The 72,089-nt window shown below is 41.7% G+C and overlaps 1 protein-coding gene across 4 annotated transcripts; it reads left to right on the plus strand.

Annotated features, from left to right (window-relative positions):
- Positions 1–6,953: 6,953 nt before the first annotated feature.
- On the plus strand, positions 6,954–45,195 carry PEX11G (peroxisomal biogenesis factor 11 gamma). Of its 4 annotated transcripts, XM_089668753.1 has the most exons (8): positions 6,954–7,117; positions 23,384–23,572; positions 27,867–28,045; positions 34,620–34,670; positions 35,593–35,705; positions 38,511–38,555; positions 42,312–42,367; positions 42,469–45,195. In XM_089668753.1, exons 1-7 carry the CDS (start codon positions 7,055–7,057, stop codon positions 42,326–42,328), a joined length of 657 nt encoding a protein of 218 aa, XP_089524879.1. In that variant the 5' UTR covers positions 6,954–7,054; the 3' UTR covers positions 42,329–42,367; positions 42,469–45,195. The 4 variants fall into 4 exon arrangements, with proteins under 4 accessions (XP_089524879.1, XP_089524877.1, XP_089524878.1 ...); XM_089668754.1 differs by lacking the exon at positions 35,593–35,705 and adding an exon at positions 7,237–7,460 and having other exon boundaries at positions 6,973–7,117; positions 38,511–42,367; XM_089668751.1 differs by lacking the exon at positions 35,593–35,705 and having other exon boundaries at positions 38,511–42,367.
- Positions 45,196–72,089: the final 26,894 nt, after the last annotated feature.

A 72,089-nucleotide genomic window follows, 5' to 3' on the forward strand; every position in this document is an offset into this window, starting at 1 on the left:
GCTGACACTGACAGTCTGCAGTAGTCCTGCATTGCACCCACGATCTTCTGGTCACTGCAATGCTTTTCAGGCTCCTAAAAAAAAATAGTAAACGTTCTTTTTTTTTTCCATAAAAGTTTATTGAAATAACAAAAGTAAGATGACAGGTAAAAGGGGTATACATCGAGATGTAGTATTCACATTGGATATGTAAGTCACATTGAGCTGAACATTGTGTGCAATCCTAATACACACAGTAAACCTCAATCAGTAATTATGAGAGTTACTTTTCCATACCGATAGTTTGATAATAGATAAAACATTGTAAAACGGAACACACAGTGGGTAAAATCGCAAGTCCCTGCCATCCATAGTCGTTTGACATGCTCAGTAAGATAGGTAATGGATAGATAAGGGCGAGTGTACTAGTACCCTACAGTGTGTTTTAGAAGGGGTAAAGTCTGGTAGGAGTCCGTATGGGGGCGAACGCTGCACCAGTTCGGCTATGCTTTTTACTGGACTGCAATGTAGGCGTCTTATGATGAGGGTAAATACTGCGTGAAAAGGGGCAGTATTTGCACAAGTAGAGAATGTGTGACTAGAAGGAGGACAAATAGAAACAAAGCGTAGTAGTTAGTCTAGGAGCCTGCAATGGGATGAAGAGGGGAAAAAAAAGCAAAAGGTGGGAGAGAAAGGGGGTGAGAGGAAAATGGGTAGAATGGCCTTGGCAGGGAGAAGTCAATCGAGAGATCGTAGGGAAGGAGGGAAAGAAGGCATATTTATATCTCTCCACCAAGGGGTTCCAAGAAAAGACCATGGCCGGATATTTCAGAAAAGAGCGTTACACGTTCATCAGTGAATATGGAGCAGTGAAATACAGTATGACAGAACCAAGGAGATGCCCAAAGGGTTCGCACTCAAAGTTTGCAGGGAAGGCACATGTCAGGTATCGTGTCGGTGAACGCACATTTTTTTACACGCAAAACAATAGGCATTTTTTTTTTAAGTGAATTTATCCTTTAAGTGTCTTGCAGTATTTGTAGCTGCTGACTTTTAAAGTGGTTGTAAACCCTTCCATATACCCAGAAAAGTGACTGGTCTCATGTGATACACAGAGATGACAAATCCTTCTACATAAGTGGTACCTGGCTACAGGGGTGGACTGACAACTCATGGGTCCCCTGCGCAATAGGGGATCATGGGGCCCCTGTGTCCTTGCCCAAACTCAAAAAAGCCTATGAAAAAGGTACCAGGGGCATCTCATGGGGCCCCCTACTGACCCCGGGCCCTCGGGCAGTGCCAGAGTTTCCAAATGGCCAGTCCGCCCCTGCCTGGCTATTAGCAGTCTTCTCTTCTCTTCTCTACATCCATTCAATGTGCTAAATTTTAAAGTTTGTCTTAGAGTTCAGAAAAAAGGGGGCAAGAAGCTGAAGTTACACACTGCAGAGCTCAGTGAGGAGATCTCCAAGAGCTGATTGGTGGGAAGAGACTCACCCCCTCCAAGCAGCTCACAGGAAAAGAGCTGAGGCTGTCAATCTGCTGGAGGTCCCTCCCTTGTCACCATTTTTCTCTTAGTGTCAGGAAAGCTTGTCAGAAGTGACTCACATGCCGATAACAGAGGAATGAAGGTTCACAGTTACGGGCTGGCATTTATTCTGATTTATTATGATTGTGGGTGGTCAAAAAACCATGAGGTTTCCCTGTGGCCGTGTTTTCAAAAAAGATGCATGCACCTTTTTTTGTGCTGAAACATGGACACAGCATCCCATTTAAATGAATGAGCTGCCATACGTGAGTAATCACAGGCCAATCAAACCACAATAGTGTGAACAGAATTGAGACAAGTACACACTATAGAGGTATATGCTTTGTTCATATTTCATGTCTGAGGTTAACAACTACTTTATTGTTTTGTTCTAGGGTGAAGATCCTCGTAAAGTGTTAACAATTGCAAGCTGGAAGCTGATTGGTTGCCATGCATAACATCTTCAGATTCGGTCTGCTCCTCTATAAATGTGTTTGCAGTCACACAGGGAATATTGCATTCTTGAAATAATCATCATGCTGCAGTTCGGCATGATATATTTATACAGGGGTTAAATTTTCGAGTCCAGACCTACTAGCCGGTAACAAAACTTACTCTCCACCAGTTGCCCCACCCAACCTTGACCGGGTCCACCCCCAACCCCACCCACAGTCTGCCCCAAACCCCACCCGGCCCCACCCCCAACCACGCCCCCTTAAAGCTTATGAAATTACATTTTTCTTTAGAATAAATAGTCGAAAATATAAAACTGTACACAGTAATGTATATCCCAGCTCCCCTGTACTCCATTATAGTGATATGACATATATACAGTAAGGTATATCCCAGCTCCCCTGTACTCCATTATAGTGATATGACATGTACACAGTAATGTATATCCCAGCTCCCCTGTACTCCATTATAGTGATATGACATGCACACAGTAATGTATATCCCAGCTCCCCTGTACTCCATTATAGTGATATGACATGTACACAGTATGTATATCCCAGCTCCCCTGTACTCCATTATAGTGATATGATATGTAGACAGTAATGTATATACCAGCTCCCCTGTACTCCATTATACCGATATGACATGTAGACAGTAATGTATATCCCAGCTCCCCTGTACTCCATTATAGTGATATGACATGTATACCGTATGTATATCCCAGCTCCCCTGTACTTCATTATAGTGATATGACATGTATACAGTAATGTATATCCCAGCCCCCCTGTACTCCATTATAGTGATATGACATGTACACAGTATGTATATCCCAGCTCCCCTGTACTCCATTATAGTGATATGACCTGTAGACAGTAATGTATATACCAGCTCCCCTGTACTCCATTATAGTGATATGACATGTATACCGTATGTATATCCCAGCTCCCCTGTACTCCATTATAGTGATAGACATGTATACCGTATGTATATCCCAGCTCCCCTGTACTCCATTATAGTGATAGGACATGTATACAGTAATGATTACTGTATACATGTCATATCACTATAATGGAGTACAGGGGAGCTGGGATATACATTACTGTATACATGTCCTATCACTATAATGGAGTACAGGGGAGCTGGGATATACATTACTGAGTAATGTATATCCCAGCTCCCCTATTTTTTTTTTCTTCTAAGTCCGCAATCCCAGCTCCCTTATACTCCATTATAGTGATAGGACATAATGTATACAGTACTTACTGTCCCCCCGAATCCCCCCGCGAGGGTGGAGAGGGTGTCTCCTCTCAGCGGAGGAGAGCGGACCTCTCCTGCACCTGTCCCCTCGGCGGCAGTGCCACAGATTCTGGAAACCGGAAGTTGTAAACCGGAACTCGGCTTCACAATGAGGCTTGGAGCGCAGGTGCAGTCGCTCCATGCTTCATCTGTGCTCACCGCTCGCCACAGAGGACATTCTCCTTGCATTGGGCGAGCGGCTTTTTCAAGCCCTGATATATTACACATAGCAGCACTTAATTTCTAGCTCTCAGGAATTCCTATCCTTTTATCTTTGTTTCTGCTCTTAGCACCCGGTCATACCGGTGCAATTTCAGGTGTGCTTTGCAAATTGAAATCGCACCTGAAATCACATCTAAGTCACCAGTCGCACCACTGTGAATTAAAATTGCGCAATTTGTGTGCGATTTCAGGTGCAATTTCTGAAGACTTTATTGCTATTTGTGAAGATTTTCAACAATTTCCTGCAATTTGCAGTGCGATTTCCATTATATTCTATGTACCTGAAATCGCAACAAAACTGCAGAAAAAGTAATGCAAGAACTACTTTATAAATCGCGCTGCAGCAAATTGCACGTGTTAAGACACTAACATACATTAGATGCGATTTCATATGTGATTTCAATTTGCAAATCGCACTTGAAATCGAACCGGTGTGACTGGCACTTAACCCTGGTTCACGCCGCCACGATTTCAGGTGCGATTTGGGAATTGAATTCGTACCTGAAATCAGATCTAATGAATGTGAATGTCAGTGTCTTAAAAGTAGTTCTTGTATTACTTTTTCTGCAGTTTGTTGCAATTTCACATACATAGACTACAATAGAAATCGCACTGCAAAATGCAATGGAAAGCGCAAGAAATTGTTGGGAAATCTTCACAAGTTGTGAACAAATCTTTAGAAAACTCGGTGAAATCGCAAACAAAACGTGCAATTTTAAATCACATCCAGTGTGAACCAAGCCTAAATCACCAGTCACACCGCTGCAATTTAAAATCTCACAATTTCTGTGCAATTTCAGTGCAAGTTAAGGTTATATTCTATGTATGTGAAATCACAACAAAACTGCAGAAAAAGTCATGCAAGAACTACTTTAGAAATTGCACTGCAGCAAATGACAAATGTTAAGACAATGACATTCACATTCATGAGATGCAATTTCAATTCCCAAATTGCACTTGAAAACGCACCGATATGACTGGGCACTAAAATGTGAATGTCAGTATCCTAACATGTGCGATTTGCTGCAGCATGATTTCTAAAGTAGTTCTTGCATTACTTTTTCTGCAGTTTTGTCGCAATTTCACATACATAGAATATAATGAAAATCGCACTGAAAATTGCAAGAAATCCTTGAAAATCTTCACAAGTAGCAATAAAGACTTCAGAAATCACATAGAAAATTGCACACAAAACGCACAATTTTATATCGCAGTGGTGTGACAGGTGACTTAGGCTGGCCCATACACTATACAATTTTCTTACAATTTTCTGCCCAACTTCCTTTATATATACCTTCAGCTATGTAGTGCAAAATCCTGGATACAATTGAAAGTGCTGTTTGGTTTTGACCTCATATTATATGGTTTTTGGTAAATCTAAAGCAAATTTCTCAAATTCACAAATTTCTCAAGAAAATGGTATAATATATGGCCAGCCTTAGGGTTCATGTACACGGGACGTTTGGAAAACACTTCTGAACGATGGAAACTGACTGCTGGAAAACGTAGGTTAAAAAATGTCTGTTTAGCCGTGTTTGCATACCGCGTTTATGCGCTTTTGCGTTTAGAAGCATTTTTTAAAGATAACCTCAGGAGACCTTCCAAAACGCAGAGAATGCACTGAAAAACAGTAAAAAATTAACTATTTCAGACATTTTGAGAGAGAGAGAGCAGAAGGAAAAACTGTGACATCGTGTTCAGGCACTTCATCACAGGCATTGAACACTAAGGGCTCATGTACACTGCAGCTGATAAACTCACGTTTAGGAGCGGTTCTGCATTTTTTTCAGCAGCCCCTGAACTCTCCCTAATGTTTTCCTATGTGTCCATGTACACACAGGGGTGTATTTACCACATGGCAAACACTGCACTGCCCCTCAGAAAAAGGGATGGAAGAAAGGACACAAACGGCATGGGGACCTGGTGGGTTCCAAAAGAGGCTGCGGGTTTCATTACATTTTACCCTCAGCCCGACTCTCATTCCAGGGGATGTCAGGAGCTGCAAAGATGAGTGTGTTTCTTTCTCTCGCCATGGGGGATGGTGGGTGGAGTAAGGAGGGCAGTGGTAGTGGAAGGCTGTCTCGGGTGGGGGCAGGGGTGTTCTTGGTCAATGTCAGGCTCTCTCTATGGGGGGGCGTGCAAATTTTGTGTTGCCTAGGGCAGCACAAAACCTAAATACACCACTGTGTACACATCTTTCTTTTACAGTCCCTTACGGGCATTTGAGTTTACAGTCGTTTTTTTGGACACAGAAAACTTGCATTCAGCAGTCAATTTTATCAGCGTTTCAAATGCAAAACACTTGTAAATGAGGCAAATCACGTTTACAAGTGTTTGCATCTGAATTTTTTTTTTAATTTTTCCAGTTTACTATGCTGTTCAGAGCCTTTTTTCATCATGAAAAATGCATGCAAAGCCTTTTCAAGGTACTCAAATGGACAAAACACTGAATTGTAATGACCAATTCACACCTCAGACCTCTCCCACCCTTGGAAACGATATGTTAATGATAATTCACACCTCAAATTCCTCATAGCGACCCCCTGCCAGGTGACCTTAATGATTCAATCCACCAGACACCTTTCCCACCCTTGGAAACAAAAGATATGTTAATGATCATTCACACCTCAAATTCCTCCTGAAGACCCCCTGCCAGGTGACCTGAATGACTTGCTCCAGCAGAGACCTTTCCCACCCTTGGAAACAAAAGAAATGTTAATGAGCAACTCACACCTAAGGTAATCTCAACACGTACTGCTGTCTCTGCTTCTACTCTGTATTTCTCTGAAACAATCTGAAATAATAATTTACCACTTTTCAGGGCATTCTGGTCATTTGGAAGGTTCTCCTGTGCTTATCTTTAAAAAACGCTTCTAAACGCAAATGCGCATAAACGCGGTATGCAAACGTGGCTAAACAGACGTTTTTTAACCTACATTTTGCAGCTGTCAGTTTCCATCATTCAGAAGTGCCCCATGTACATGGGGCCTAAGAGTTAAAAAAAATTTCAAACGCTTATAAATGCGATTTGCCGCATTTACAAGTATTTTGCGTTTGAAACACTGATAAAATCGACTGCTGAACGCAAGTTTGGTGCATTCAAAAAGACGATTGTAAACTCAACTGCCTGTAAACAAAGATTTGCTGCGTTTACAAGCATTTTGCATTTGAAACACTGATAAAATCGACTGCTGAACGCAAGTTTGGTACATTCAAAACAAAGATAAACAAAGATGTGTACTTGGACACATAGGGAAACATTAGGGAGAGTTCTGAAAAAAAAACGCTGAACAGCTCCTAAATGTGAGTTTATCAGCTGCAGTGTACATGAGCCCTTAGTGTTCAATGCCTGTGATGAAGTGCCTGAACATGATGTCACAGTTTTTCCTTTCAGGAGTAATAACACAAGCTGCCCATGTGACTGTGCTGTTCATCCAATAGAGTAGCAGGACGTGTGATGGGGGTTGAGAGAGAGGCTTGGAACGCGGAAGTCCAAAGTCCTGCAGTAAGAAGCACAGTGTGTGTGCTGACCATGACTAGATCGTCCTGACCTGCTGGAGAGTAGCACTGCATGTCACTATGGCTAAAGCAGTAGCTGGAATGGTGAATGTCTTGGAGTCATACAGAGGGAGAGACAGACTGGTGAGTGAGGCTTGTGGCAGCCTGGACAGGGTGCTCTCATAGACTAAAGACAAATGCTAGCCCCCCATTTCATGTGGAAACGAACACCTCCTAGGTTGTCTTATATTTTGCTTACTCAGGCATTTAGATTTATGTGAAAATCTACAGCATGCAAGAAGAAGGAAATCCAGCAGATACTTCAAGCAGGTCTGGAGGCATTTTATGACAGACTGTGAGCAGGCAGGATTTTATTGCAGAAGAGCCATGCGATCAGTCTTCTGCGGGATGTCTGACTCCTGCACATTCCCAGTGACATCATCCCACACCAGCCAATGGACCAGGAATCCAAACCATTAGAGAGCAGGTGAGTAAAGTGCCTTGTGTTCCACTTTAAATGATAAGTTCACCTTTTAGTAAAACAAATAATAAATGCACATTTTTTTTGCAGGTAAACAAAATATGCATTTATTATTTTTGTCTGTAGGAGCTTGGAAAATGTTGCACTAGCGATCAGCAGATCTCTGGTGCCATGTAGGTCTCCTGCAGCTCTGTCAGTGCATCTGCTTGGATGTACAGGCAAGCAGATACACTGACAGGAAGAATGAACGGCGGGTAGTTTATTTTTAATTTTTTTATTTCAGGTACTTATATAGCGCCGTCAATGTACGCAGCGCTTTACATATATATTATACATTCACATCAGTCCCTAACCCTCAAGGGGCATACAATCTAAAGTCCCTACCTTACATTCATACAAATGATGATTGAGGGCTACAAGCTGGTGGCTGCTAGGGCTGTCAGGACTTGTAGTCTCTCATTCACAGAGAACTGTGAATGAGTGACGTGGCTGGGCGAGCAGAGTCGATTTTTAAAAACATTTGACAGCTAGCGAGAGGGGTAAGATCCTCCGCTAGCTGTCAAAGCAGGGAGCAGCGGCGGTCTGATCGTAATATGTTTCATGTACATCCTAAATATGGGTGTAACATGTTACGAAAAGGTGAACTTATCCTTTAAAGCACATTCACACTAGCCCATATGCTAAAATGCTGCAGACTGGTGTGCGTAGGAGTCATACTTTTGAGTTGCAACACAAGGCAACGTTTCCTCTCTTTAAAGGAAATCTAGGGCCACATCACACTCATCTCATTTTATAACATCTGCATTTTAATGGTAATACAAGCAATAGTTATATTTGACAATCCAATATAAGCTTCTTGAAATATCCTGTTTCATGTTTGAGTTCTGCCTGTCTGCTGGTCATCTTTTTCCACAACCTCCTGGATTCCCTGCATTCTTTGTAGCTTCTTTTATGCTATTTACTTTCCATTTATTAAGGAATACATATCCCATGGTACCTTGCTGCCTGCAAGCAGTTATTCCTGTAATGACTCCGCCTCTTGAAACTCCTCCTCTCATCATCTCTCTAGTTCAGAAGGCAGGCTCTCTGAAATTTGTGACACAGCAGTGCCTATTCACAGGGAATAGTGAATACGTATATTCAAGGAGGTAAATGTGTGGGGATCATAAAAAAAAAGTAAGTTTACAGTCTTCAAGATCATTTAGATCTGTGGTCTCCAAGCTGCAGCTGTCACAGAGCAGATCGGCACTGATGATCAGTGCCGCCCAGCAGTTGCTCCCATCAGTGCTGCCCTGCCTGATTTTGCGTACCCCTGCCACCCTGTAGCAGTATTTTTGCTATAGGGTGGAGGGGAAGTAGTTAATTTTGTATCTGTTCATTCCTGTAATGAATAAACTTCTGTCTGCAGATGAAGTCCGTTATCCAGTTAAGCTCCACCCTATAGCAGGTTTACTGCTACAGGGCAGACGCTCTGCGCAGAATCACCATGTGGCTTTGCCTTCCCAGATATGGGGTGCTCGCACGCTGCCCTACCCATGCTGCCATTGGTTGTGTGTAAACAAGACATATCTCTCTCCTGTCAGCATGGACATGCTGCTTTCTGTCTCTCTGCACAGTAGAGAGAGAAAGCAGCATGTCTCCCTAATAAGGGGGACACAGTGTAAGCACAACACACAGTTAACCCTTTGATTGTCCCAGATGTTAACCCCTTCCTGCTCAGTGTCATTATTACAGTCTCAATGCTTTTTATTAGCACTGATCATTGTATTAGTGTCACTGGAGTTGTCAGTGGCCATTAGTTCCCACTCAGTGTCAGAATGCCCGCCGCAGTCCCGCTATAAGTTGCTAATTGCCACCATTACTAGTATGAAAAAACAAATAAATAAAAATTCCAGTATATATACCGCCATTTGTAGACGCTATAACTTTCACTGAAACCAATTAATTTATACGTATTGGAATTTGGTTTTAGCAAATACATGTAGCAAAATACATTTTGACCTAAATTTTTGAAGAAATTACATTTTTTTTATTGGATATGTTTTATAGCAAAAAGTTAAAAATATTGTTTTTTTTTTTAAGTGCAAAAAATAAAAAATGCAGAGACGATCAAATAACACCGAAAGAAATCTCTCTTTGTGGGGAAAAAAAGTGTTTTTTTAATTAAATGTTCCTCTGTTTAACCCCTTATTAACCTTTAGTTAATTAACTCATTATTCTCCTTTCATTTTATATTTTCCTGATGATTTTTTTTGTTTCTAATTTATGTAGCTAATAATATTTGAACTTTTTTTTGTTTGTTTTGTTTGTTGATATTTTTACACCTTTAACATATATTTACAAATTTCACATTTAAAAAAAGTGCAAAAGTGAAAAAACCCACCCGCTTTCCAGTGTTTTGTACCAGAGTAATTCTTTTAGTGTTATTTTAAAACAGTAACACTATTTTTAAACTAACACTGCTCAAAAATTGAAAAAGTGTGTTTTGTTATGTTTAATTGTTTAAGGATTGTTGCACAACAATATTCACAAAAAGAAAGCCTTGTTTGTCCTAAAAAAAGCAATATACCTATTAAGTTTTTATTTTAAGTAATGACAAAGTTATCACCGAATAAACAGGTCAGAAGCAGAAATGTAAAAATTGCTCTGGTCCATACGGGGTGAACAGGTGTGAGAGGCAAAGTGGTTAATTACGGGTCTGAACACAGCTGCATTGTTTTCCATGGAATCATTCACACAGGTGCATAAACATGCATTGCATTCAGATCCTTAAGGGCTCGTTCACACTTGGCTGTTTTACCAACGCTTGCCAAACGCCCCTATAGCATTTGGCAAGCCTTGGTCCTGCGTTTGCGGAGCGTTTTTTAATGCTCGGCAAACGCCGCATGTGCGATTTAGCGGCGGTTGCTAGGCGTTTGCCGAGTGTTAATAAAGCCCCACAAATGCCTATAATGCAGTTTGAGTGGTGTTACCGCTCCGTAAACGCCGGCCAGGCGTTTTTTTTTCTTTTTAGCTTACCAATTCTTAGATGAGATGAATGCAATAGTTTTTTTTAGGCTTTCTTTCCTTCATTTTCATCTGGAGATCTGGCCATTAAGGCTAGGCTCACATATATGTGGGTACAGGAATGCATATAAATTGCACACATTCCCACAGCCACAAGCAAACCAAGTTGCTCAGTCTTCACTTTTCTTTTCGTTTGTTAACTTTTGGGAGGTCCTTCTTTTCATGGGTTTATGTCACTGCTTGTGTAATGTGAACACTTCCTAGTGGCTGCCCAGCAGCACAGTCCACTCAGGTTGCAGAAGAGAAGTGAAGTCAGGCGAGGGGTCTGTAGGGTTTTGGGGGTCTCAAGCAGATTGTGAGAGCCGGATTAGCGACCCACCCCACCCCTACTCCCCCTCCCCTGCACCCAGAAATGGCAGACTTATATCCTGCTGTATCCTAATATATCTTGCATCCCCAGGTAAGAAGGAAAAAAAATATTAAGTCTTGCAGGATGGGTTGGAGATGAGTGGGAGAGAGGGTTTAAAGTTTGTTCATATTTTGCCCAGAGTGGGCTTTAACCACTTGCCTTCCTGAGGATTTACCCCCCTTCCTGACCAGGCCTCTTTTTGCTACTCGGTGCTGCACTAATTCATCTGATAATTGCGCGGTCATGCAATGCTGCACCCAAACGAAATTTGCGTCCTATTTTTTACACAAGTAGAGCTTTCTTTCGGTGGTATTCGATCACCTGTGCATTTTTCACGCTATAAACAAAAAAAGACCAAAACTTTTGAAGAAAAACAATATTTTTTACTTTCAGCTTTAAACAATATATAGTAAACTCAAAGTTAGTTATAAATTTAGGCCAAAATGTTTTCTGCTACATGTTTTTGGAAAAAAAAATCCCAATAAGTGTATATTGATTGCTTTGTGTGAAAGTTATAGCGTCTACAAACTAAGGTATAGATACTGCAATTTATGCCATTTTTTTTGCTATACAGCGCTGCCCTAGTTTAATGGACAATTGCGCGGTCATGCAATACGGTACATAAAAAATTTATGTTGTTTTTTTCACACAAATAGAGCTTTCTTTTGGTGGTATTTGATCACCTGTGCACTGTTTATTTCTGGCGCTATAAACAGAAAAAGTTTTGAAGAAAAAAAGTTTTTTTGAAAAAAACAATATTCTCTCATTTTGGCAAAACTACATCCCCCAGAGGAAGCTACAAGTCCCTGTAGCATAACGCGTAGGGGAGGGGCAGTGACGTCACCACGCATCCGCATTCAGACACAGCGAGTATTAACAGTGTGCGCAGGCACACCAACAAGGCTGATCTCACTGCTATCCGCGGTTATATATATGAAAAGCGCATTTCATTTTAATCACATGTGAGTGTATTACTAGCGCACATTAAAGTCTTTTATCCCGGATAAGACCCTATGTACCTCTTTTTATTTTCCTTATGATCCATGGGAGAACTGGATTAAGGAGAGTGCTGGGGAAGGAGAGACCTCGTTTACCACAGTGATTCACAGTGCAGCTTCTATTGTTAACCATTGTAGCTATACAGCACATGCTATTACAAAAGAGAGTATACTGCATTCATTCTTCTGTTGAACTTATAAGGAATTTGATATCATCTCAGTGCATATGGGACTATTCATCCTTAATTTAAAGTTATAGTTTGTTTTTATTTGCAATCATTATTATTATTTTTATTTACAATTATTTTTTCTTTTATACAGTTATTGGCACAAGGTGCACGAATGTTTATTCACAGTGATATTTAAGAGAGATTAATATACATTGGTTTAAATCATTTTTTTAATTTTAAAACAATAAATAGAGCGCGGCACCCAATCTTTTTATTACCCTCAAATGACCCCTTTTCGGAAAGTAGACACCCTAAGCTATCTGCTGAGAGACATATTGGGGTTTATTTATTAAAGCTGGAGAGTGCAAAATCAGACTCACTTCTGCATAGAAACCAATCAGCTTCCAGGTTTCATTGCCAAAGCTTCATTGAACAAGCTGAGGTTAGAAGCTGATTGGTTTCTATGCAGAAGGGAGTCTGATTTTGGACTCTCCAGCTTTAGTAAATAAACCCCATTGAGTCCATGGAAGCTTTTTTTTTTTTTTTTTTTTTTTTTTTTTTCCACAAGTTTCTGGAAAATGACAAAAACATTTTTTTTTTTTACACAAAGTTGTCATTTAAATGATTTATTTCTCGCACAAGCCATGGGTATATGTGGAATTACACCCCAAAATACATTCTGCTACTTCTACCGAGTATGGGGATACCACATGCGTGAGGCTTTTTGGGAGCCTAGCCACATACAGGAGCCTGAAATCCAGTGACCACTTTGAAAGCCTGAATGTGCGTAACTTCCTCATTACTTCCTCACTACCTATCACAGTTTCGAAGGCCCTGACATGCCAGGATAGCATCAACCCCCCCCCCCCCCCAAATTACCCCTTTCTGGAAAACTGACACCCCAAGGAATTTAAAAAGAGGCATGGTGAGTATTTTGCAGATCTCATTTTTTCTCACAAGGTTTTGAAATATAAAAAAAAGAATAGAAAAAATATGTTTTTGTATTTTTTTCTTCTTTTTCCAAAAACTTGTGGCAACAAATGAGATCTGCAAAATACTTACCACGCTTCTTATCAAATTTCTTGGGGGTGTCTAGTTTCCAAAAATTGGTCATTTGGGGGGGGGGGGGGTTAGGTGCTATCCTGGCATTTCAGGGCCTCCGAAACTGTGATAGGTAGTCTGGATGTGTAATGAGGAAATAAAGCCCTTTAAAAGCCTGAAGGTGCCTATTGGATTTTGTGGTCCTGTACTTGGCTAGACTGCCAAAACGTCTCTCACATGTGGTACCCCCATACTCGGGAGAAGTAGCAGAATGTATTTTGGGGAGTAATTCCACATATACCCATGGCATGTGTGAGCAGTAAATCATTTAAATGACAATTTTGTGTAAAAAAAAAAAATATATATATATATATTTTTTTTTTGTCATTTTCCAATAACTTGTGGTAAAAAAATAAATTATTCTATTGATTCAACACGCCTCTCAGCAAATAGTTTGGGGTGTCTACTTTCCAAAAAGGGGTCGTTTTGGGGGATGGGGCATTCTATGCCCAGCATTAGAAGTTTATGCCACACATCACTCACTCTTCTAACCACCTAAAGACCAAGCCTTTTCTGACACTTTTTGTTCACATGAAAAAAATCAGTATTTTTTGCTAGGAAATTAATTTAAACCCCCAAAAATTATATATTTATATAGCTATTTTATATAACAGACACCCTAGTGAATAAAATGATGGGTACTGCAATTTTTTATGGCACATAGTACTCGCGCAGCGATTTTTCAAAAGCAAATTTTTTTTTAAAAATACACTTTTTTTACTTTTAATGCACAAAAACACACTATAATGGCCAATTGTTTGGTAAAATATAAAATATAATGGTATGCCAAGTAAATAGATACCAAACATGACATGCTTTAAAACTGCGCATGCCTCATGCAATGGCGACAAACTGCATACATTTTTAATATCCATAGGCAACTCTTTAAAAGCCTTCAAAGGCTACCATTTCAGATTTACAGAGGAGGTCTAGTGTTAGAATTACTGCCCTTGATCTGACGTTCATGGCATTACCTCACATGCATGGTGCAACCACTGTTTACATACTGGCACAGGGTCAACGCTTGTGCACACAAGTGTGCGCGCATGGGAGGGGCAAGTTTTTTTTATTTATTTATTTTTTAAGTTATTTTGATTTTTTTTATTATTTTTACACTGTACCTTTTCGGGTTTTTTTTTGGATCACTTTTAACGCTATCACAGGGAATTCAAATATCCCCTATAACTTCAATGGACATTGTCATATATTCTTTTTTGAGAAATCTGGGGTCTATCAGACTCTGGATATCTCCTCTGCCCTTACATTATCTAATCAAACCAAAATCGGTGTGATCAGATGCTTTCCGAATTTACAAATGGCGCTGTTTATGCCCTGCGAAACTGAAGTGATGAAATGCTCGTAGCTTCTGATTTCTTAGGCTATAGAGATGATTGGCACCACTCTGGTCTCCAATCAGCTCTATGGTCAGCTGGCAGAAACACTGGCTGCATTCTCAGGTTCCCCTGATGGCACGGGACTGCCTAAGAAGGCCGTGGAAGGCAGCGGGGGAGGGGTGGCATCATCTCCCGCTGCTTGTAAAAGCAATCCTGCAGCTAATTAGCCACTAGCATTGCTTTTACATGAAAGCCGATCGCCGGCTGAAAAAAAACAATACCAGGATGATGCCTGCAGCTGTAGGCATCATCCTGGTATAACCATTCAAAGTCCAGTGATGTACCAGTACATCGCTGGTCCTTGTTGGGTATATATACTATGTTCTTTTTTTTCTTTTTTGTATGCAGCCTGTGGACTGTATGAAAAAATGAGAAATCTCTGCCAGAAAAAGTGTGTGGTATGCCCACCATTAGAATATACCGCGCTGCATCCACCCACTTCTAATGGTGGGCACACATTAGGTCACACTTTGCCACAAGCGCCAGTTCCAAGATTGAACAAATGTCTATATAGTGGCACGCTTGAATAAAAATTGTCCACGTTTAAGTGGTACCCCATATGGAAAAAGGATGACACCAATCCCAAACTATCTTGCCACTGCTCCCCATGTAGTCTGGGCATCCGGGGGCTCCACGTGACTATCTTTTCCCTCGTAAATCCAAAACCTATAAGTATGGCCTGTTGCCCTCTAACAGGTCTTCTACATCTTGACCCCATATCTGGCACACTTGCAGGGGAGAAATTGTTTGAATGCAAGGCGGCCAGAAAAATTAATGAGGGACTCATCAATGCAGATGTTTTGCTGGGGAGTATAGGCATCTGCAAATTTTTGGTAAATATGATTTGCGAGAGGCTGAATTTTGTGGAACTGGTCAAATTAAGGGTTACCCCGAGGATGACAGAGTGTATTGTAGTTGAAATGCATAAAACACATTATACTCTCATCTATGCCTAGAAATGGCAGCAGAGAACACGGGCATATGATGAATTGGGTCTGCAGACCAATACAACCGCAATTCATTTCTTTTAGTAATGCCCATGTTCAGGGTTAGGCCCAAAAAAAATGTAAATTCGAAAACCGTAATGAGTTTCCATGCGAATGGTCTGGCAAGGTTTGAATTTGGGTTGGCGGCAATAAATTGTTGTGCATATAAATTGCTTTGATCCACAATCAACGCATACAGATGTTCCGTGAAAAACAGCTCCAAAAATCAAGGAGGTATGTGAAAGACCAGGATGTACTAGGCCACTGGTACTCGCCAGTTCACCAAAAGGTGGCACTAGCACTGGCACTCTACTGCATATGAGAGTCATCAAAATTTACTGACAAGTGCTAACAGAGATCAGGCCTGATTCTGCCAACACTGCGGTTTTGTGTGCAATGTATCAAGTGACAGTGACCTACTGACACTGCACTTGCTGGGGGAAAAGGGGGGGGGGTAAGCGTAGGGGCTAAATGCAGGTGCCGGGGCTGATCCCGCTAACACTACGTTTTTGGGGACACTATACTAATGTGAACGCTGGTATAGTACTGATCTGATCAAAGATATTGATCCATTCAGACACTATACTAGCAATGGAGGTTTATTGTGCATGATGTGGCTTCCACCTTTGCATGTATCATGGCTTGTGTTATTCTGGTTTTAACAGATATAACACTTAGGGGGATTTCCAGGATTTTGCTATAACCTGCTTGGCAGCCGTAGTGACTTGCATAAGGAGTTTGAATTGCGAATTGGAAATGGCAGGAGGGCGTTGATTGAGTAGGGCTGTTGTCGGGTCGCAACGTGGTAGCGCTAAGTGTAGATAACATGGTGAAAATTTCAACCCAGAAGGTACGAGCTACTGGGCAATCCCACCACATATGGTAATGTGTTCCTGGGTCTGTACAGCCTCTAAAACAGTTGGGTGAGTAATCAGGGGTATATTTCGCGACTCTCGTTGGGACCAAATACCAGCGTGTTAAGACTTTATAATTTGTTTCTAGTGCAACAATGTTCTGCGAAGATGATTTTGTATTGGCACAGATGTGGTCCCAATCAGATGAATCCAATTGCCTATCTAAATCCGTCTCCCACCTATGGGTATAAGGAGGGGGGGATGCGGTAGCCGGAGACGTGAGGAGGGAGTATAGGCTTGAAATGAGACCACGTCTGTGTGGGTCATTGCAGCATGCCCGTTCAAAGAGAGACATGGTGTTAGGTTGATTGGTTAGTGTTGCGTAGGGGGCGTAGAAGTGTTGTAGCTGTAAGTATCTAAATATTTCGGAAGCTGAGAGGCTATGTGTTTCCCGTAGGGAGGCAAAGGATTTAAACTTATTCCTCTGTAAGAAATGGTGTGTACGGAGCAGGTTAGCAGAGGTCCATGCTTTGAATAAAAGAGGTGTCAGCCAGGCCGGGGGGAAGGCTGGGTTTCGAAGAAACGAGAGCAAAGGATTATGTGGCGATTGGAAGAGATAGCGGGTTTTCAGTTTGTCCCATAAAGATAAGAAGTGGGAGGTGATGGGGTTGGTTATAGAACGGCGGTCTATTGGCCTTAACCAAAGTAAGTTAGCGGTGGAAAGGGGGTCGCACTCTATCAATTCAAGGACAACCCATTGAGGGATTTCGAAGGTCGCATGATATTTAGGCAACTGTGTTAGATGTGCTGCTTGGTAATATTTGCCGATATCGGGTAGGCCTAGACCTCCATGGAGCTTAGAGCAATACAAGGTGGAGTGGAGTGGAGTATACGAGGACGGGTATTGCTCCAGACGTAGGAAGAAATGCGGCGCTGCAGTATGCGAAGGTAGTGAGAGGGGACTGGGATTGGGAGGACTCTGAACAGGTATAAAATTTTTGGGAGGATTGACATCTTTATAACTGCAATTCTGCCTAGCCATGCAAGGGGAAGGGGGGACCATTTGGTCAGAAGAGCAGAAAGGTGGTTTAGCATCGGAGAGTAGTTAGCTGCATAAAGATCTGATAAATTAGGGGTCAATTTGATTCCCAAGAAAGGGATATGGCGTTGTGACCAGGGAAATGGTAGGATCTGTTTCAGATGGGCCAGCTCTTTAGGGGGAAGAGAGATGTTGAGAGCCGTTGATTTGTTGGGATTTATTATGAGACCGGAGAGCGAGCCAAACTCCTCGAGAAGCCGGAGTAGGGAAGGAGAGGAGGTCAAGGGAGATGTGAGAAAAAGTAAGACGTCATCCGCAAAGAGACATAACTTGTGATGAGTGCCCCCTATCTTGAGTCCCCGGACATCCGGGTTAGCTCTAATTAAAAGGGCCAGAGGTTCTATGGCCAGGGCAAAGAGCAGGGGGGACAGGGGACAGCCCTGTCTCATGCCTCGGGAAATTGGGAACTGGGCTGACCTGTGTCCTAGATATCTAATTCTGGCCGAGGGCTCTCGATACAGCAAGAAGATCCAGGTTAAAAAGTGTGGACCAAAACCCCAGCGGTGCAAAATGTAGTTAAGGTATGGCCATGGAACTGTATTGAATGCTTTCCGGATGTCCAAGGACAAGAAACAGGCGGGAATGTTGCGAGATTTGGCTAAATTTGCCAAGAGAGATGCACGTCTGATGTTATCTCCAGCTTGTCTAGTTGGAATAAAGCCCAATTGGTCGTTATGAATTAGAAAGCCTATACACAAATTAAGGCGTGAAGAAAGGATTTTTGCTAACTGTTTGATATCAATGTTAAGGAGAGAGATTGGCCTATAATTGGACCACTGCGTGTCATCTGAGTTTGGTTTTGGGATCATTGAAATGTTCGCTTGTACGGTTTCATGGTTGAAGGTATGGCCAGATAGTAAGGCATTAAAAGCATTGATAAGGATGGGTGTAAGGAGATGGGCGAATTTTTTGTAGTAAATGGCTGAGAAACCGTCTGGTCCTGGGCGCTTACGAGGTTTTAGACATTTAATAGCGTTTAAGGTTTCGGTTGGGAAGATGGGTTGCTCTAACGTCGCTTAGTGGCGCTCTGACAGGTTCGGGAAGGAGATGGAGGTTAAAAGGGTATCCGCTTGTGTGGGGTCGAAGGGTGCTGAGGAAGAGTAAAGCTGTGACAGATGTTTATGGAAAGTTCGTAGGATGTGTTCCAGATTACTAGTGAGGTTGCCAGAACAGGTGCGTATTCGAATAGGTCTAGTAATCTAGTCCAGCCTGTGAAGTGAGAGAGTAAAAGAAAGTATTGGGTTTATTTGCCTTAGTATAATATTTGTGCCTGGATCTACGAAGTGAAAGTTCCGCTTGGTCTGTGAGAAAGAGGTCTAGAGCCAATCTGGATTGTTCCAGGGCCTCATGGTTGGCAGGTGTAGGAGTCGCTTGGAAGGCTTGATGGGAATGCTCATATGTCTGCTCTGGAGAAAGATGTTGTCTTTTCATTTTATTTAAAAAGGACGCTGTGCTAATGCAAAACCCTCGCAGTACCAGTTTATGCACTTCCCATAACAGGAGAGGAGAAATTTCAGGCGATTAAGAGATAAATAATCTTTGAGGGCGGTTTTGATTTCTAAACAGTGCGTTGGATTTGCAAGTAGGTTGTTGATGATGCAGGAGGATTCAGTTGGGGATAGGGCTAACAAGGCCATGGATGTGAATACGGTGCAATGGTCAGACCAGGGAATTGGAATTATTTCAGAGGTCAGGAGCCGGGGAGAAGAGATGGCGGTAATGAAAATATGATCTATCCTAGAGAAAGACTTGTGGGGGTGAGAGTAGAAAGTGTATTGGCGTTTAGCCGGGTTAAGTTCCCACCAGGTATCTATCAAGGAATAACGTTGTAGTATGACTTGGAAGGTTTGCTTAGAGGTGGGGAAGGGGGAAGGTTGAGGGGATTTGTCGAGAAAGGGATATATTGTACTGTTAGAGTCTCAGCTGACAAATAAGGTACCTCGCTTGTGGTGATCTATAACCGAAAGTATGTGGGAAAGGAATGGTAAGGGATCTTAATTCGGGGCATAGTATGTAACAATGGTGAAGTCTACATCTAGGAGTTGCCCTACTAGCAGGAGATAGCGACCCTCTGGGTCTTTGACTTCAGTACATAGTGTAAAAGGTGTAGTGCGATGGAAGGCAATCAGTACCCCTCTGTGTTTGGTGGTGGCGGAGGCTGTATAGACCTGAGGATAACGGGGGCCGAAAAACTTAGGGGTGGAGTTGGGGGTATAGTGTGTTTCCTGTAGACAGACCACATGAGCTTTAAGTGTTGCAAAAGTGCGGAAAGCCTTATTACGTTTCTGTGGTATATTAAGGCCCTGCACATTCAGGGTAAGGATATTTAACGAGCCCATGGGGAGAGTGTGTAGTAGATTGAATAGTATGGCACCGCCATCTGGGATGGAGCCTGACAATTACTGTAGGAGGTGGATAATTTGCAGAAGAGGCTGCACGAAGTCATGGAGTCATATTGGGGGAAGGAAAAGGGGAACGGTAAGGGAGAGGTAACAAAGAAGAAGGGGTATAGGGGACCATTTAAGGCCTAAAAGGTGGTCTTCGGGAAAACACAAAGTCAGTGTGAGCCAGGGAGCAATAGTAGACCAAGTGCTATTAAATAGCCAATAACACAGGGGCTAGAGTGGAGTGCGCAGGTATGCGGGCCGTGGGGATGACAGTATTAACATAAATATATGGTAGCGGGATCCCGGAAGAAGTACAGGTGGAAAAATATCTGAAGAATTTGGTGGGGTCCTAGGCTCGGGCAGCACTGGTTGCATGGGTTAATCAACATGGGTGGAGAAATGTGGCATTCCAGAGCCGCCAGAGCCGAGGCTCCCAAATGCAAACTGAGATATAGTCCAGGAGGAGTGATGAAAAAAGAAGAAAAAAAAAAAAAAAAAAAAAAAAAGGGGGGGGGGGGGGAGGGTAAAACTATTGACACATGAAGTTCAACTGGTTCTCTGTGACATAGGGGAGACAAAGAAAAAAAAAAAACCAAAACAGCCCCCAACTTATGGGGCAACCAAAATCCAACAGGGAGAGAGAGAAAGGACATCATGGGTGGTAACCTCGATGATGGTCAAAAGGGTACACCGCCTGGTGTGTGTGGCAGAAAGAAAAATGTGGGACGTAATTCAGTCCATGGTGTCTTGCAGAGACAGGCCTGGTGACGAGAAACGCCCTCGTTTATGGAGGCTGAGTTGACCTTCATTTTGTACGTGGGGGACAAGATTTCCGCGGCGAGCAGGATGTGGACCTCCGTTTAGTACTCTCTGACGGTGTTGCTGGGGAATGTAACTGCAGGATCCGCAGAGTATCCAGTAGCTCTTTTGGAGTCTTGCAGGTGTAATCTCGGGTCTGGTATCGGAAACCGCACTGCAAAGGGGAAGCCCCACTTATACGGTATACCGTGTTGTTGAAGTGCCTGTAGGTGGGGTTTCATAGCCCTGCGCTTGGCAATAGTCGTGGGGCACAGATCTTGGAATAGTTGGTAGGTGTGACCTTGGAACTGCAGAGATTCTGTAGTACGAGCTGCTTGTAGGAGTTGCTCCCTAGTGCGGAAAAAGTGGAGCTTGGCTATAATGTCACGTGGTGGACCTTCCGTGCGTCGTGAGGCTAGCGCCCTGTGAACTCTATCCATTTCTAATCTTTCAATTGGGATAGCTGGGGCGAGCTCTTGGAATAGAGCTGTTACAGTTGATTGGACATCGACGATTGTTTCCGGAAGGCCACAGATACGCAAATTCGAGCGCTTTGCTCAGTTTTCAAAGTCCTCCAGTCGCGTTAGTAGTGTTGCGTTTTCGTCACGCAGGAGGTCAAGGTCTTCCGCTTGTGTCTGAAGCGAGACGTCAAGACTGTCCACTCTCTGTTCTAGGTCAGCAGTGCGTTGTCCTAGTTCACGGATTTCCCTGGATAGTGTGGCGGTGATGCGGTCAGAAGTTTGCTTCAGAGCTCTGTGCAGCATTTCTTCAAAGCGTGCCAATAGGTCAGGGGGTGTAAGGTCAGATGTCAAAGCATGTGCAGGGGTGTCCGTTTCAATGTCAGACTCGCCCTCAGATGTGCAGGGATGGCTGGGCTGCGAATCCTGTAGAGCTGTGTATGTCACTGCAGCCTGCTTGCTTCCATGTGCTGGGGCGGTGGCCATCTTTGTTGAGGCCTTTGCTAGGGCCTCCTTAATTGTTTTAGTTGGAGGGGGGGGCCTGGTGTCGGGGTGCCCCTTTAACCATGATGCCACTTGCCAGGGGGGGAGGCTGTCATCAACACCTCAGCCCCCGTTCTTTTCTCTGCCTCCGTGCAGGCTCCGGTCAGTGGGCGGGCCTGTATTCGGCTCGCTATGGGGACAGAACCCCTGTCAGAATCCTAAGCCCCGCAGTTACAGATCAGCTGCTAATTGGGGCGGTTCAGGTCAGGGGGGGCCCGCCTTGGGGATCGGGTCCCTCTGCGATGTGTCGCAGGCCGGGATCCGCTGCTCTGTGGCTCTGTCACCCGACAGGGAGACAGAGCTCTATCAGGACATGTTCGTCCAGCCGGCCGCGCATGCGCCGCACTTTGAACTTTAACCTAACCTTAAGGCAGGCCATAGATTATGCAATTTTCTTACCTCCCGCCACGAAAATCACTCGATTGCCCCATCAGCGTACTTATTGGTATTGGGGAAATCCCTCCCGCAGTGCTATTGTGTTCTGTCGGTAAAGAGCATTCCCTGCCAGCAGAGCGCAATGATTATTGTTGCCAGCTATATCCGGTGGTACTGATCATTCAGGATATAGACAGTAGTTGATAAATTGACAACCAGGGTGTCCATACATGGATCAAAATTCATCTGGTTCTTGAACCGGCCACATTTTGATCCATGTTTGGCTGGCTTAAGACCTCATATGCACTATGTGTTTAGGACACACTGTGAATTCCAGCATCAAAAAGCTGTAGGTTCCTGTGAATGGAATAACAGGTGTGTGTGAACTCCATACATAGCAATGACAGGCTAACAGCCATAGCTATCCATGACTGTTCACACAGCCAGAAATTACCTGGGATTAGGGACAGATGATTATGGCTGGATGCAGTGTGTTTACATCCAACCATGATCATATGTTCCCAACTGCAGGTAATTACTGGCTGCGTAAACAGTAACATTCAGCTGTGACTGCCATCAGTCTATCATTGCTTTGAGGCCCCAGCTCTTCGCACACATGTGTCATTCCAGTTAAAGGAGCCCACAGATTCTTTTCACTGGAATTCACAGTGTGTGCTAACCACAAATGGTGAATGAGGTCTTAAACTTAAAGTTCATGTCCAGTTCTAATTTTTTTTAATAGCTTTTTTTTTAGAAATTGCTTTTCATTTCCCTTCTATCACCAAAAGAAAAGCATTACTCACCCTCTCCTTCACTACCGATCCTCTTCAAGGTTGAATGACACCCAGAGAAGACAGGTCCAAGAGCAAGCCGGGTTGGTAACAGGAAGTCACTATAGCAAGGAACACAGACAATGCTACTGGGGAGCCAGAGATCAACTAGCAACTTGGAGTGATGAGCCTCCTTATAAAGGCCGTCTGGCACCAAACTGAGCCAATGCGTGTGCAACTATGCGCCAGTGCGCATGCGTGTTCCAGCTCACGTCCGTGCGTCATGCATGGATCTTCGCCATCGTACAGTTCTGCAGCCATGCAGGGTACTGGCAGGAGTACCAGATCTCCTAGAACTTCTGCTGTGGACAGAACCCTGACAATAGCCCTAAAAACCTGACATGGGGTCTAATTCCCTGTCTTCTAATCCATTCCAAAAGATAGAAAAGTCATGTACCTTAACTTTTATTGTATTTTAACCTTGTTTATAGTGATAAGAAGCACTAAGTGAATAACAATACTGTATTCTGTTTTGGATGAGGTTCTTATACCTGTGAATGTTTTACATATTCTTTTCATAGATGCGAACATTGTGCTACAGCTGCCAGTTACTTGGTGGTGTCATTACACAGACGCGTGGAGATAAACAGCAGTATGGAAAAAGCTTTCTCATTATAGCTTCACAACTAAGCCACTGTCGGACTGTACTGAGGCTGTTTGATGACCTATCTATGCTTGCATACTCTCTTCAATATGGCCTAGGAAAAAAAGTGAGTTGACCATTATGTTTGTGTATTACCTGATAAACATCCTGAGAAAAGCCAGCATACAGTGAAGGCGATTCCTCAACGTATGTTAAAATCCTTTACCCGTACAATGATAGCCCGTTAAAAGAAAAGTATGGGTTTTTGAAAAAAAAACAAAAAACTACTGATCGTTCAGTTCTCGGTCTTCAGTAAACAGATAGCAAGGACTGTCGGTCACTGGCTCTCTGCTCTGTACCCCTCTAGCGCTCTCTGGAGTGCCAGGCTGTGGAGAGGGCAGGAGCAGTTGGCTCAGGGTCTCAGCAGCACACTGAGAGGCTGAGCCAGCTGCTGCTCAGGCATCTGGGTGGATCCTGACAATAAAGTCAGGATCCCTCCACAGGCTGGACCGGCTGAATGACATCAGCCAACAGGGGGCTTTAGCCCTGGGTAACAGGAATGCAGAATGGAGTGTACTCTTGTGACCCACAGGAGAAGTAACGCCAAAAGAGCCTTACCCCTACTTCTCCTTTAAAGCAGCCCTATCAGTTGATTAAAACAGTTTATGTGGCAGTTCCATGCAGTAGGCGAGCACTGTGCCCACATGTCTGGTGTCCCATGTGTATTATAGTCTCTCCATTTCTAACTCTTCAGCATTTCTCACTTTTGAGAGTGTCAGATGACATTGTTCCCCACCTCACGCTGTCTCACATCCTCAGACTTCAATGACAGTTCACAGCACAGAACCACAGCATGTGGTCAGGAACATTCCAGGAAGTGTCCAATGCTGAAGAGTCTGACATAGGCCACATTGCTAGAATGGAGTAAAGTAAAGAAACAAAGTCCACCAGAATAGGCTACTAGAGCTCATCTAAGGCAGAACACAGATTTTTTTTTTAGATAGTTTACTTAGATAGTTAAGTAACATTGTCACTTTAAGATTTTCTACTTTTTTGTCATCAAATGCTGTAACTTTCTCATTAGCTCTAATGTACAGTTGCAAGAAAAAGTATGTGAACCCCTTGGGATTACGTGGAGTTTTGCATGAATTGGGCATAAAATGTGCTCTGAACGTCATCTAAGTCACAACAATAGAAGAACACAGTCTGCTGAACATAATACTACACAAACATTAGATGTTGCCATGGTTTAATTGCACATAACATGTAAACATTCACAGTGCAGGGAGGAAAAAGTATGTGAACCTTTGGACTTAATAACTGGTTGACCCTCCTTTGGCAGCAATAACCTCAACCAAACGTTTCCTGTAGTTGAAGATCAGACCTGCACAACGATCTGGAGTAATTTTGGACCACTCCTCTTCACAAAACTGTTTCAGTGTAGCAATATTCTTGGGATGTCTGGTGTGAATCGCTCTATTAAGGTCATGCCACAGCATTTCAATCGGGTTCAGGTTAGAACTCTGACTGGGCCACTCCAGTCTGTGCTGTTGTAGCCATTGTTTTGTTGAATTACTTGTATGCTTTGGGTCATTGTCCTGTTGCATCACCCATCCTCTGCGGAACTTCAGTTGGCGGACAGATGGTCGTACGTTTTCCTGCAAAATGTCTTGATAAACTCTGGAATTCATTTTCCCATCAGTGACAACAATCCGTCCAGACCCTGAGGCAGCAAAGCAGCCCCAAACCATGATGCTCCCTCCGCCATGTTTTATAGTGGGGATGAGGTTTTGATGTTGGTGTGCTGTGCCTTTTTTTCTCCACACATAGTGTTGTGTATTTTTCCCAAACCACTCAATCTTGGTTTCATCTGTCCACAGTATATTTTGCCAGTAGTGCTGTGGAACATCCAGGTGCTCTTTTGCAAACTTCAAACGTGCTGCAATATTCTTTTTGGACAGCAATGGCTTCCTCCGTGGTGTCCTCCCATGTACTCCATTCTTGTTTAATGTTTTCCTTATTGTAGATGTGTCAACAAAAATGTTAGCATGTGCCAGAGATTTCTGTAGGTCTTTAGCTGACACTCTGGGATTCTTCTTTACCTCATGCAGCATTCTGCGCTGTGCTCTTGCAGTCATTTTTACAGGACGACCACGCCTAGGGAGAGTAGCAACAGTGCTAAACTTTCTCGATTTGTAGACAGTCTGTCTTAGCGTGGACACATGAACATCAAGGCTTTTGGAGATACTTTTGTAACCCTTTCCAGCTTCATGCAAGTCAACAATTCTTGATCGTAGGTCTTCTGAGAGCTCTTTTCTGCAAGGCATGGTTCACATCAGACAGTGCTTCTTGAAACCAGTAAACCCAAAACAGGTGTGTGTTTATTAAGGGCAGGACAGCTGTCAGCAACACATCCAATATCATCACACTGATTGGAGTCAAGGTTGGCTCACTCCTGGCTCCAATTAGCTCTGGGAGAAGTCATTAAGCTAGGGCCTCACATACTTTTTCCTCCCTGCACTGTGAATGTTTACATGTTATGTGCAATTAAACCATGGCAACATCTAATGTTTGTGTAGTATTATGTTCAGCAGACTGTGTTCTTCTATTGTTGTGACTTAGATGACGTTCAGAGCACATTTTATGCCCAATTCATGCAAAACTCCACGTAATCCCAAGGGGTTCACATACTTTTTCTTGCAACTGTATATGGTAAAAATGTAGTGTGTAAATCCAAATCCTAGAATTCCTTTTTTTTATTAGATGAAATGTTAATTTTTTTTATTTTCTCAGCTTCTGTCAATGAAGGCTATTTTATGTAATAACAAATAATTACAACATATAGTTTTATGTAGAGTCTGGGGGGTTTCAGAGTGGTAATCTGATTTAAAGTGGTCCTACAGGCTGAAGGCATTAAGGTAAAAACCCTTCTGGGTGCAGCTCCCCCTACTTCCCCCCCTCATACTTACCTGAGCCCCTTCTCGCTCCAGCGATGTTCATGAGAGAAGCAGCTCTCTCAGGCCTCTCCCTTCTCATTGGCTCACACAGCAGCAGGAGCCTTTAGCTGTCAATCACAGCCAGTGAGCCAATGAGGAGAGAGCGGGTGCGAGTCAGGGCCGAGCTCTGTGTGTGACTGAGTCATGTCCATTCACAGGAGCGTGGCTTGGAAGCAAGCCTGCTTGCGTGCCACCATAGAAAGTGGTTTGCTATTGGGGGCTCTTAGCAGGGGGGAGGAAGCAGGATCACTAGCAGGGGGGACCAAAAAAGAAAAGGATGGGGGTTGCTCTGTACAAAACCATTGCCCAGAGCAGGGTAAGTATGCCATGTTTGTTATTAAAAAAAAAAAAAATTTAGAATCACTTCAACCCAGTTTCTGCTAAGACCTAAGATCTAAGTTACTTTGTATTTCTCTTGTGATTTGAATCCCCCCACCCAAAAAGAAACATACAGACCCAAACCACTTTGTTCAGTAGCTTAAGGATTCAGTGTTGTTGCTTCTAGCATAGGATGGGATAAGGATGCTGCAGAAGGGGTTAGTTTAGTATAAGGGATTAAACTCTGAGGCTGGGTTAGTGTTAGAGTTAAGGTTTTTGTTTAGCTGTTCCGGTTAAAGCAGACCTTGCACTAACTCTTATAAAGAAAGGGCACTTTCACTGCACTAAACTGTAAAAAACAGTGGGGGAGGGGTGATTTCATTAATATACCTATCTTCCTCTGCTTTCATCTGCAGCACCTAGATGAGAGCAATATGACAGTTCTTGCAGTAAGACCCCAAGGCATGCTGAGTGCCCAGCTTTTGCAAAATGGTGATCATGCATTGTGTTGACATGTGGGCTAATTGGCATTATCCAGGATCTCATTGGAAGGATGATGATGTTCTTACGTCTGACAATGTTTTTATTGCTGTGTGTGCCATCCTGGTCCAGTGATACCCATATTCCCTCATGTTTTGTACAGGAAATGAGGGGAATTCTTCCCAATTGCGCCAGAGGTAAAAAAAAATCCATTCAAGGCAATCGCAGTTCATTTGTGGGCACCAGATCATGTGGTACTGAAGTATCATGTGACTTGGAGCGGCGTACATGTTTTATTTTTTGTGCAGCCTGGTGCGATTTGCAGCCCTCCAAATCGCACTGCATGGGATGTACAGGAATCGCACAGGAACCTGGATCTTGTTCCTGTGTGATTCTGGTGTGAACTGGCCCTAAGAGTTAAAGCAGCTGAGTTTCTGCCCCACTTTACAGTGAGTAGCACCTTTTAATGCATTTTTCCAAAGAGTTGTTTAGTCCAATACATTAAAACTGTATGTTACATTGTGCTACATGAACAGAAAATCAAGAAACCTGTTTCCTAAATTTCTCTGCATACCGCTGTGTATTATTTAACTCACAGTATTTCTTTAATTGTATAAACTTGACCAGGAGGAGGACCGTCTTATCCGATGGATATCTGTCATTGGTAACATATTTGATCAGCTCTACTATCCATGTGAGCATGTGGCCTGGGCTGCTGACGCTGGGGTGATTCAAACCAAATCTGATATTTGGTGGACTGCGAGCACTGCTCTTTGGGGTCTTTCACTTTTAGTAGGAATAATAAGGTATGTTGCTTCAAACTATTAGTTAAGAACAGAGCACTTGCACATACTAAAATATGCAGCTATAGAACATTTTACACGGTATTTTGCTCTTGTATTTTACACTTGTGTTTCATCTGCACTTTAAAACTGAACTCTAGGATGTTTTACTTGTAACAGGGTTTGCATTTCTGTCCATATATTACACAGCCCTGGCACACAGCCAGTCTTGTGACCTGATTTGCTCTATTACAGTTTTACAGTATTACAGTTAAGGAGAAGGAACAGAAGTAAAAGGAGCGCATTTGTCTGGTATTCAGATCCCCCTTCTGTCAGCATATTATTTGTTAACCCTTGAGTTCTGTAGTACAAATTATTGGCTCCTTGTGCTTCTTCTCCCAGACTGAGCTCTGCTGTACAGGAACGGCAACAGGCTGATAGCAAATCAAAATCAGGTGCTTATAACAGTTGCTTTTTAAAAGTGAACTTAATGATTCTTTAACCACTAGCCTACAGGGCACTTATACCCCCTTCCTGCCCAGGCCAATTTCCAGCTTCCAGCGCTGTCACACTTTGAATGACAATTGCGCAGTCATGCAACACTGTACCCATATGAAATTTTGATAATTTTTTTGAGACAGAGCTTTCTTTTGGTGGTATTTAATCACCTCTGGGATTTTTATTTATTCTTAAACAAACCAAAAACCACTGAAAATTGTGGAAAAAAAAAAGTTTTTTCTTCGTTTTTGTTATACAATTTTGTAAATAAGTGATTTTTCTCCTTCACTGATGTGCACTAATGAGGTTGCAGTGATGGGCACTGATAGACTGCACTGATGGACACTGATAGGTGGCACTGGTAGGTTGCACTGATGGGCAATGACAGGCATCACTGATGGGCACTGAAAGGCAGCACTGACACATGACACTGATACATGACACTGATATATGGCACTGATAGGCGGCACTGGCTAGCACTGATAGGCGGCACTGATAGGCTGCACTAATAGGCGACACTGACTGGGACTGATTGGCAGCACTGATAGGTGGCACTGATTGGCACTGATGGGTGACATTGAAAGGCAGCTCAGATGGGCACTGATATGTGGCATTGATGTGCACTGATATGTGGCACTGATGGGCACTGGCGAGCACTGACAGGTGGCACTTCTGGGGCCACACTGATCATCAGGGCACACTGATCATCAGTGCCCTGATGATCAGTGTACATGCCCCCTCCGCGGAAAGCCGATTACTGGCTCTCCTCTCGAGCTGTCAGCGTGACAGCTCGAGAGGAGAGAAATGTCGATAACCGGCATTTCCGTGTTTACATGTGATCAGCTGTGATTGGACACAGCTGATCACATGACCGAGCCGATATCTTCGGCTCTTTCCGTGATTCGCTGTGTCCGAGGGGCACAGCGCACCGGCGATTGCCGCGCTGCGCGCTACCTGAGTCATATGACGTCCTGTCAGAACGAGAGAACCAACTTGCGCCCGTCATTGTACTATAGGGTGGGCGGAAGGTGGTTAAACCTCGTTCACACCATACATGCAGAAAAAAACTGCACAGATTTCACTTGCAGAGACACAAGTTTACATCAATTTTCAAGTGTGGTTCAATTAGTTTTATACACATTGCAGATTCCTGTGCAGGAAAAAATCTGCACCTAATGCAGTGTTGTGGTGTGAACAGGGCACATTAGAGAACAATTGATTTCTTTGCGCTCTAGCAGAATGCGTGCAGAAAAGCTCAGGTCTTCACACTGTTATGAACACACACCTTCACAAACTGGTGTTTTTTATTTGCCTGGAGTTCAGGATCAAGTTGGCCAGTGGATAAAGGGAGCCAAGTTCTTTGTGTAAATAACACTCCAATGTTTGTAGTTCAGGATGAGTTAAAAGAGAAATATGGGCTTTAAAAAAAACCCATTATACTCAGCTTGGTGGATGCTGTAGTGGTCGTATGTACCTGGCACCGAATAGCTGTGTGTTCGCAGCCATTTTGTTCACGTCACAAGTCTCCCATGCTATGTTGTCATAAGAAGGCATAGCCACAGTAACCTTTCCCTCCTCCTTCCTTCAGTTTATACAATACACAACTGTTAACTGACACCCCTTATCTGTCTGTTAATAGCAGTAGCAGAATCTAACCCCCAATACACATCTCAGGGCCCATAAAAGTGTCTGACGTAGCCGCTTCAGTGACTAGAAGAATTAACAGACATTGGGTCATAAATACCTTAGCTGGAAGTCTGTAGAACACACATCTGTCTCAGTAGAAGCCCACTATATTTCATAACTTCTGAAACTATGACCGTATAGCAGAATACAGTCCTATTCACCTTCATCAGTTATTGGGTTTGAACCCAAACACCCATATGCTAGGAGGTACCATTAGGAGGATTAGGACTCTACTCCCCCTATGAGAAATAGATATTCGAGACCTATTATATCTATAATCATTTTGATGCTAATTTCATGCTGGACAGTAATAAGCAGGGTAGTCAACTGTACCCTGCAGATATTCAGAGATATGAATACTTATAGAAAACTGTATGAACTCAGACTTGATCATAAAAGTGGTGGCATCCCAGCAACCACCCCTCAGATGCTTAATTGGTCAGATGGCCTCTGTCAACACCCCTTTGATTCCACAGAAAAGGGGAATGCCAGGGCAGCTCTTGTTTCATCATCAAACCAAGGAACACCTAACAGGATGTATATGAGCCACTGTACTGTTTTTGCTCATGCACTGGACTTTGCTGAAATCAGAATTTGCAAGTATTTCTCATTTTCAACTCCTTTTTATTTCTGTGTTGCTTTGTTGTCTCTTTCAGTTAACACCTTTTTTCTGTAAATATTTTATTTGCACCATTTTGACCTTTTTGATTATTAAACTCTATTTTGAAAAGTGTTGAGGATATTAAGGCATTTAATGCAAACTAAAAGAATCCCTATCTCCTGAAGAGTGCTACTGTAGTATTCTTGTATCACGGTCACGTGATAGTTTATGTTTTTGGGGTTGTATTCGATATGTGCAAAGAGAGATCATACAAATACTTATAAGTATAACATTTAATAAAAGTAATGACAGATACAGATGACAAATATTAGAAAATATAACAAGAATACTTGACTAAAAATGTGTTTTCCACCACGGGTCCTCCCATTATATGGCATGGCGCTGTGGATCAAGTGCAGACAATGCCTCATGGCAGTTCTGAGTGAGACAAATATTTCCAGTCTAGCTGTGTGCTGTATACTGGACTTATGTGTAAGGAATCGACAACCCACCACCCTTACAAACAACATGATGAGCTTCTAAGGAAAATGGCACATTCCTGAAAGGAGAGTGGGCTGGCTTGTCCATATAGTTACATTCCTTTGTTATTTAAGGTAATCAGACTTTGTCCTCATACACCCCTTTAAAGGATAGGTTCACCTTTGGATCATGTTAGGGCTCTTTCACACAAACATTCCGATCAGGTACATCTGCCCATTTTTCAGGTGGACCCGATCCGAACCTCCATTCTCCTCTGTGGAGTGGCTAGTGTAAACAGACATTTGTCCATTTACACCCACCAAACAGCCGATCTGCCAAAAAGGGACGGATGGGGATCTAATTCAGCACCAGAGCAGACAGAGCTGTCATCCGCTTGCGCAACAGAGAGATCCACCGCTGAGCAATCAGATCTGCTAAACGGGTCTGTCCCATGTGAAAGAGCCGTTACATGTTTCACCCGTTTATAGGATGGAACATGTAACATGTTCCCACAACTGCAGCCAAGCCCGCCGTCCTCCCTCCGACAGATAATATGGGGAGAGGTTTCCCTGTACTATCTGTCAATTTGAAAACAACATGGCCATGCTCCGCCCACACGGCCACACCACTTATTCACAGTGTTCATTGAAGCTTCCTGTCAGTATATCTGCTTGACCGTACATCCCGTATGACAAGCAGATATTCTGACAGGTCTACAGGAGACCTGCATGGCATCAGCGATTTACTGATCGCTGGTGCAATGCTTTTCAGGGTCCTTTGGACAAAAATAATAAATGCACATTTTCTTACCTGCAAAAAAAGTGAATTTATTATTTTTGTCCAAAAGGTGAACTTATCCTTTAACCAAGGCTTGGAGGCATTCTTAAACATTAGTGAGCCACAATATTAATAAGGAGATATGTAATATGCAATCTTCCTATCAAGTATAAATGTCTGAACATACTTGTCTGTGGTGACAGTGCGTCTTACAGGCGTTTATTCAAAAATCAATCTTGTTATTGCTAAGATTATGAGTTTCCTCCTCCTTGGTAAAAAAGGTGGTGGTGGTGGCAGTTTAAAGGGCTAATTAAATAAACCCAGTAACAATTGCGATGTGAGATTTACCAGTCTTTTTCATAAGTCGGTGAAGAGGGCGGTAGTTGGACATCCATATTCCTCTCAGTTGCAGCAACAATCTGATGCTGCATCTGTCCCCTGCCGGCTCTGCACTAAGAACTGAGCGGCGATCAAACACCGCTGAGCGTTCAGTTCTCCCCTCCACTCTGAGCAGAGAGCCATAACTGTCAATTTCTAGTTCTCTGCTCTGCCCCTCCAGTGCCCACTGGAGTGCTCACTGGAGTGCTGGGCTGTGGAGGGTCAGAAGGGGCTGGCTCAGGCTCAGTGGATTGCTGAGAGCCTGAGCCAGGTGCTGGTCAAGGCTTCTGGGTGGATCCCGACCATATGGTCGGGATCTTTTCAAAGCCTTGACTGGCACTTTGACGTCTGCCGACAGCAAGCTTTACTTGCACAGGAGTGCAGAACAAACTGCAGCTTTGCTTTGGCTATACTTCTCCTTTAACTTTAGGGCCCTCTTGTTCAGCTGGAACATCTAGCAACATTAGCAGGTAATGTCCTAGAACTGCAGTATACTGGAATTTACTGAAACAAATATGAGCATTGTTTCCATATTACTCTGACAATCCCATGTAACGCCCCTCACACTCCCATTAATCAGGTTTTAGGGGAGGAGTGCTTTAAAGGAGTGGTTCTGGCAAAATCTGAAAAACCTTTGCATTGATTGCTAAATGATTGCTATATATTTTCATAATTTTGGTGGAGATTGGGAGATTGCAGAAACATATTGCATTCTATATATTCCTATATTGTAAGCTCCAAGGAGCAGGGCCCTCAAATCCCTCTTGTATGGAACTGTATTGTTGCTGTATTGTCTCCCGTTATATTGTAAAGCGCTGAGCAAACTGTTGGCGCCATATAAATCCTGTATAATAATAATAATATAAAGCAGTGACTTGCACATAAAGTAAGTAATCCTGCGATGTAGGGAGAGGTCAGATTACTTGCAACCTGTTTGTGTGTTTGCTTGTCTTTAAGCTCCCTATGAGCAAACAATACTATTTAAAATGAGAACTTGTGTTTAGTTAGAGTTGTATACTCAGCAACCTCCTTAAGTAAATCTGTAGGAAGGCTGCTGACTTCATGTTCTGAATATGCTGGTTACTTGGCTGTCATAATAATTAAATGATTTAAGTGTTTTCTAATTCATTGGGGTTGATTTAGTAAAGCTGGAGAGTGCAAAATCTGGTGCAGCTGTGCATGTTAGCCAATCAGCTTCTAACTCCAGCTTGTACAATTAAGCTTTGACATAAAAACCTGGAAGCTGATTGGTTTCTATGCAGAGCTGCACCAGATTGTGCACTCTCTAGCTTTAGTAAATAAACTCCATTGTCTTTAAGGCCTCTTTCACAGGGGGCAGATCCCCTTGCTTAGCGGGGGATCTGCCCGCTGATCCACGCTGAGCGAGCGGATCACAGATCTGTGTCCGCTACGCTTATGCAGAGTGGACACTGACACAGCCCGCTGTCCTCTATGGGCTGTTGGATGGAAACTGACTGTCTGTCTGTTTCCATCCAACTGTCATCCAATCTGCCAGACGGATGGGGAATGGATTCCATCCATCTGTTTTAGAAGACAGGATCGGATCAGATGCTGGCGGGTGTAAACTGACATATGTCCGTTTTATACCCACCGCTCCATAAAGAGCAATGGAGTGTCCAATCGGATCCACCTAAAAAATGGGCAGGCAGACCCGATCGGTCCACGTGTGTGAAAGGGGCCTAAAAGGAGAATGAATTAGAAGTTCTGCTTTCCCAATATAAAATCCCCCGCTTGTTGACATACTGAAGGGGGATCTGGAGGTGAAGGCAGAAGGATCTGGAACATGTTACATATTACACTCTAAATACAGGAGACACATGTAACATATTCCAAAAGGTGAACTTGTACTTTTAAAAGCAAAAATAACTGTTCTGCCATTACTGACCTCTTTTTTTTTTTTTTTTTTTTTTTTTAAATTCCAGTTGTTTGATTGTCATCCTCAGCATCCACCTTTTAGTACTTATTCACTAATATGGAACATTGTGGCCCCTGAAGTTGCAACACCCAATGCTTGCTCCAAATCAGTGACTCACTAAGTAGTAAGACTGGAAGATCAGTGTGATAGCTAGGCAGTTAGCATTCCTTGTTTATATAATTTAAATTTAAAGAATTAATGGCTTAGTTTATTTTATAGGATTGTTTTTTTTCTCTGATTAGGTCTTTAAGAATTTTACTGAAACTGAGAAGAACTAAAGGAAAACATTCTGAGTAAGTTGCTTGTAATTAGTGTTCAGTATTGAAGCATGTTTAGAAATATACTGTAGGTATGTTCTAGACATTTTGACTGATTGGCCATAGGCATAAAATACTGGATTAAATATTTAGGAGGAGGAAGTTTTGGGTGGTGTGACACCCAAAATAATAATCTCCCTAAATATTTGGGCAGTATTTTCAGCTATCAGTATGTGGTGTATACAGCCATCATATCTAAGAATTGATAAGCTGCAATATACGTTTTTGCTTTTGGGTTTAATACTGCTTTAAGATGCTTTAAGAATGTAATGGACATTGGGAAATATTTAGTTTAGGCAATTGGCCGTATGCATAGCCAGATTTTTGTGTCATACTTTTATAAAAAGGTTTTTTGCTCACAGGATTAAAGTGGAATACGTAGCCACAGGACCTAGTTTATCAGTAAGAATTCACCTGCTCTGAACCCATATCTATAAGCACATTCAGCAAAATAGTAGATAAATGTGACACTCAAAAATCCATGGTCTGGCATGCAAAATCCTTATGCTCTGACACACCATTGCTTAATGCATACCTAAACCCCAAAACAAATTAAAAAAATATATAGCATTTTACCAGTCCTTAGATGTTGTGGCTGCATTCTTCTTCTTTTTTTTTTTTTTTTTTTCCCAGGTCAAACATATTTTCAGCAAGCACATAAAATACCTGTTGATCTACCCAGAAATGCAGTTCTTGTTACTTCCAGAACATCATGTTATCTTTGTTTGTGTAAATGACTAATCCCTTGAACTATCATGTAATTGTGATTAACAAAGGGCAGGATTCACAAATTACCAGGTGAAAATAAAGAGAAAGGCCTGAAAAGAGAAAACTAATGCAATCACCACATCTAAGGACTGGTAAAGTGTAACATATTTCATTTTTGTTTTGGGTTTAGATATGCTTTATTAAACGTGCATGTGTTAGTTCTGGCCACAGAAAATATTGGCACACCGGGCTGGAGATGGAGACTGCCATATAGATTATGCAATTTTCTTTCCTTCCAGCATGGTAAGGACACTGCTGCACAATTGTGTTTTGTCATCTGGGAGCATTCTTTGCCGGCAGAATTAAAAGATCACTTCTGGCAGCTATAGTCAACAGCAGTGATGGCATGACAAAAATCCAAGAAAGATTACTAATAGTGGTGCCTGCTCCTTTAAAAATTAAAATCTATTGCAATTTCCCTAGAACTCAAACCTTGTGATTACTACTTGTATTGTGCCCATTATGTACAAAACTTGTCGCTGCCCCTTTAAGTGTAACTCCAGTTTAAGCAGTCATATAGTTGAAAAAGATACAGCGCTTACACTCTAAAAATTATGAAAAAGTGCTTAAATCCAAAGAGATAGCATTACATAATAACCAAATCTCTCATTACAATAAAGGTCCTACACTATTCAGTGTGAAAAAAGCGTTCTGTAATATTATGTCTTTCCTTTTCTTCTTTCTTGTTACACCAGTGCTCCACCACGTGTTTCATTCCATTGTACTCACCACAAATATATGACTCCTTAATGAAAAGGAAGGCTATAAGTGCTTTTTCCAAAGATTCAGATGCGATCTCAAAATGGTTTGGTTGGCAAATGGTATTCCCTCTCTGTGGACTCTTCGTCCCCAGTGTGACTTTCAACTCCATCTCAAGAAATTAATAGTGTACACCGAAAAGTAAATACCATCATTGTGCAGTCATGGTGGCTCCAGTGAGTAGAGCTTTTTGAAGATGGCGAAATGGAGAAACATAGAGGTGGTAACACGCTCATCATATATGATTTACATTATGATGTCACTTCTGGTTCTGGTGTTTGGAATATTTTTCATTTTCTGAGAGGGAGTTGCACACTGGGGAAGAAGTGTCCACAGAGAGGAAATACCACCTGCCAACCAAACCATTTTGAAATCGCATCTGAGTCTTTAAAAAGACTCCTTCCTTTTCGTTAAGGGGTCTTATATTGTGGTGAATGCATTAGAGCGAAACATGTGGTATAGCACTGGTGTAATAAGGAAGAAGAAGAGGACGGACATATAATATAGAGCAGTTTTTCACACGGAATGGTATGGGACTTTTATTGTAATAAGACATTTGGTTATTATGTAATGCTATCTATATGGATTTAAGCACTTTTTCATGATTTTTTGAGTGTAAGCACCAACCTTTAACTATATGATGACAAAATTCCAACAGGCCGGCTGTACTTAAGTCGACCAACTTTACTGCAACCAGCCTGCCCGTAGATGGATAGAATCTCAGCTACTCCCTGCTGAACCTTACCAGATTAAACCTATCTATGGCTAGCTTTATAATAGAAAACAACTCCTGCAGAACCCAAAACTTTGTGTACATGGTCATGTGTGTAATGTACCCTGCAGAATTATTTGTAGGTGAAATGGGGCGGATCTCCCACCAGTGAAAAACCTACATTGATTCATGATTACCAGAAGGAAAACTGATTTTCCTTTAGAAACTTAAATGACTTTAGGGTTACAGTGCTGAATGGGAATTACCGGTATATAAAAGCTGTTTAGGATAGAATTGTAAGCTCAATTCATAATGGAGAACAGTGGCCTAAATTGTGATAGAAATTAGCTCCTTTTTCTTTTTCTAAAAACACCCCTGTGATAGTCGTAGCTTATCTATTGCAATCTGACATATGCTTTATATGTAATAATATTTTTAGTTATTTAGTTATTCAATTAGCTCACAGTAGCCTCTGTGACATGCAAGCTCCCATCTTCATTGTAGGCATCTGAAGCCCGCTTGGCGTTTCCTTCGGGATACGGTGCTGCTGGCTACCCAGCATGCACCTCCTGATCTTACTCCTGTGTAGTGTGTACAAAGTGTGGCACACTCGTCTTGCAGGTTGCCATAGCAATGGCAGTGTCTGAAGACGTTTCCACTACATTGTTATGGCAATCTGTCAATCAGTTTTCCCATTGACTCCTGGGATTGATGACACTTATATCCCAGAAGCCAAAGGCGGCAGGATATGACGTACCTCGCCACAGGGAGGTACAATGGAAGTGAAGATCTATATTTAGCCTACAGGTAATTTGCATTAAAAAGAAAACATTCCAAACCAGGGGCGGACTGACCATTTGGAAACTCGGGCACTGCCCGAGGGCCCGGGTCAGTAGGGGGCCCCATGAGATGCCCCTGGTACTTTTTTCATAGGCTTTTTTGAGTTTGGGCAAGGACACAGGGGCCCCATAATCCCCTATTGCCCGGGGGGCCCATGAGTTGTCAGTCTGCCCCTGTTCCAAACATTAATTTTACTCTGATCGGCAACCGGCATTGCTGATCAGAGTTCAGGGCCGGGGGCAAAATTAAAAAAGGGGTTGGAACTCTGCTTTAAATTGACTTTTTTCACCAGAGGAACATTATTAAATAAACATTGCTTTTAAAGAAAAGGGTTTATACTTCCTGTCGCCCCTGTCATCAATATTCACTGCAGGGTAAGCACTGGCTGAAAAATTTCTGGGTTTCTTGCGTGTCTCACTACACACTGTGGTTCCATCTGATGACCCCAACATCACCACTGTGTCCCATAGTGACAAAGCAGCTGCTGGGAGAAACCACAATGCAGGAGGGCCAGTCACCTGACAGGCCTAGAAGTGTGTTGCAGATCTTTCAGCCACCATAGCTCTAAAACGGTCTTAAAATTCCCCCCAGTATTTCTTGTCACCAAAATTTAGCCTTCCACTACAGTCAATTCACCTACCCTTCCATCACATGCCTAACACACAAACCCAGTTACTAATGTTATATATAACTAATTAAAAAATGTCTTTTTGATATGTAATTGTGTTATTTTACAGGAGTGGTATGCCAAAAAGCCGGGGTGAAATCAAATTTCAGACAAGGTCAGAAATGTTGTGCATTGTCAGCTGCCTCTCCGATCTGACTAATGCCATCCACTGGATGCCACCTGGTTTTCTGTGGGGTGGTTGCTTTCCTACATGGTTGGTGGGTCTGATGGGGACAATCTCATCATTGATTGGAATCTACCAGACTGCTGTTGGGGGAAGTGCTGCAGGTGTATGAGATCAAGAACACAACAGTAGGCTTTAAACCTTGTGGGCTCATCCTGCCTTAATTATGTTTCTCTAAAACTGGACTGCTGTCGGTAAATGCTGATATAAATAATCAGTGTGTGGTAAGCTAATTACTTTTTGGGCACAATCACAATAGTAATCTGCATGTACTGCAGTACAGGTATCTCAGTCATTTGCTTGACTATGAATTTATTTTTAAAAAGAAAGCAGATGAATTAAATTTAAGTTAATGTAGGTCTTTGAAATGTTATAAATAATTTTATGAAAGTGATTATAAAAAACAAAATTCCAAGAACCTGTGCTTGCAGCAAAACTGTCGCTTCAGGGATATTCGTGGCTAACATTTTGGTGCAAAATGAAGTTTTAAAAAGGATTGTATCTATTTGAAACGAGTATGCAAAATCATTTTTTTTTCTCTGTTAAACTAAAGTGTCTGTCTTCCCAGAAAGAAACTTCAACCTTTTATAAATGGGTTCTTAGATGTTTGTAAAGTGAGATACAGACTGAACGTTTCATTTAGTAAGAATCTAGTTATGACGACTAGAAGGATCCAGGTTATGAGTTTCAAAGAATGGACTTGATAAATACTAAATTGCCTTCAACCACTTGAGCTCCAGAAGACCTTTCATGACCAGGCAATTTTTTTGCTATACCGCGCTGTGCTACATTAACTGGTAATTGCACTGTCATGCAACGCTGTACTTAAACAAAATTTATATCATCACAAATAAATAGAACTTTCTTTTGGTGGTATTTGATCACCACTGGGTTTTTTATTTTTTGCAATATAAACAATAAAAAAAATAATCACATTTGGCCCCAGCCAGTGTCATTAGTACAGTGGCAGTGTATAATATCACTGATCACGGTATTATTGTCACTCATGATGTCAGTAGCAGTTAGTCAGTTCCCTCCAGCATCAGTGTGTCAGATTGTCTACCATGTTATCACAGTTCCCAGAAGGGGTTATCTAGGACAATCAAGGGGTTAAACATGTGCTGCTTTTACTAAGAGGTTTCTAAGAACCACAGAGATCACTCCCTCTGTTAAAAGCTCTGTCTTGAACATCAAGACAGAGCTCTGGGCTGTGATTTTTCATCGCTATCACTGTATAAGGTGATAGGCCTCCGCAATCTCTAATGCTATGAAACATAAGATCATGTGATCTAGGCTCTAGGTCTCATAACTGCGCAGCTTTTTGTTTGCTGTTTAGCAAGATTAGGTATTCTTTTTTTTTTACTTAAATAATGTTTCGATGTAACCTAATAATTAATGTGAATCCTACCATAGTACTATAATTAAATTAGATTGCTGGTTTCTTTCTTATGGATCATTCCAACATGGCACACAAGAGCTTTCCATACAGTGTTTTTAAAACTTACCATCTTGTTGTTATCTTTTTCCTTTGCAGTGTTACAGATTGTGTGTGTTCTGAGGGAGGGCAGGCAAGTCAAAGTAAAGGTGGAATATTGTTAGGCCTCGTTCACGTATCGTGTTGTGGGAATGTGCGCTCCCACGATTTGATTTCCAAAGTGCGGTTCTGATGCGATTCTGTGTGTTGCATAGGGCCAGCCTATTCACTTGAATAGGCTGTCCTAAATGGATTTCCTGCTCCTATTTTGAGCAACTAGCTTCACATGATTTTTAATGGTGTGGGTTGCCGCAATTGCTGCACAGCAATAACCGCAGAATGGCATCACACTTGGGGTTACATTGAAGAATAATGGCACACAAATGCGTTGCACGTTTTGTAGCGATTGCCATGTGATTTGGAATTGCAGGCAGAATCTCAGCGACTCTGCCATATCGTGAGCTGTGAATGCGGCCTAAATGTGGTACTGATGTTCAGGTATACAGCAGGTAAATGTGCAAGTTTTACCCTCCGATCTTCTAGAGTCTAGACCAATGGCATTCAATGTATACACTGAAAGGTGCAGGTGCAGCCACTGTCCCTTCTGTCCAGTTCTACACTATAGTCCTTGGTGCAGAACCTTCCTGTCAAGCAAAGTCTGCTAGGTTACTGCCACCCTACATATGGGGAATCCAGCAAAATGGATAGTGAGCGCTAACTGGAAAGTTGTGTTAATAAACATATGGATGAAATATAAGGATAATATGGCAGGGCTAGCAGTTACTTTAAATGGTATGTAAGAGCAGAGAAGTGGACTTACAATTCAGTCTTTGATAGGAGTCCGCCACATATTACAGATCAATCAATAATTCTGCCTATCCTTCCCTCAACACCAACAACCCTATAAACACCCCGCTTACAAATGAACAGCAGCCCTGAGCTGCACAGAGCTACTGCTTTGGATGAATGGGAACCTATGATACACACCAAACCTTGATGAGCGCTGTCATTCCTTCACCCAATGATCTGTGACCCCCCTCTTCACTAATAGTTCAATGCGATAATTCTGTAGGGACAAATACAATGTTCTAATATTCTTAAATGTAATCACATTGTGGCAGATGATGTATCCTGATTGATGTACTGACAGCAACGTGATGTACTGACAGCATGTTGTTTTTTTTTATTTTTTTTTTCCATTTTCACACTCCCAAACTAGGGCCATAACTGAACAAGGCTTCCAATGTTTTAAAGCTCAGTGGAACCCTCCTAATTACTGTAATGCAGTAAGACTACATATACAGTATAGTAATAAATATGCCAAAAATATACCTAATTTTTACTTTTTTTTTTTTTTAATCGTCCTGGCAGCAGTAGGAAAAATGGGCCAGTGCTCCTGCTCCTAAGCAGCCCACCTCTTCTGCAGTCTGACATACTCTACTAAACACTGCTCTCATCAGCATTGCAGAAATGTTGATTAGAGCAGTGTTTGGGATGGGGGTGCATATCGTGCTGCAGCACATAAAAAATTGAAAAAGAAGCATATTTATTACTGTATATGCAGCCTTTCTATTTGAATATAGTGACACTTTCTTCAAGTCACTACACAACAGCGTGATAACATGCGATGCCATCCAGTGCGGTGCCTGCACTGCACATCACACCAACGTTGTGGCGTGGACGGGTTTAATAGAAAATAATGTATAGTTTGCCCTAGTGTTGACCTGCTTTATCCAGTGCACATGATGTAAACTAGCCCTAACAAAAATAGAAAAGGACAGTTGATTTTATAAATGGCTATTCAGAATTATGTTTTTTCATTTTCCGTGTCAGCAAATTACTTTTTCACGCTAATCGGCATATCATTGGAAAGGTCTGAATACATACAGTATATGGTTCCTGTTTTATAAAAGGCTGGATGATATGGAAGCATTTCTAATTTAGGACTTATTTGAGAATCTCCATAGGCAGAGAATTTTCCACTGAGTTGATGATTGTTGTATCATCTCAGTGTGAATGATAGTGGGTACAATATACTAAATATGTAAAGTGCTGTGTAAATTGACAGCCCTCTATTAATAATAATAACATTTCTTGTCTGGATCTAGTATGACATTTCTGCAGTCAATGCATTGGCTTTCCTATATTTTTATGAAAATTAATAATTTGTCACCTGTTTTTTTTTTTTCTTTGAACGTTCACAACTGACAAAGGTGAAATTACAGGGTGACTGACGGGAGTCGGATGTTTTTAGAACAGGTAGTACTAGGTAAGTGGTGACGGTAGGGGCACCCCCCCCTCCCCCTAGAATGGCAATTTAGTCACAATGAAGCAGTGGCCCTTACAACATTGTTTGTTTGCTTATGACAGCTTTGTTCGAAGTGTTGAGTCTATCACAGCAACGCAGCAGCTATTTCGTCGAGAAATCAATATTGGTCGTTCTCGGTCACAACACGGTCCTCAGCTGCATTCAAGAGGATGGTCATCATCTAAATGACATTATTTTCATAACTTAAGAAGTAACTCAAATGGCATGTCTTGACTTCTGTTTTTGTAAAATTAAATACATTTTGCGTTGAGTATTTTTTTTTTCAAAACCGTCCAACTCCTGCCGGTCACCCTGTATATATTTTTTCCTTTGTTTTAATAAAATGGGGGTTTTTTATGATGGTGTTTCAAAAAAAGACGTTTGCAGAATTTTCTGACGGTCTCTGAGTGAAGTCTGTATCAATAAGAAGCAGGGGGTGCAGAGTTAGTGTGTGTTTGTGGTGTATTTTTGGAGGTCTCTTTTTTTCTTTTTTTTTTTTACATTAAAATGGAATTAAACTCTGGCATGCCAAAATCCGCTGACAGGCAGGGCTTTTTATACCAGAAGAGACCCTAGAGGTCTGTTCTGTCATAAATGTTGCCCATCTGTCATTGGTAATGTGATCTGAGCCATGCATGCGCAGCTCAGACCGAAGATTTGGAACCTGGAAGGAAGACTGGGTTAATATGGAAGCCGCTGGAGATCTGTGGAGCTGTGACAACCCAGCGCTGGAGGGCTCTGTTTGTAGGTAAGTATCTCATAATGTACTAGTATGCAGTGCATACTAGTACATTATGCCTTAAATCTGCAGATGGGCACTTTTTTTGGACTTTCTCAAGGAGACTTTACTACCAATTTAAATCAATAGATCTGTGCCTTTTTTTTTAATCTAACTTTGCAATTTTAAAGAACGCTATACTGTGCTATGTCCTGGGAAGTAAGAATTTTTGGCTTTTTCAACCATTATCTGGAAACCTTGCATCACAACCAGTTGGATTAACTGGCAATTTTGAATCAATTTGCTCATCCCTGTTTATGATTGGACAGTGCAAAGGCCACAAAGTTTCAAGTAAAAAAGAGGTCCAGTGGGCAGGGCCAGTGCTAGACTATTTTGCGCCCTAGTCAAGACCAGCTACTTGTGCCCCACAAAAAAAAGAAATAAAACATTTTAAAAACAATAGAAAATATTAAATCAACACAACATTAAACTGCTAAATTTCTTTTAATTTGCAAATATAAGTGCCATAAGATGCCACCACCACCAATATTAAAGACAAAATAAATATTAACCAAATATAAATTAACTGTATTAACCAATCAGACAGAGAAACAAAAAAAAAAAAGAGAGCGTTACAAAGCTCCACAGTGATCAGCAGCCGCCAACCAGCTTGCAGTAAGGGACTGAGTCTGAGAGGAACATTGAAAGGATTGGCAGCTGCCACACTGGCAACAGGCACCCAGCTTCTTCCTCCCCCTCTGCTGCTCCTCCCCTCACCTTAAGGATCATTCATGACGTGATGGCGTTCCACACGATCAATCAGAATCTGCCCCCCCTCCTCACGTCACCTCCATGACCCGCAATCCTCTTAGGTTCGGCTCACCTCTGATGACTCCTCCTGGGGTGCAGAGTCCAGGCTGCATCTCTCAGTAAGGACAGGCAGCCTTCCAGCACTACACCACTTCCCTCCTCACATAGGGTTAACACTGCAACCAGAGCACACCCCTGCCTATTGATTGGCTCCAGCTGTGTAGAAAAAGGCAGAGTCAGCACTGGACATGCCCCATTTGGTCCCTAGCTGACTCCCTGTTACAGCTGGAGGATCGTGTGTCCCAGTGTGTACTGGAGGTCCTGGGCTAATGTCATCACTTCCCATCCTAGGGGGAGCCGACATTTCATTGCTACATGGAATACTGTCATGTAAATATTTACTAAATGGTCATGTGTGTGGACAGGCTGTGAGACAATTGTGCAGAGTAAATATATTATTATTCCCTGTGTATAAGGAGAGGGGGACTCTGCAGAGAAATATTTTATTTATTATAGGTACTTATGTAGCGCTGTCAATTTACACAGGGCTTTACATATATATTGTACATTCACATCAGTCCCTAACCCTCAAGGGGTGTACAATCTAAGGTCCCTAACTGACATTCATACATATACTAGGGCCAATTTAGACAGAAGCCAATTAACCTACCAGCATGTCTTTGGAGTGTGGGAGGAAGATGGAGTACCTGGAGGAAACCCATGCAGGCACAGTGAGAACATGCAAACTCCTGTCAGGCGGAAGTGCTAACCATTTAGCCATTGTGCTGCCCTAATGAATTCATGTAAGAGGTCCATAGGGCCATACAGAGAGAGTGCCGGCCTGTGCTGTGCCTAGGTGGCAGTGCACCCTAGGCAGCTGTCTAGTTTGCCTAGTGGAAGCATCGGCCCTGCCTGTTGGTTATCAAAATGCCAAGATGGATAGCAATCGTATAGGCTCTGTGAGTGCAACTCTTATGTGTTCTATTTTCATCTGTATTTTATGGTGAGTATGTAGATGCGCCAACTACTTGTTTCTTTTAGAACTGGCTATCACTGTGGACAGCTAACCCAGCCTGCCTGCATAAAAATAAAATATTAAAAATGGACATTTTATTTATGATTATATTCATTTGTTCAATTACATTTGAGCCCCTGAAAATGGAGGGACTGTGTATAAAAATGGTTGCAGTTCCTAAAATTTGTGTTTGATATTTATGTTCAACCCCTTGAATTAAAGCTGAAAGTCTGCATTTCAAATTAATCTGGATTGTTTCATTTTAATTTATTCTGGTGGCATACAGAGCCAAAAGTATGAAAATTGTGCCTGTGTCCAAATATATATATGGACTTAACTGTATATCTGCTTGCTTGTACATCCCGTACGGCAAGCAGATATCCTGACAGATCTGCAGGAGACCTGCATAGCATCAGCGATCTACTGATCACTGGTGCAATGCTTTACTTGCAAAAAAATGTGCATTTATTATTTTTGTTCAAAAGGTGAACTTATCCTTTAAATACAGATATTTATTTTTAGTAATTTTATTTCTCTAAATAGAATTCAGGGACAACTGCCCAATTATTTCACATAGTCTCTTTTCTACAAAGGTTTAGAAACGTAATTATATGATCTGTTTAAAGCCGTCATTTGTATTCCTAAATTACATGCTACCCCAGACATCCCTTTCATATAATTAGCAGACTGCCTTTCTTTCAGGAGAAAACTGACCCCTTTCCTACAAAGTCTCAGTTACTATATCAAATTTTTAACTCCCTCCTTTATTGTGTTATATTTGTATCAGTGCTTTGCCCAATAAAGGAAATTGATTTTCATTATTCAAACATAATATGCCATTTCAAAATCTCAGTCATATTTCCACCTGACACATTGTAAAAGATATTTCTTCTACCGAATGGAGATGGACTGTGCTAAGCAGGGCCGTGGATAAGGGGGTACCACCAGTCCTCCTGTACTGGGCCCAGGCCAGCATAGGGGCCCAGGCAGCTGGGTGAGTCGGGTGTGGGCAGGGAGGGTGATCAGCATGGCAGGGAGGCAATTACTGGAACTAATCCCGTGTATGGCTCTTTCTGCATTGGCTGCAAGCTGGTTTCGTCCCCTCTCCCTCCTGCCAGGGGATCGGTTCCAGTAATTGCCCCCCCCCCCGACGCACCCATAACCCTCCCTGTGTACCATACATTTCTACCTGTGTCAACCCACCCCCACAGCCCTGACATCTTCCCTCCTCTCCTTCCTACCGGCAGCTGGAAGCACACATAAGGATCCTTCAGGATGAAGAGTGGGGGGTTGGTACCGATCACTCATTGTGATCATAACTGAGGCTTAGAAGACAGTGTTTGCTTTTGGGGGGGCTCTGTCAGGTTGGCTGTATGGGGCTCAGTGGTTTCTAACAGCAGCCCTGGTGCTAAGCATCAGTTTAGGTTGTTCCTGAGTATGCATAGACTGAAATAATGAAAAATACCGAACACAATGTAGACCAGTCTTTCCTAACCTTTTCAACACAGAGAAACCCTTGAAATAACTTTCCAGTCTCAGGGAACCTCTGCTAAGAATAGCTAGATCTACAACTCATGATACATTAGTGTGATTGTCAGTGTGAAGAATGCTCCTTCCACTTGTCATTGGGAAGAATTACCCCCTTACAGATCGATAAAAAGATCATTGGTGTCAGTGGGAACCTTTTTCAGAGGCAGAAATTGCTTGAGGAACCTCTAGCAACCTGTGGAGGAACCATAGGTTTTCATGAAACTCTGGTTGAGAAACCCTGGTGTAGACCTTGGCTTTGGCAATCATTACTTTCATCACTAAGAGGAAAAAAGCAAATTAGCAAATAAGTCAAAATCAAACACCAACGACCTTACAGCCCATAATATTTTTACTGCAGTATGATACGGATACATCTTAGCGCTTTTGAGTATACAGTTCTTCAGTTTATCATACCTTTTCTGTATTTAGTGTCGGGGCATTAAGGAATTCTGACTGACCATGAGCCTTTGTTTTTGGCCCTGTATTAGAATTTTACTTATTTAGGTTACCCATTCATATTTCAAAAAGAGATTGATGAAAGGGAAATTTCCTCAGAAACCTACATCTCTCTGTATTGTCATCTTCCTCTCCTTGATGGGTGACGTCACTCCGGGGGGCAGGTCTGTTCCGACAGCAGCCAGCTTCTCTTCTGCTTCCTTACTGGGTGTGTGCCTTCCCGCAGTGTCTCTCTTTCCTTTTAGGCTGACCTGGCTTCCTTCAGCAATTCTGAGCCCTGGAGCAGATTGTAGATATCCCAGCAGCTTGTGTCCTACACATGCCCACCCTTTCATTCTTTTGTGAGTGTAATTTATAGATTTTTTTTTACTAAACGGTTGCAATTTAATACTATGATATCAATGTGCAGCACTTATAAAACAGTGTGTTATAATCAATGATGACCAGTGTGATCGTAAAAGAGAAAGGAAACATCATAAACAAGAAATAGAGAATAGTGAATACTCCAATGAAGAAACAAAATAGACGATATAACAAATAACAAATGAAAATAAATAAGTCCTCTAAATATCATAATAGTCCCAAAAATAGTGATGTGATCAAATCAACAAAATGTAGTGACTTCCGCACTGCACCTCCACCATAATACACTCACCAGAAGTAAGTAGCAAGCAAGCCCAGAGCAGAATGACACTAAGGGGTGTTCCTGCTTGTTCCTCCTGCCGGTGACCCGGTTGAAGGTGGGATCTCTCCAGAAGCCAGTGATGCACCAAATAAACAAAAGTAGAGTGGCCAAGTCTCCTTCTCCAGTCCACTGTGAAGCAAGGAAAGGGATTCCTCCTAGAGGGCAAGCTCATAGAACGAGCCTGGAAACAGTATAGTAGTGTATTAAGTTTTATTAAAAAGATAGCAACCACGTGGAGCATAAAATCATCAATGGATAAAAAGCACAAAGATGGCAGTCGGACCCTCACGTGGACAAGGCGGCGTGACGTCAGCGCGTAGGCTCCTTTCTGCAATTTAATACTACGCTATGAGCTCCTTTGCACTGAGTTTTTTGTTTTTCTGTCTGTTCACTAGATCATAGACTCCCTCCCCCCCCCCCCCCTTATTCGGCAGCATTGGAACTCTACATGCACAATAAATGCCAGTTACATAGGGTTACCCATGAACAAATAGCACTTTATCAGTGGGAATGTATCCAGTGTGGGTCCTTTCCATATTATATGATTATTTGTAGCATGTAGGTTTTACTTTTTGCTTCAGCATTTAAGGCTACATCCTGTTTCCCAGATTTGAACAACCTGGCGTTTGTACAGCTGTGACCTTGAAATCCATGCCAATGAGCATGTTGGTTAGTGCAGCATCAGGTGGCTCAGCAAGAAGTGATGCTGCCAGACACAGCAGAGGTTGCAGTTTCAGATCTGGGTCCTGACACACAGGCCTAGTGGTAGTGGAAGTATTGTATGCTAATCTATTCTATTTTAATTCAAATTTATTTTATTCAAATTTCGGAAGATGGTTATATTCTTATTATTTTATTCCATTCTTTTGTTTTTTCTTTTCTATTTAAATTTGAATTTATTCTATTTGAAATTCGAATTTCAGAAGACGGTTTAATTCTATCCTATTGTTTTTTTCTATTCTGCTATATTATTTTCTATTCTTTTCTATTCTATTGTTTTAAGTCTATTCTATTCTAATTCAAATTTATTCTATTCAAAATTCAAATTTTGAAAGATGGTTAAATTCTATTTTATTCTATAGTTTTTTTTTATTCTATTCTATTCTATTTGATTCTTTTATTTTCTATGCTAGTCTTGTCTATTCTATTCTATCAGAATTTCGGAAGACTGTTCTATTCTATTGTTTTTTTCTATTCTATTTTTTACTTTTCTGTTCTATTTTTCTCTTTTCTCTGTTCTATTTGAATTGAATTCTATTTGAATTTATTCTATTCAAAATTCAAATTTCGAAAGATGGTTATATTCTATCCTATTGTTTTATTCTATTGTATTCTTTTCTATTCTACTCTATTCTATTCAAATTTATTCTATTCAAAAAATTTTGGAGACGATTATATTCTTTTGTTTTTTTTCTATTCTATTGTTTTTTCTATTCTGTAGTTTTCTATTCTATTTTAATCTATTCTAGCCTTTTTCTTTTATTCTCTATTCTATTCTGTTTTACTCTATTCTAGTCTTTGCTTCTCTATTCCTTTATTTTCTATTCTGTTCTCTTTTTTTTCTATTCTATTGTGTTCTTTTCTATTCTGTTTTTTATTCTAGTCAAATTTATTCTATTTGAACTTTGGAAGACTGTTATATTCTTTCTATTTTATTCAATTCTATTCTATTGTTTTTTTCTGTTCTTTTATTTTCTGTGCTATTCTTGTCTATTCTAATTTATTAAAATCCAAACTTATTCTATTTGAATTTCGGAAGACCGTTATATTCTTTCTATTCTATTTTTTTCTATTCTGTTCTTTTATTTTTTTAATCTATTCTTTCAAATTAAAATGTATTCTATTCAAATTTCAAAAGTCAGTATTCTTTCTATTGTTTTTTCTATTCTATTGTATTCTTTTATTTTCCAATCTATTCATTTCTATTCTATTCTTATCTATTCTATTCTTTTCTAGTCTGTTCTCTTTTTTTATATTCTATTCTTTTATTTTCTATTCTATTTCATTCTGTTTTACTCTATTCTTTTCTATTCTATTTTTTTCTATTCCATTCTATTCTATACTTTTATTTTCTATTCTTTTATTTTCTATTCCTTTATTTTTTATTCTAATTAATTATATTCTTGTTTTCAAATTCAATTTGAAGTTGATTTAAATGTTGTTATTTTGGATTCGTTTAAATTCGTTACTATTGTAGGGTGTCAATATATTCCTTCCTTCATTACTTGGTGTTTTATTGATGTGAAACAAGTTTTTGCATATTAAATATCAGACACCTAATATGAGTAAGCTTGTTATGGGTCAGTGATACTTTGGGTAATCACATTTAAGATAAAGGCACTTTCACAATCATGTCAGTGATGTGAGCATCCATATTTACATTCTGGCATTTTTTTTTCTTTTAATACAAACAAGTGAAAAATAAAGTGTACCCCAGAATCTAATCCTTAACCAATCTTTAAAGTCATACTAAACAAGCAATGTTAAATTGCCATAATCTGCTATTTATGTATAAATATCATGGTACTGTATTTCATGTAAAAAAAGCTAAATACCTTATTTAAAGCAGTAATAAACTGTGCTTTTTATCTTTTACTTACAGGTAAGCCTATAATAAGGCTTAAAAAACTCTATAAAAACATTTTTTTTTCTACTCCTAGAAGCTGAAGCTCAAAAAACACTTTTAGCCTAAGGTAGAGTGCATGGACACATAGGACACATACTATTTAGCTAGTAACAGCTTCTAGGAGCTGAAAAAAATGCTAAAGTGCATGGAGCTAAACTAGTGAAGCTAAAGCTTTCTCTTGCAGTAAAAAAAGTTCTGTAGATTCGATGATATTAGAAGACAACATCTTCAGACATATGTACTTATACCATAATAAGTGATTCAATTCACAGGGGCTTCACAGCAATTACTATTCCACGCAGCTCACAGCAGTTCTACAAGATACGAATTCTTCAATGTTCTATCCTCATCAGATAACTGTCAAGTAGCTTAGCAAAACTTCCCTAGAGATGAGCAGCTATGCATCTTAACCAAGCATTATGAAGAAGAAACCTATATTTTATGTATATTACACAACTATAATAACTATTTCCTCTGTAGTACATAGAAAATTTGTATTCTGTCTTATTTTTATACCGATGACAAGTGATTATGCTGTTCCCCAGACTCCAAGTCACAGTGTTTTCATGCTCAGCCTGTAATTACAGTTGTCTGCTGTAGAATTTATAGCTTTAGCACTCTGAATTGTAAATCTGATGCTAGATGGTGATAGCTCCTGTGCTTGCTGGACATGCAGTATACATATTTATTAGCATACTTTTTTGGGGCTATATACACAGCTCAAAACAAATTAAAGGAACACTTTGAAAACACATCAGATCTCAATGGGGAAAAATATCATGCTGGATATCTGTACTTATATGGACTGGGTAATGTGTTAGGAATGCAAGGATGCCCCATTGTTTGATGGAAATGAAAATGATCAACCTACAGAGGACTGAATTCAAAGACACCCTGATAATCAAAGTGAAACAATGATGCAGCAGGCTAGTCCATTTTGCTGAAATTTCATTCCAGCAACTCAAAATGGTCTTCAGTATGTATGGCCCCCACATGCTTGAATACATGCCTGACAACGTCGGGGCATGCTCCTAATGAGACAACGGATGTGTCCTGTGGTATTTCCTCCCAGATCTGGACCAGGGCATCACTGAGCTCTTGGACAGTCTGAAGTGCAACTTGGCAGCGTCAGAAGGGCTGAAATATGATATCCCAGAGGTGTTCTGTTGGATTTAGGTCAGGCGAGCGTGGGGGCCATTCAATGGTATCAATTCCTTCATCCTCCAGGAACTGCCTGCATACTCTCACCACATGAGGATGGGAATTGTCGTGCACCGGGAGGAACCCAGGACCCCCCACTGCACCAGCGTAGGGTCTGACAATGGGTCCAGTGATTTCATCCCAATACCTAATAGCAGTCAGGGTGCCATTGTCTAGCCTGTAGAGGTCTGTGCGTCCCTCCATGGATATGCCTCCCCAGGTCATCACTAACCCACCACCAAAACGGTCATGCTGAATAATGTTACAGGCAGATAACGTTCTCCATGGCTTCTCCAGACCCTTTCATGTCTGTCACATGTGCTCAGGGTGAACCTGCTCTCATCTGTGAAAAGCACAGGGCTCCAGTGGTGGACCTGCCAATTCTGGTGTTCAATGGCAAATGCCAATCGAGCTCTATGGTGCCAGGCAGTGAGCACAGGGCCCACTAGAGGACGTCGGGCCCTCAACCCACCCTCATGAAGTCTGTTTCTGATTGTTTGGTCAGAGACATTCACACCAGTGCCCTGCTGGAGATCATTCTGTAGGGCTCTGGCAGTGCTCATCCTGTTTCTCCTTGCACAAAGGAGCAGATACCGGTCTGCTGATGGGTTAAGAACCTTCTACGGCACTGTCCAGCTCTCCTAGAGTAACTGCCTGTCTTCTGGAATCTCCTCCATGCTCTGTGGGAGATAGAGCACACCTTCTGGCAATGGCACATATTGATGTGCCATCCTGGAGGAGTTGGACTGCCTGTACAACCTCTGCAGGGTCCAGGTATCGCCTCATGCTACCAGTAGTGACAATGACCCTAGCCAAATGCAAAACTAGTGAAAAACAGAAAAGATGAGTAGGGAAAAAAATGTCATTGACCTCCACCTGTAAAACCATTCCTGTTTTGGGGGTCGTCTCATTGTTGCCCAGTTAGTGCACAGGTTGTTAATTTCTTTCACAAAGAATTTTATTATAGAATAGATAACAGCAGAGAATCAGTCATAAACACATGCATTGACCGACAGGAATAAAACATACAAGGTTTTCGATGAATAATACAGAATATGTACTGATGGAAAGACAAGAAAATAAGCTGCGTACACAAGTGCCGTATATATTAAAAAAACAAAACAATAAGTTGCAAAAATGGTAGACATTTAGAAACCAATGATATTATAAACTATAAGGAAACGTTGTCATTAGCAGCATACAGAAGGCAGGGAAGATATGAGATGGAGCCTCACTGAATGCAAATAGGTACTCCACACACAGGGCTCTCGATGGAATCCAGCATATGGGTATAGTATTGCTGGTACGGCACTCAAGGCAGAAATCACAATCAGCACAAATAGCATAAAAACAGACTAACCAGAAGGAAAGAGAGGAACGAAGAGAAAGGAGACAAAAAAAAAAAAAAACAAAGAAAAGGGCTTCAGAGGGACCGCAACAGAAAAAAAAAAGGAAAAGTAAACTAATATGTAAATTTTATATTGACAAAAGGGACTGGTCGAATCTCGACGGTTGGGGACACCATCAAGCCAGGGACACCATGTCTGCAGGAATTTTGTGTGGGTTCTAACAGTATAGCTGTCAGCTTTTCATTGACCATTATAAAGTCCATCCGGTTTTTGACAGCCTCAAAGCTGAGGAGGGGAGTCTTCCAAGCCCTCGCGATCGTCAGCTTGGTAGCCATGAATAGGTGCGATGCCAGCTGCCGTTCGGGACGAAGTAGGCCCACTAATGGTTTAAATAAAAGCGCTTCATATGGGTTGCGCTTAATGTCTGTGTGAAACATAGTGCGGAGAAGGGCATTAACTCTGATCCACAGTCTGCAAACCTTGGGGCAAGTCCACAAAATATGGACCATGGTGCCCATTTGTTGACAACCCCGAAAGCAAGTCGGGGAATATGTGGGGATAAAACAAGCCAGACGAGCAGGCATGTAATACCATCTATAAAGAACCTTAAAGGCATTTTCTAGAATGATAACATTCCTAGAACATTTAGATAGTGCTTGGGTCATGGTCCGCCAATCCTGCTGATCCAGAGTGCCCCTGAGTTCCGACTGCCAACGCTGATGATAAGAACGGAGAAGTTTTAGAAAAAATAATGGAGTAGACCAGAGAGATTACACCGTGTTCCAAATTATTATGCAAATTCTATTTAAGTGTCACACAGATGAAATATTTTGTTTTTCAGTTTAACTCATGGATGGCATTGTGTGTCAGGGCTCTTTTGATCACTGAAAACAATCTTGGACACCTGTGATAATTAGATTGGCCGGTGAGCCCAATTTAAGGAAAAACTACTAAAGGACGGTGTTCCGCAATATTAAGCAGAGTACCATTTTCAAGCAATATGGGGAAGAAAAAGGACCTCTCTGCTGCCGAAAAGAGTGAAATAGTTCAATGCCTTGGACGAGGTATGAGAACATTAGATATTTCACGAAAACTTAAGAGTGATCATCGCACTATTAAGAGATTTGTGGCTGATTCAGAGCACAAATGGGTTCGTGCAGATAAAGGCACATTGAGGAAGATTTCTGCCAGATCCATGCATCGGATCAAGAGAGCAGCTGCCAAAATACCATTACATAGCAGCAAACAGATATTTGAAGCTGCTGGTGCCTCTGGAGTCCCACGGACATCAAGGTGTAGAGCCCTCCAGAGTCTTGCAGCTGTGCAAAAACCTTCTATTCGGCCACCACTAACCAATGCTCACAAGCAGAAACGGCTGCATTGGGCAGAAAAATACATGAAGACTAATTTTCAAACAGTCCTGTTCACTGATGAGTGCCCTGCAACCCTGGATAGTCCAGATGAATAGAGTAGTGGATGGTTGGTGGACGGCCACCTTGTTCCAACAAGGCTGCGACGTCAGCAAGGCGGTGGTGGAGTCATGTTTTGGGACGGAATCATGGGAACAGAGCGGGTCGGCCCCTTTAGAGCCCCCGAAGGTGTAAAGATGACTTTTGCAAAGTATGTGGAGTTTATGACTGACCACTTTCTTCCCTGGTACAGAAGGAAGAACTATGCTTTCCGTAATAAAATCATCTTCATGCATGACAATGCACCATCTCATGCTGCAAAGAATACCTCTGCATCAATGGCTGTTATGGGGATAAAAGGAGAGAAAGTCATGGTGTGGCCTCCATCCTCCCCTAACCTCAATCCTATTGAGAACCTTTGGAGCATCCTCAAGCAAAAGATCTATGAGGGTGGGAGGAAGTTTACATCCAAACAGCAGCTCTGGGAGGCTATTCTGACATCTTGCAAACAAATTCAAGCAGAAACTGTCCAAAAACTCACAAGTTCAATGGATGCAAGACTTGTGAAGCTGCTATCAAATAAGGGGTCCTATTTTAAAATGTAACATGACCTGTTAAAATGTTTAAAAAGTTAAAATGTTGTTAAAAGTTTGATTGAAATAGCTTTTGATTTCAGTAAATATGCTGCAAGCACAACAAATTACAATTTTCAGTGTTTTGAAACTTAGTGTGCGTAATAATTTGGAACAGTGCATTGTAAGTGTTTTATGTTTAAAAAAAATACTGTTATCATTAGGAGGTTTGTTCAATAAAATTTGAATTGTACTCTTAATAGTTGATAACATGAGAATTATGCTGACTGTTATTTACATCAATTATTTAGGTAAATGAGAAAAATATAATTTGCATAATCATTTGGAACACGGTGTAAGCCCGGAGCATGAGGTCTATGTCTACATTGACTTTCAAAGAGGGTCAACCTGTAGGGTCCCGAGTGCGCCTGTATTAAGGTATTGATAAAGTGGCGAAGTTGAAGGTAGCCAAAATGCTCCCGCAATGGGATATCATAAGAAGAGCACCGAGAGTTTCAAAGGTGAGTATCCGAGTAGGAGAGAGCAAGGAATGTACATCATGGAAGCCATTTGCTTGCCACCAAGAAAACTGTCTGGGATTGTCACGCCCAGGGGGGAATAACACTGTTCAACAAATTTTTATTTTTTGCCAGTTTTGGAAACAAAAGGATCCATTTCTTAATGAATTTCACATTCTGAGTTCAAATATAACAATGAAATTTGTCAATTGGCTCTAGTTTTTCTGTAAACGGAATGTTTTCTACTATAGGCGTAATGACTACATAATGCACAATAATTATATAGATAGATGTCTTTCCACAAATATAAAGCAAGTGATATTGACTACATAACAAAGCCTAAATGGCATAATATATTGCATAGGATTACCAAGAAAAATTATAGCCATAAGCTAAGTTGAATCATTTTAATACTTAGGATTCTCACTAGTTTTGTCTTCAGTTTGTGTCGGTTTTGCTTCTCTTGGCTTTTCTCTTGTATTCGAGGAAAGGGCTATCTCTTACAACTGCACGTGACTACACGCTTTAGGTTCTTCCTCACTTGACTCAACCACGAAGGATTCTGGTGCTTTAGGAATTGGTAGCCCCTCTCCATGAGGAACTGGACGTATTGCCGATGGAATATTTGGATAGTGCACAGATAACTTTTTCTTCTTATTTAGCCCTTTTACAATTGGAGGCACCATACAAAAGTAACAATTACTAACATGATCTGTTGGCTCTCTCCAAATCATTGGCACAGCGAAAGGCATAGATGCCTTTTTTCCATTCAACCATTGCTCCAGTGCCGTCCCACAAGAATTGCAGCATATATGTGGTGCCCAGCTCTTGTCCTGGTCTCCTATCTTGCAGCCAAAATACAAGTTGTAGGCTTTCTTAATCATTCCTGTTATCCTCCTTTTTTGTGAGATAAAAGTTATTTCACCGCAGATATAGCAGAAATTATCTGCTTTATTCACACAAGTTCGAGGCATTACTGAGTAGCCTATATAAGCATAAAACGAAATGTAAAGACGCCGTCGAACTACAATCAGCTACAGATACTGCAGCTTTTATGCAGTGAAGTGATGCAATTAAAGGCTAATATTGCATCATCTCAGTATACATGCAATTTTCTATTGGTCACCAGTATCAATTGCGCAATATGCAGCTGAAGTTGCATCATAATTTTGAATGGCTTACGTCATTAGATGGGTGAATATATCATGGAAACTAGAGCCAATCAACATTTTTTAGGGTCATTTTTGTTTTCAGCACCCCAAAATTATGTAAGATTAGCTAATTTTATGCCCAAAACTTTTTACCTGTTGAACAGTGTAATGGATTATGTAGCAAACGTAGTAACGGTAGATGGGCAGAAATGAGGCCAGCGGAATATTTAATAGAATCCCAAAGACGAAGTGTTAGCGTCAGCGTTGGACTAAGGAATGAAGGTTGGTGAGTAGGAGGAAGCCACGGCAAAGAAGAGAGTGATATCGGTTGGGAGTCCATCAAGTCTACAGTAGTCCACAAGGGAAAATTGTGAGATGCATGGAGATGGGCTAAGGGGGCAATATTGGCCGCCAGATAGTAAGACTGAAGATTTGGGACAGATAACCCATCCTCGGTCTTACAAGCAAATAAGATTTGTTTGCTAATTCTGGGTCAAGAGGAACCCCAAATGAAAGACAGGAGTTTTCGCTGATGAATACGCAACACATTTGAGGGAACAGGAACCGGCAAAACTCGAAACACGTACAACAATTTGGGAAGATAAGTCATGCAGATCGCATTGATTCTACCGAACCACGAAAGTGGATAGTGAGACCAGGAGGACAACATCTCTGTCAAATCATTAAAGACAGCAGGGAAATTAGCCCGGTAAAGTCCCTCATAAGTCGGAGTGAGCTTGATTCCTAAATACGGCAAGGCCGAGAGCCATTGAAAAGGGAACGAATGTTTCAGAGTCGCCAACAGTGATGGTGAGAGGGTAATTGACATAGCTTTAGATTTGGCAGGGTTGACATAGAGGCCTGAGAGAACAGCAAAGGAATCCAAAACCGCAAGTAGGTTTGGCAAAGTAACCCCCGGGTTCGTAACTGACAACAATATATCGTCAGCGAACAGCGATAACTTATGTTGAGAACCGGTTGTTAATTTCATTAACATCAAAGCAGTTGAAACTGATTAACAACCCCCTCTGCTACTTAACTGACCAGATCAATATCCCAGAAGTTTAATTGACTTGATGCTATACTCTGATTAAAAAGTGTTCCTTTAATTTTTTTGAGCAGTGTATATGTATTCTATTATGATTTACCATGTAGATTTTACATAGGTTGATGTGAACACAGCAAACATAGATCTCTCAGTAGAATGTCAGAGTCTGATACCTGTGAAGTAATTGAGGCATTTCAGAACACTATAAACGTCAGTACTAAGATTTAATACAATATTTTGTTATTAAGTATGATTAATGTTTACAGCAAGATGAAGTGCCCCTGGTCTAATTATCTAAATACAGCTACTGTAGTACTTACATGGCTACGTAAGCTCTCATCCCCACCGCGCAACTGCAGTGGATCTAGGGGCCTCCACATATTATTCATTTTGATTCATGGAGTGTATAATGTTCTGTCGTTGTTTTCTGTGCTGGCCATCTGGAGACAGGACACAGGAGGAATGTTTGGTGAATGGAAAACCATAAATTTAACAACTATGCAGAAGCAAGAAGGCTGACATATTACCATTAAAGTGATACTAAAAGTCTTTTCTTTCTTACAAATAACAAACATATTATACTTACCTGCTCTGCACAGTGGCTTTGCACAGAGCAGCCTGGATTCTTCTCTTCTTGGGTCCCCTGCTGGAGCGCCTGGCTCCTCCCTCTTGTCGAGTACCCCCATAGCAGACAGCTTGTTATGGGGGCACCCGAGCGGGCGCACTCCCAAGCCGTGGCTCTGCATATCTATTCACACACAAAGCCACGGATCAGCCTTGCCCCCTCCCTTTCCTGATTGGCTTACTGGCTGTAATTGACAGCAGCCAATAGCTCCCACTGCTGCCTCAGCCAATCAGGAGTGAGAGCCCCTGGAGAACCATTGCTCTTGTGGACATCGCTGCATCAAGAAGGGGAATCAGGTAAAGGTGGGCTGGGGGGGCTGCTACACACAGAAGATTTTTTTCCTTCATGCATAGAATCCTGATGACCCAGTGATAGAGGTTGATGTCAGATCCAGGTACTTATTATAGTTGACTATTTCTATGATAGTGGATATTTATAATGACAAAGGTTCTGCAAATAAACAGGCCCATAGCAGAAATGTAAAAATTTCTCTGGTCCGTACAGGTGTAAGAGGCAAAGTGGTCAATATCTACCACGCTATCCCGTACTTATTTACTGTATTGTTATGTACTGTACAGCGCTGAGCGAACTATTGGCGCTTTATAAATACTGAATAATAATAATAATAATAATAATAATGTACGTATGTTTTAAGCTATATTCTGTCAATATTACTGTCACATTTGCACTGAATGTTGAGGTTCATCTTCACTAATAATAAAATGTATCTTAGAATTAATCACATTTTTTTCTTCAATGGCCCTGTTCTGTACACACGCATGTTGTTGATGTGGTGAAACATAATTTTGTAGCAAAACAAAAGAATACGTAAAGAATCATCACCAAACACATCAATGACCAGGCAGAAAAGGCACATCTGGCTCTTCGGGGATGCAGTGAGCGGGGGAATTGGTGGGGGCTTTACAGAATGTGATCGCTTTGAGATTAACACCATTACTATCAAAAGATGTAATAAATGACCCATCAGCTCTTGAGCTGAAAATGACTTTGCTTTGATTATCTAGATGCACCTCCCCCCATCTTGGGAATCAGACTCTTAACCCCTTGGTATTCCTCAAGTCTGTTGTCTAGATATTGTGGAAAATCTCGATTGCAGTATTGTGTATATCCATACTGCACTGGTTGAAATAATACTTACACATATAGAACACTTACACATTTCAAATTTTCATAAATTAAATATAATTTATTGTAAAATTGATAAATTTAGGTTATTTAATTAAAAAATATTTTGTTGTTAATTGTGACTAGTTTGATTTCTATAAAGGTCTGAAATGTTTTTTTAACTACATTTAATTAATAATGCCTGAAAAAAATGATTCTGCCCCTCCACCCAAATACTAAATTTACTAATATAGCACATTTTATTTACCACTCAAAGTAATGCTATTTATTGCTTGTAAGAAAGTTTGCTTATTCCCCTATATATTTAAGGAAAGTTACCGGTCCCTAAGGTCCCATATAGTCAGTGAAAGGAAATTACTTCCATCAAAAACATCCATTAAAAAATGTAATTGCCTGAATTTGGGTAGTCACACGTTTTATTGTCTAGTACAGGGCTGAAAATGTGAAGCAAACCAATACTCCCAAGATCAAAGACTGATTCAGAGATATCAACCATAGCTGTGAAATGGAAGATTTATCCTTATCACTTCAAGACAGGGATGAAAAATGTAGGGATTTTTTAGTCATCACTGGTGCAATAATGAAAAAATAACACAACTCAAAGCCAATATAAAATATTAAAAGTCTGTTTTGGTTTACATCCATCATTGTCATCATCTGGCACAAATTTTGCCCCATTAGCAATCAGTCACCCCACAAGCATTGAAAACATCCCTTTTCTCTCCACTCCCAAAATGTAGGCAAACCCCTCCACTCCCAATACCACTCAACCCATTAATTGATACCTCCCCTATTCACCTTACTACACTTTACACAACACTTAGATGATCCATCAATCCCTAGTAGGACATTAACCCTTTCATGTCCAGAGGTAATTTTTGCCTAGATGTATGCTGATGGCTGAATTTCGCATGGACATCATTTAACTTGGAAGTTACTGTACTTTATCACCAATTTGCTTAAATAAATTATTTGTATATATTTAAAGTGGAACTTTAGTTAAAAAATAAAAAAATGGGTGGACAGGTAGGATTTCTACTGCAGAAGAGACATTGTTTGTTTCTTCTGCATTAAAGCTGCCTAACTGCCTGTCCGCAATGCCGAATTTGACGCACAAGTATAGGCTGTTCGAGGTTGAACATTCGAAGCTAATGAAAGTTTAACTGCGAACTTCGAACCCAGGGAACAATTCACTAAGCGGTATCTTATCATATCTGAGTATGCGGTAAGATACCGCACAGCATTTTGCCAAAAAAATTGGCATTCACTAAAAAACGCTACTAAAATACTGCATGAGTTAATTTATTAAGTCATGCGGTATTTTAATAGTGAAAACATGCATTAATGTTTCAGCTGTCAGTGGGGTTCCCCACTGACAGCTGAATTTAAAAAGAATTGCTGGCAATTATAAATTTAGCAAAAAAACATGGTGTGAGGTTTTCTTCCATCTATACCAAGACCTTCAGGTCTGGTATGGATTTTGAGGGGAACCCCCACGCCAAAATTTTTAAAAAGAAATGGCGTGGGGTCCCCTCCAAAATCCATACCAGACCCTTATCCAAGCATGCAGTTCGGCAGGTAAGGAAAGGGGGGGGGTGAGCAAGCGCACCCCCCGAACCATACCAGATGCTTTGTCCCCATGTTGATGGGGACAAGGGCCTCTTCCCTACAACCTAGGTCTGTGGTTGTGGGGGGTCTGTGGGCAGGGGGCTTATAATAATCTAGAAGCACCCTTTAACAAGGGGGCCTCCAGATTCTTCCCCCACCATGTGAATGAGTATGGGGTACATGGTGCTGCTACTCATTCACAAAAAAAATTTAGTGTGCCCCAGTGATGACATTACAAGGGGGCAAGGTCACTTGGTTGATGTCATCAGAGATATTTAAGAACTGTCAGGCCAGCGGAGCTGTCAGGCCTCGGGAGCCAGCGTTGAAAGCAAAGCATTTTTTTTTCTTTTTTGGGTCGGCAGCGGTGGGCATTGGGATCGACGATGGATCTACTTCAGGGGACATTTTTAAAATTTTTGTTGTTTTAATAAAAGACTTGTCAAAGACTGTCTACTGTCTTTTTTTACACTACACTTTTCTTTTTATGAATGGGTACCATGTACCCCATATTCATTCACATGGAGGGGGCAGGATCTGGGGGCTCCCTTGTTAAAGAGGGCTTCCAGAGTCTGATAAGCCCCCTGTCCTCAGACCCCCACAACCACAGCCCAGGGTTGTGGGGAAGAGGCACTTGCACCCCCCATGTTGAGGGTATGTGGCCTGGTATGGTTTGGGGGGCTCTCGCTCGCCCCCCCTCTTTCCTGACCTGCCGGCTGGCTGCATACATACACGGATAAGGGTCTGCTATGAATTTTGGGGGGACCCCACACCATTTTTTATCTTTTTTCATTTTGGCATGGGGGTTCCCCTCAAAATCCATATCAGACCCGAAGGGCATGGTATGGATGGGCAGGGACCCCATGCTGTTTTTAAAAAAAATTTTAATTGTCAGTAATTCTTTTTACATTCAGAAGTCATTGGGGAACCCCGCTGAAAGCTTAAACATTAATGCATGTTTTCACTACTAAAATACACCATGACTTAACCACCTCCCGTCCGGCCATTGTATATAAACGGCCGGACGGTGGCAGTGCAGGGTCGGATGGCCATTTAGAAACGGCCTCCCCACACCCTGCTTGTGCGCGCTCCCTGGGAGCACGCAGCACCGCGATCCGGTGCCTGCTCCCTGTCCAATCAATGATCACATGCAGAGTAGTAAGCAAGATGTCACTTGTGACATCATTGCTTACTACGTGTGAAATCTGTGAGGTCACATGGTACAAGGCTATTCACAACAACCTTGTACCATGTGACAAGCTGTGACCAATCACAGCTCACTCAGTAGTTCTCAATGGCTGCAAGAATGCAGCTAGAGAGAAGGAGAAATGATTGCTTTTACAGCCTTTATGGATGTAAAAGCAACACAGGTCTGCAAAAAATTTTTTTTCAAGAGCTGTTTTGGTTATTCCACGTAATCTTTATGTTTTCTGGTGCGCTGAATCCGAAAATGACTTCCATTTTGTCATAGGACATCACGTATCCTGACAATTTAACCCTTTGGCGCTATATAAACTCGATAAATAAATAAATAAATAATAAATTTAGGTAACTATGGTAAATAAGGCAATACCTCAAAATAAATGGAAATAGACTTATAAAATTAAAGTTTTATTACAATTTTTTCATGAAAATCCTTTTTTGAACTGAAATGAGCTCACCTACACACACTGAACTCGATTCTTCTTCCCTGTGAGGCTCCTCTTGGTGCATTTACGCTTGTGAGTAGCATCTGGAATGTCTCTCTGAAGCATCCAACAGTAGTCTGCCATCATTGTAATGCTCCATTTTCTTTGGTATCTCCTTTCCATCTCTTTAATGTCTTGGTGGAATCGTTCACCTTGTTCCTCACTCACAGCTCCCAAATTTTCAGGAAAGTAGTCAAGGTGGGACTGGAGGAAATGCACTTTCAAACTCATCAGGCAACCTAAAGTTTAAAATACTTTCAGCATTCGTCCGACGATCTTTGTTATTGCCTTAAAATTTCTGTACGACTTCTTTAACCATTAGCCGCCCGGCCAATGGCCGTTTGGAGGCTTCAAAAGTGTTGCTGCATTCTGGGTGCACGCCATTTGGCGTGCTCCCGCACATGCGCAGTTTGCGCTAATGCAGAGCGGCGCAGCAGCGCAATCTGTCACCGGCCGTGTACCTCGGACACGGCCGATGACAGATCCGAGTACCGGCTCCCGTTGCTGGTACCATGTGACCTGCTGTGACCAATCACAGCAGGTCACATGACAGTTGTATACAATTGATGGCTTCATTCTTGCCATCCATTGTATACTAGTGCCTAGCTGTGAATGGTCACAGCTAATCACATGCACATGTCATGGGATTAGCTGTGACCAAATCACAGCTAAGCACAAAAAAAAAAAAAAAAAAAGCTGAAAGAATCGATTTCATTCAGGTAAATGCTTGCTTATAGCAAAGTAATTCTTTGCTATAAGCAAATTGTGTAAAAAAAAAATACTGATCACTTCCCCAAAGTAGTACAATGTTACTATGGTAACATTGTACTACTTTGGTCATAGTAAAATATGAAAAACAAATCTTAAAAAAAATAAAAAAAATGTAATAAAAAATTAAAAATAATAAAAAAAAATATATATATATATATATTTTTTTCATACTGTCACCAGTCAGTGTCCCTGCTCACCGCCATGCCAGTTATATGATGACACTGTACTGCACTGGTGACAGTATGTAAAAAAAAAAATAGTGAAAATAATTTTTTAAATTTTTTCATTTTCCAAAAAATTATGACAAAAAAAATACAACTTCAAAAAACTCACCATGCCTCTTATGAAGTACGTTGGACTGTCTACTCTGCAAAAAGGGGTCATTTGGGGATATCTGTACTATTCTGACATTCCTGGACCTCAAGAAATTAGATTGGCTGTCAGTACTTCAGGATTGATCAATATTCAGATCTATACCATAGTTTGTGAACTCTATAACTTTCCTACAAACTAAATAATACATCCTAATTTGGGTTATTTTCACCAAAGACATGTACCAGAATACATCTCGGCCTAAATTTATGAAGAACAATTATTTACAGTCATGGCCGAAATTGTTGGCACCCTTGATATTTCTCCAGGAAATCATGTATTTCTCACGAAACGTATTGCATTAACACATGTTTTGCTATACACATGTTTATTCCCTTTGTGTGTATTGGGACAAAACAAAAAAAGGGAGGAAAGAAAGCAAATTCGACATAATGTCACACAAACCTCCAAAAATGGGCTGGACAAAAGTATTGGCACCCTTTCACAACTGCGGATAAATAAGAATGTTACAAGCATGTGATGCTCCTGTAAACTCACCTGGGGCAAGTAACAGGTGTGGGCAATATAGAAATCACACCTGAAAGCAGATAAAAAGGAGAGACGTTCACTTAACCTTTGCATTGTGTGTCTGTCTGTGCCACACTAAGCATGGACAACAGAAAGAGGAGACGAGAACTGTCTGAGGACCTGAGAACCAAAATTGTGGCAAAATATCAACAATCTCAAGGTTACAAGTCCATCTCCAGAGAACTAGATTTGCCTTTGTCCACAGTGCGCAACATTATCAAGAAGTTTGCAACCCATGGCACTGTAGCTAATCTCCCTGGTCGTGGACGGATGAGGAAAATTGATGAAAGATTGCAACGCAGAATAGTCCGGATGGTGGATAAGCAGCCCCAAACATGTTCCAAAGACATTCAAGCTGTCCTGCAGGCTCAGGGAGCATCAGTGTCAGCGCGAACTATCCGTCGACATTTAAATGAAATGAAACGCTATGGCAGGAGACCCAGGAGGACCCCACTGCTGACACAGAGACATAAAAAAGCAAGACTACAGTTTGCCAAAATGTACTTGAGTAAGCCAAAAGCCTTCTGGGAAAACGTCTTGTGGACAGATGAGACCAAGATAGAGCTTTTCGGTAAAGCACATCATTCTACTGTTTACCGAAAACGGAATGAGGCCTACAAAGAACAAAACACAGTACCTACGGTAAAATATGGTGGAGGTTCAATGATGTTTTGGGGTTGTTTTGCTGCCTCTGGCACTGGGTGCCTTGACTGTGTGCAAGGCATCATGAAATCTGAGGATTACCAAAGGATTTTGGGTCGCACTGTAGGGCCCAGTGTCAGAAAGCTGGGTTTGCGTCCAAGATCCTGGGTCTTCCAGCAGGACAATGACCCCAAACATACGTCAAAAAGCACTCAGAAATGGATGGCAAAGAAGCGCTGGAGAGTTCTGAAGTGGCCAGCAATGAGCCCAGATCTAAATCCCATTGAACACCTGTGGAGAGATCTTAAAATTGCTGTTGGGAAAAGGTGTCCTTCCAATAAGAGAGACCTGGAGCTGTTTGCAAAGGAAGAGTGGTCCAAAATTCCGGGTGAGAGGTGTCAGAAGCTTATTGATGGTTATAGGAAGCGACTGATTTCAGTTATGTTTTCCAAAGGGTGTGCAACCAAATATTAAGTTAAGGGTGCCAATACTTTTGTCCAGCCCATTTTTGGGGTTTTGTGTGACATTATGTCATATTTGCTTTTCTGCCTCTGTTTTATATTTGTTCCAATACATACAAAGGGAATAAACATGTGTATAGCAAAACATGTGTTAATGCAATACCTTTTTTGTGTGAAATACTTGATTTTCAGGAAAAATATCAAGGGTGCCAACAATTTCGGCCATGACTGTATTTGTAAACTTTTATAACAGAAACAAAGAAAAATGTGTTTTTTTTTCAAAATGTTTGGTCTTTTTTTTGTTAATTTAGCAAAAAATAAAAACCCAGCGGTGATTAAATACCACCAAAAGAAAGCTCTAGTTGTGTGAAGAAAATGATAAAATTTTTGTTTGGGTACAGTGTTGTATGACCGCGCAATTGTCATTCAAAGTGTGAGAGCGCTGAAACCTGAAAAATGGCCTGGGCAGGAAGGTGTAAAATTGCACGGTATTGAAATGGTTAAATGCAATCCACCCTTCTTTTTGAAGATCCGTCATGGTATTGACAAACTCTTGATCAACTATAAGCCTTCTATAAGCCTTCTGGTCCGACGAACACACCTTCCTTCAATTTTGCCTCTGACAGGCCTGCAAACTTGGTGACCAAGTATTTGAAGTATTCTCCATCTCTTGGAAGTGATTTTACGAATTGCTTCATCAATCCCAATTTTATGTGGAGAGGTGGTAGAAGAACTTTATGGGAAGGTTCCAAAGTTTCTCAGAGGACATTTTTTTCATCGACTGTTAGCACCCTCAGCTGCCAACTCTTCCTGGCCCAGTGATTTTGTCGGTCTCGACTGTCCCATAGATACAGAAAACAAGGGTATTTGGTATCCCACCCACTGGATTCTTCAGGAAAGATAAACCCCTTCTACCATTAGAAGCACAGACTCAGGGCTGAGGCTTACACATACATCATGCTGCTGAGTATCCCAGTAGTCAGACATGTCACTCAGAGCAGCACTTGTATTCGCAACTTTTGCAGGGGGGGAGGGGCAGAGATTGTTTACCTGCAAATAACAACAAAGGGCCTGAAGAGAACTAGGGAAATGAGGAAATAGAATTTTTTTCCCTAAAACTTGCTAAATCTGACCATCAGATTTACAGTGCTATATTTTTTTTTACAAAACTCGGACAACCCCTTTAAGGTTTTTTTGGCATTTTATATCTTAAATGCACTTATGTGAATTAATTAATAGTAATTTGGACTTAAAATTTGGTTAAAAACCCATAATATAAAAAAAATACCAAAAATTAAAAACGTGATAAATTTGAAGACAATTTTGCATTTTGTGGCAAATCATGACGTCTAGGAGTTTTTTCAATATTTTATTTGTTTTCAACACACCAAAATACATGGAAATAAGATGAAAATAATCAAACAGCTTTTTAGTCACAGACCTGTGCAATCAGTGTAAAAAAAAACAAAAACAAATCTTCATCACCCCCCACAAGTAGAACAGTGTCACTATGGTGACACTGTACTGCTAGGGTGACAGTATGTAAAAAAAAACATAAATAATAATATAAACAAATAAAAAAATGTAAAAAAAATGTTTAAAAATTATGGTTTGGTTATAAACTAATTTGGGTTATTTTTTTTTTACTAAAAAGATAATGGAATAACTTTTGGCCAAGATTTATGATGAAATACTATTTATTTGCAAACTTTTATAAGAAAAACACTTTTTTTCAAAATTTTTGGATTTTTTAATTTACATAGCAAAAAAAAATAAAAATCCCAGTGGTGAATAAATACCACCAAAATAAAGCTTTATCTGTCTCAAAAAATGCTAAAAAATTCATATGGGTACAGTGTTGCATGACCGCGCAATTGTCATTCAAAGTGTGATAGCACTGAAAGCTGAAAATTGGCCTGGACAGGAAGGGGGTATAAGTGTCTAGACTGGAAGTGGTTAATAAAATAACTCAAACTATTTTCGTAGCTTTTTTTTGTGAATGCCAACAGTTTTTTTTTTTAAATGCTGTGCGGTATCTTACCACCAAGATACCGCTTAGTGAATTGTCCCCAAATTACTTTAAATATCATGTCTGGGGGGGTCCCCTTAAACTAACTGCAAGGTTGCACATCTGTACAGTGTACAGAACCTGCTGCAGCACAACTGACATTTGTTTTGAATTACATTTTTTTTGGGGAAAAAAAACAGTAATTTTTTTTAAGTGCATGGGGTTCCTCCTAAAAGCCATACCAGGCCCTTTAGGCCTGGTAGGACATTTAAGAGGAACCCCACCTGAAAAAATGGGGGAAAAATTCATGGGGTCCCCCATAAATTCCCTTGATCTGAGCACAGGCCAGGAGGGGGGGGGGGGGATGAGCACCTTGCCCGCTCCTGACCCGTACCAGGCCACATGCCTTCAACCTGGGGGAGGTGGTTTGGGGGGACAAGGGCCTCTTCCCCACAACCCTAAGCTGTGGTTGTTGTGGTCTCTGGAGGGGGGTGACCTATCGGAATCTGGAAGCCCTCTTTAACAAGGGGGCCCCCAGCCTCCCCGTCATAGATGTAATCCATCATCAATCACCAGTGGTGTCACGATGAGGCTGACTTGCCGAAATAAAAAATTGTGCATTGGAGAGCGAAAATTGGGCGTGGTGAGCGAACAGCGAACGTGGTGGGCGAACGGCCAATGTTTGAGTTGAACTTTTGTTTGACTCGAACATCAAAGACATCCCTACTAAACATTCCAAGTATTAAAAGTCTTGCAATGCAGATGGGCACTGCAGTTTAAAGGTGGCAGTTTTCATCTGCAGGCTGAAGACTTTTATTTTCCAATAAGGCTCTATTCACACTAGTGTGATTTCAGATGAAACTTGACTCGCATAGATTCGCATGACAGTGGAAATCATATTGTTTTCAATGCCGCCCGTTCACACCAATGTAACTCAGTACAGTGCGATTTTGGAAAAGGTTCCTGTCCTACTTTGGTGAGATTCCAGCATGATTTTGGCCACATAAATATGCAAACCTTATCAAAGTTGCATCTACATTGCACTTCATAATCGCACTGAAATTCAGATCAAAATCAGATTGCAGCATTGTGCACCTACATCTACAGTAGCTTGTATGTGATCACTATGTCATAGCTGATGCTGATTGTATGGGGACACATTGATTACCACCCCCTTTGAGGCTAGGTTCACATCTGTGCGGGTGGTGCTGCTGCGGGTCTGCACGAAAATCTGTGCAGCCGCATCACCCACACAGAGGAATGCGGACCCGCAGACGGGTGCCATTAGTTCTAATGGCACGCCGCCCGCTCTGTAAAACACAACTGAGGTTCCCGTGAGGGCTGCGTTTTCAGAAGAAGTGCAGGGACTTCTCTGTGTGTCACGGGAGCCCATTCAAATGAATGGGCTCTTGTGACCGCGCAAAACGTGGCCCACACGGCCGCATATATGTGAACCGCGGGTTACAAGCTTAACTCAAACTCTATAGCAATCAGACCTGCATGTCTAGTTATGCATTGACCCCATAATCCTATAATGCTCTGTTTTCACGATTCCAAAGCAAGACATAATGTGAATTGATGTATTCATATTTTGATCAAAATCTCAGAGAGTAATCAATTTCTTTTATTTCAGACTTACATAAGTTTATGAATAAATAAATCATTGACCTCCCTAAATTGTAAATTTAATGCTAAAAACACCCTCCTATCCTGTTGTATTACTACATAGAGAGCAGGGGAGGACTGACCATTTGGAAACTCGGGCACTGTCCGAGGGCCCGGGGTCAGTAGGGGGCCCAATGAGATGCCCCTGGTACCTTTTTCATAGGCTTTTTTGAGTTTGGGCAAGGACACAGGGGCCCCATGATCCCCTATTGCCCGGAGGCCCCATGAGTTGTCAGTCCTCCCCTGATAGAGAGCCATGTTAATCATTGACATTGCTACATTCATTCTAATACATTCATTTAACTGTACTTTACACTGTAGCTGTGTAGTTATAGTTTTCAGATGCCATTCTGGTGTGTGGTACATTTTGCTAGTAAATTTCAGATATTCAGCATTTGATTTAGCGATAGGAGATGTGAGAAAATCTAAGTCTCTAGGAGCATTTAAACTAAGCCTGTGAAACTAGCATTTACTGTACATAAGACTCCAGAGGGAGAGGCAGCTTTCAGGAAGACTGCGTTTATCTTCTGGTTCTCATCCACACCCATTCTCATAAAAGAACACCTTGTGACTTGGCTGTCATTTCAGATTTTATATTCCTAGCTTGTCCTTGCATTAAACAGGAAATGTTGTTGTCTGAAACTTAAAATACCAAACTTATTTTCTCAATGGAAAGAAAATTTTTTTTATGAAGTCCAATGTGTAGAAAAAAAAGAATTGATTGTCAGATCAGCCAGGTTTCAGTATCCAACAGCTTTTTAGGTATTCTGCCAAGGAGGATGTGGGCTGGGCCTACTTACCCATGCACGTGGGGGTATCTTAGGCTTGTGTGTGCTTGCTCATCATTGCCCGGGAACATTATGGTGGCACTCTAACTTAGAGATGAGCCGTACACTGTGTGCAGTAGTTAAAGCGGAGCTCCACCCAAAAGGGGAAGTTCCGCTTTAAGCCTTAGTCCCCCGCTCCCCATTAAGGATTGGCACATTTGGGGAGCGGGTACGCAAAATGAACAGGTACCCACTCTCACTTCCGCTGCAATCGCTTAGGCGATCAGAAGCAGAAGTTGTCCTCCCCCCCTCCTTCCCTGTAGTCTTCTGGGACACATGACAGGTCCCAGAAGACTATGGGGCCATTCACAAAGCACAACGCTTCTTGCACATACACAGTGGGCACCCGGCTGTGAAGCCGCAAGCTGTCACAGCTGGGTGCCCACACTGAAGATGCCGGTGCCAGGGAGAGAAGACGGCCGGTGAAACCAGCGGTGGTGAAGACACCACTGGACCGAGGGACAGGTAAGTAACTGTATTTTAAAAGTCAGCAGCTACAGGTTTTGTAGCTGCTGACTTTTATTTTTTTTTCTTTAGGTTGAACTCCGCTTTAACTCTACAGTGTCCCTCTGTGAAGCTTACTGTTCTGTGTTACTACATGCCTTGCTTTTGAGTTGCATTTACGATGAACACCACTGAGCCTATCCATACACTCATCCAGCGCACCTCTGCCACCTCACTCCCAGTGACAGAATGGGGTCCTGTCATGCATATAGCGCGGACCTCATGCATGTACTTAACCACCTCTCTGCTCTCCCATATCATGTGACCAGGCCATGGTGCAGGTATGATCCCAGATACTTTTAGGGGAACCAACTGCTAGAGAGGAAGCCAGATCACCAATGCCCTGTAGGACCTTTTGCCTACACCAGGTACCATGCTTATTGATAGCCTGCTATTCGCCTTCCACTAGTTCTTGGGTACACGTGGCAACTGCTCACTTACTCCACACCTTCTGCCAAGTTAACCCTTCATAGTGGCCTTGCTTCTGTACCCTATGTGCTATACAGGCCCTGTTCTTTCATACGTCAGAAACCATCATGAACCCTTTGGAGTAACTTCAGACCAGGTTTGAAACAGGTAACAGCTTACTGAAGATTTACCAACAGAGTTAAACAGCACACATGCAACAGAGTCCAGCTGTAATGCAGGCTGCCGGGTTCATACCTTCCAGAGAAACAAAGTCCATTCAGAAAAGTCCAGTGATGGTAGGTTCCTAGCTCAGGGAGAATCCCACCATGGTGACCCGGATGGGGGCCATGTGCTCCAGTAAGGCTTGTGTTGCAGCAGTGCTTCCTCGGAAATCCCATGCGGAAGAGAGCAAGCTTTGGGCCCTCCCCTGAATTTATGTGGCTTACAGCAGGGGACAGGAATCAGAAAGCTTGGGAAAAGAATCTAGACACATTTAACCCCTTCTAAACCCTGGCAGCCTGCAACTGTCTGTATATCTACACAGAGCAATGAATACAACAGCAGAAGTACATACAATGACACCCCGCTTACAAGGAGATACTTCCAAAATCTGCAGATTACTGCTAATGTTAGGGCTCGTTCACACTAGGCTGTTTTGCCAACGCTTGCCAAACGCCCCGATAGCGTTTGGCAAGCGTTGGTCCGGTGTTTGCGGAGCGTTTTTAACGCTCGGCAAACGCTCCGCAAACGCCGCATGCGCGGTTTAGCGGCGGTTGCTAGGCGTTTGCCGAGCGTTAATAACGCCCCACAAACGCCTATAATGCATTTGAGTGGTGTTACCGCTCCGCAAACGCCCCGCAACCGCGTCGCAACCGCACCGCAAACGCCGGCCGGGCGTTTGCGGAGCGGCACCATAGACGAGAATAGGAGGCTTCAAAGCCTCCTGACTCGACCAGAGGCGTCCGTTTTGCCGCGACGCAACGCGACGCGACGCAAACGCTCCTGTTAGAACAGCACCATGTGCTGTAATGTGCAGAGTTGGCAGAGGCGTTTGGGAAGCGGTAAAAACGCTTCCCAAACGCCTCTCTGCCGCCTGCACACAAGGCTAGTGTGAACGTAGCCTTAGTAATATGAAATCTGGTGCTTTCTACAAATTATAGTTTTAGGAGTCACATGGGCAAAAAAAATGCTGTGTATAGATGCATACAGCAGTTTTGTACGCATCTAAATGCAGTACTATAGTAAACAATCCAAACGCATAGTTGCGTCTACATACGGAAATGTGTGCTGCATTTAGCTAAGCACAAAAAAGTAGGACACAACTGCAGATTTTATGCACTTACATG

The sequence above is a fragment of the Staurois parvus genome, unplaced genomic scaffold (genome assembly GCF_062004578.1).
Source record: "Staurois parvus isolate SC_StPar_1 unplaced genomic scaffold, SC_StPar_1.0 ptg000062l, whole genome shotgun sequence".
Lineage (NCBI taxonomy): Eukaryota > Metazoa > Chordata > Amphibia > Anura > Ranidae > Staurois > Staurois parvus.

Coding starts and splice junctions, on each gene's coding strand:
- PEX11G (XM_089668751.1), top strand. CDS start 7,055: ATGGCTAAAGCAGTAGCTGGAATGGTGAATGTCTTGGAGTCATACAGA. Junction 7,118..23,383: donor ACAGAGGGAGAGACAGACTG/GTGAGTGAGGCT, acceptor TTCTTTTCATAG/ATGCGAACATTGTGCTACAG. Junction 23,573..27,866: donor AATATGGCCTAGGAAAAAAA/GTGAGTTGACCA, acceptor AAACTTGACCAG/GAGGAGGACCGTCTTATCCG.